General features: G+C 38.2%; 7 protein-coding genes across 8 annotated transcripts in view; 3 read left to right on the top strand and 4 right to left on the bottom strand.

The window, feature by feature from the left end:
- The first annotated feature begins 19802 nt into the window (after positions 1–19802).
- LOC122052635 (indole-3-acetic acid-amido synthetase GH3.10-like) lies at positions 19803–22416 on the top strand. Its single transcript, XM_042614253.1, has 3 exons — positions 19803–20498; positions 20760–20861; positions 20951–22416. Exons 1-3 carry the CDS (start codon positions 20158–20160, stop codon positions 22314–22316), a joined length of 1809 nt encoding a protein of 602 aa, XP_042470187.1. The 5' UTR covers positions 19803–20157; the 3' UTR covers positions 22317–22416.
- A 2171-nt stretch (positions 22417–24587) lies between these two features.
- LOC122052636 (calcium-dependent protein kinase 4-like) lies at positions 24588–36141 on the bottom strand. Its single transcript, XM_042614254.1, has 12 exons — positions 35780–36141; positions 33514–33644; positions 31244–31285; positions 30908–31019; positions 30728–30806; positions 30464–30633; positions 29345–29471; positions 28987–29102; positions 28805–28912; positions 26904–26966; positions 25957–26127; positions 24588–25099 (listed from the first exon to the last, which is right to left on the bottom strand). Exons 1-12 carry the CDS (start codon positions 36101–36103, stop codon positions 24938–24940), a joined length of 1605 nt encoding a protein of 534 aa, XP_042470188.1. The 5' UTR covers positions 36104–36141; the 3' UTR covers positions 24588–24937.
- Positions 36142–40862: 4721 nt separating this feature from the next.
- LOC122050745 (putative pentatricopeptide repeat-containing protein At3g15130) lies at positions 40863–42206 on the bottom strand. The gene has a single exon (XM_042611627.1). It carries the CDS (start codon positions 42204–42206, stop codon positions 40863–40865), a length of 1344 nt encoding a protein of 447 aa, XP_042467561.1.
- Positions 42207–42448: 242 nt separating this feature from the next.
- On the top strand, positions 42449–48190 carry LOC122052637 (NAD-dependent protein deacetylase SRT1-like). Its single transcript, XM_042614256.1, has 8 exons — positions 42449–42847; positions 43648–43677; positions 43759–43851; positions 45360–45479; positions 46816–46916; positions 47091–47199; positions 47635–47714; positions 48001–48190. Exons 1-8 carry the CDS (start codon positions 42749–42751, stop codon positions 48149–48151), a joined length of 783 nt encoding a protein of 260 aa, XP_042470190.1. The 5' UTR covers positions 42449–42748; the 3' UTR covers positions 48152–48190.
- A 1000-nt stretch (positions 48191–49190) lies between these two features.
- Positions 49191–51266, bottom strand: LOC122052638 (calcium-dependent protein kinase 28-like). The gene has a single exon (XM_042614257.1). The coding sequence runs from the start codon at positions 50908–50910 to the stop codon at positions 50395–50397; it is 516 nt and encodes a 171-aa protein (XP_042470191.1). The 5' UTR covers positions 50911–51266; the 3' UTR covers positions 49191–50394.
- A 4407-nt stretch (positions 51267–55673) lies between these two features.
- On the bottom strand, positions 55674–57017 carry LOC122050746 (putative pentatricopeptide repeat-containing protein At3g15130). Its single transcript, XM_042611628.1, has one exon. It carries the CDS (start codon positions 57015–57017, stop codon positions 55674–55676), a length of 1344 nt encoding a protein of 447 aa, XP_042467562.1.
- A 242-nt stretch (positions 57018–57259) lies between these two features.
- Positions 57260–71174, top strand: part of LOC122052639 (NAD-dependent protein deacetylase SRT1-like) — a 21057-nt gene continuing 7142 nt past the window's right edge. The window contains exons 1-8 of one of the 2 annotated variants that reach the window (XM_042614258.1): positions 57260–57658; positions 58459–58488; positions 58570–58662; positions 60172–60291; positions 61632–61732; positions 61907–62015; positions 62451–62530; positions 62817–62916. In XM_042614258.1, the coding sequence (XP_042470192.1) occupies positions 57560–57658; positions 58459–58488; positions 58570–58662; positions 60172–60291; positions 61632–61732; positions 61907–62015; positions 62451–62530; positions 62817–62916 (732 nt within the window). In that variant the 5' untranslated portion in view covers positions 57260–57559. The remainder of the gene's footprint in view (positions 57659–58458; positions 58489–58569; positions 58663–60171; positions 60292–61631; positions 61733–61906; positions 62016–62450; positions 62531–62816; positions 62917–71174) is intronic. The other variant, XM_042614259.1, reaches the window with a different exon arrangement.

Consider the following 71174-nt stretch of genomic DNA (forward strand, 5'->3'; position numbering starts at 1 on the left):
ACGTTAAAAACTTTTAAAAAAAAATTCTTGAAAAACTACTTAATTAAGTAAGTGATTTGAAAAATACTTGAGCAAATACTTAGTTTTTGTAGATATATATTTTTTTATTTTAAAAATAAATTGAATTTTTAGAAATATTTAAAAAAATAAAAAAAAACTTAGTTCGACTCCCTTCACTCCCTCTTTATTAACGCCTTAATAAATTCTTAGGATCCTAGATCGAGTCCAAGCATGTAAAAAAAACATAAAGATTACTAATTATTTTCCTGATTTTCAATCTCACCCATTCTAAGTTATCAAGCGAGTTCAGCTTATGAGTGAGTGTGAGACGAAGTTAACTTCATTTAATTTTTATCAATATTTAAAATTGAGATAAGTTTGAAAATTTAGTGAGTTTGAATTTTAAATGAGTAAACATGTAAAATTTTGAAGATTTTGAAAACATAATTAATTCAGTTTTAAATCACAATTTGAAAATATGATTTGAGGGTTAATTAAGATTTTAAGAACTAATTATTATTAAGACCATAGTTTAAAAATTATAAATTTAATTATGATTTGAAAAATTCTAATTTTGTAATAACTAATTTTGAATTTTGAAATTATTATGATTTAAAAATTATAGTTTTGTAGATAATGATTTTGAAAATATGATTTGAATTAAATATGATTTGAAAATAATTATTATTTAAGATTTTGAAAAAAATATCATTTGATATTTTGAACTAAATATAATTTTTAAAGGCTTTTAAAATAATGTTTAAAGGATTTTTAAAATAATTTTTAAATAATTTTTTAAAAGATTTTAAAACAATTTTTAAAAGATTTTTTAAACAATTTTTAAAATGATTTTTAAAAATATTTTTAAATAATTGTAAAGGATTTTTTAAAAGGATTTTTAAATAATTTATAAAGGATTTTTAAAATAATTTTTAAAGGATTTTAAAAAAATTAAAATGATTTTTAAACAATTTTTAAAATTATTTTTTTAAAAGATTTTAAAATGATTTTTAAATAATTTTTAAAATATTTTTAAAATGATTTTTAAAATATTTTTAATAATTTTTAAAATGATTTTTTAAAATATTTTTAAAATGATTTTTAAATAATTTTTAAATCATTTTAAAAATGATTTTAAAATTTTTTTTAAACAATTTTTAAAATGATTTTTAAAATGATCTTTTAAATGATTTTTAAAGTTATTTTTTAAAATATTTTTAAAATATTTTTAAAAATGATTTTTAAAAGATTTTTAAACAATTTTTAAATGATTTTTAAACAATTTTTAAAATGATTTTTAAAAGATTTTTAAAGTAATTTTAAAATGATTTTTTATCACAATTTTTAAAAGATTTTTTTAAAAATAATTATGTATAATTTTGAAATTTAATTATGATTTTAAAAATTAATTAAGATTTTGAAATTAATTATGAAATTAAAATAACTATTTTAATCCTAGGTCCATCTCACCCTTTTCTAAAGTACCAATCAAGGAGTCTTAAGTAGTTTTGTGAGATGATTATGTTTAATTTAGATTATTTCTAAGGATTAATTTACATTTGAGTTAAACTTAGGTTTTCCAATTGGTTAATTAAATATATATTTTGAAGATTGGCTCCCAGGCTGTGGCGAGACACTAGGCCTTCTTGGGTATGCGATCATCCACCACTTCTAAACAGAGCCGCTCAAAGAAAATGTATATTTAATTTTCCTTTTGAAACCCCTAGGTTTAACTAAACAAGTGTAAATTACGCCTAGGTCCTTAATCTATTCTAATCTAAGCATGTATAAAAGAGTAGAAACGGTAAGCATCAAACAGTTCTAAAAATGGTCTTTCTATTGGCTCCCTCTGGATCATAGCCTCGATATGATCTATCAAGGTAATAGACTTGATCCTTGGGGACCCAATATTAACCAAGTTCGACTTGATTGACCAAGTTGGACTTGGGGACCTATGCTTGAACTATGTTTTTATTTGACTTATTTATAATTGACAGATATGATTTGAATTTTTGTTTACATTTAAACCCAAGTTCAGATTTATTGTAAACAGCTCTTTGTTATCCAAGAATTAGATTAAGATTCTTGGAACCCAACGTGAACCGTTCCAATGTATCTTTAAGTTCTTTAACTTGAATTTTCAAATTGGAATTTTCTTCCTCAAGTTGTTGGACTTAAGTTGAACTTCCGATTTGAATCAGCTCAGTCAAAGAACTCGAGTTAGTCGCTTCCTTAAGGGTTGTTACCTCCTTTTGGAATGACTTGACTCGGATGTTGGATTTAGCCAATTTCTTTAACAAATATGGAACTAATTTTTGTAAATCATCTAATTGAGTCTCGGCGAGTAGAGAACTTACAGTGGGGTTTGGCCTTTCGGAAACGGATACGGATCCATGGCTTCGCTCGGTTTGGGATTCACTCTCGATTTCGGACTCGAACTCGGACTCAGTTTCGACGATGTTCGCTTGTACTAGTAGAGCAAGAAGGCTTGTTTGTTCTTCTTCATCGATCTCGGATTCATCTGATGACTCGGACCAAGTTGCCTTTATTGGATCGTGATCGTTTGATAGAGGGGGGGGGGGTGAATATCGAAAAACTTTCGTAAAGAGTTAAGCAGCGGAAAAAGAATAAGCGAAAAGAACAATGCTGACACAGTTCGATTTACTTGGTTCGGTGCCTGTGTCGACTCCTACTCCAAGGCCCGCACACAAGGGTGCTTTCGATGGGCAATCACTAATTAATTTGAAAGATTATTACAGGACTAAATACAAAATTAATTAGGAAAAATAAAAATCGACAATTAGTAAAGAAAGAGCGAACTAGAACTTTATCGGAGAGCTTTCGCAGCGTCGTAGGAGCACCAGAGATCGAATTGAGAGTTGTTGTTGGAGCTTTAGCCTTGACCCTCCTTATATAGGAGGTTCGGGGCACCTGGAACCATCAGGGCACCCTGGTTGCGACGTAGCTGAGCCAACCAGCGAACTCCACGTGGCTCAGTGACGTTGGGGATAAGTTTTCGCCTCCGGGCGCCCGGGTACCTCCCGAGCGCCCGGACCTTGATTTCCAGCAGCTTCCTTCTTGCAAGAAAACGTTAGTCAGAGGTAGTTATATCTTCTACAAAATAGATTGTTAGCACAGTTCATAGTTTAACAGAAAGAGTATTAATTAGATTCCGTCTATCCGAGACCGGAATCTAGTCAAGATCTCGACTTAGAGTTCCGAAATAGTTCTAAGTTGGATCGGCGCCTAAGTTCCCTTCCCGGGAATGCATCCTCTTAGTCACTCAACTCCAGTGACTTACCTTCACCTACCTGCCAGACGTCCGGTCAGTCCTTCGACCTGTCTAGACTTCGCGCCAGCTATTCGGTCAGCCCGTCGACCTAGCTGGACTTCGTGCCAAACATCCGGTCAGCCCGTCGACCCGTTTGGACTTCGTGCCAAATATCCGGTCAGCCTGTCGACCTATCTGGGCTTCTCCTGCACACTCGGTCAGAGTGTTAGATCAATAGCAAAACTAACTTAACTTATTTTGTCATTCATCAAAACCTGGGTTAGACCGTTAGTGCTAACCGCACCAACAATCTCCCCCTTTTTGATGGAATGACAACTTGGTTAAGTTAGTGTAAAGTGCAAGTAAAACAAGAATTAACAGGTTTTTAAGTTAGTTTGTATTTTCAATTTGTTTTAGCTAACTTAACCACCTAACCCTCCCCCTTTGGCATTCATCAAACACAAACATATTATAAATGCAATAAAGAATATAGGCAGTTGCAAGAAACAAGTAAGATTGACTCGGGGGAGTTGAAATAATTAAAGATTTTGCTTTAAAGAGTATCCCTTAACCTTTTTAAAAATGGCTAAGTTATGAAAAATAGCTAATTTTAGAAAAGTAACTTAGTAATAGGTTTGCAGATTTTCAACAGATAACTTTTGCCACCATAAATTTATAAAAGCTAATTTTGAAGTTAAAGCTAATTTAAAAAAAAAAACAATTTTCAAACATAAGTGTATAAATTCCAAATTTTAAAATTAATTTAATTTTCAAAATAAGTTTGACATTTTTCAACCATGAATTTTATAAAAGTAATTTTACAAAAGTAAGATTTTCAAAGAAACCAGGTGAGATTTAATGTTCAAAATCTAATTCTTCAGGGTTAAGTTTGTGAAATTTAATTTGCAAAACTAAGTTTTTATTTTCTTAAATTAATTTTCAATATTTAAGTTTGAACAATCATAGTTTCAAAACTAAGTTTGTAAAATTCGATTTTCAAAACTAGTTTTCAAACCAGGTAAAAAAAAATTAACATAAAACTTAGTTTTACAAAGGTTAGGTTTCATAAACACATTTCTAAAATATTTTAGAAGAATATTTTCCAAAATCCTAATTTCAAAAATATTTTTAATAAAAAATAGATGTGAAAATAATTATTGCTCCCCCTGAACCTGACATTACACCATCTGTCTAATCAGTTAGCTACTCACTGACTATTAAAGGATAACATCTTTCACTTGGTTAGTTAAGTTAAGTCTCAGCATCAGTTAGTGTTTGACTACACTGAATGACTTAATTTGATTAATGTCTATTTGATATTTAACGCCCAGACTTATATCGATGCACTGATATAAGCATCTTAAGTCCAGGCAATCTGCCTATGCATCTCACCCCTTTCTATGTTTGGCAATCACAAACAAGGGAATCCTAGGATGTTGGTGAGATGCTCAAATACTAGCTTTAGGGGTATGACTTCTAGAGAATTTTTCTAGTCTAAGGCTAAAACCTTTTTGAAATTCTAAAAGTAGAAATTTTGAAAATATAAGAGTATTTTACCTTAGAATTTGAAAATAATCATTTTTTAAAGCAATTTAAAAATTCCTAATCTATTAGGCACATCCCTAATTTCCTACGTAGATTGCTAAATTCACTTTTAGGGAGGGGTTTAGTAAATATGTCAGCTAAATTCGACTTTGACTCAATGTATTTGAGTTCAATGTCTCCTTTAGTGACATGAGCCCTGATAAAGTGATGTCTAATTTCAATGTGTTTGGTTCTGGAATGATGCACTGGATTTTTTGTTAAATTAATTGAACTAATATTGTCAATTAACACTTTTACATTTGTAAGGTTTAAGTTAAAATCTTTTAAGGTGTGCATCATCCATAATAATTGTACAACGCATTCTCCTATGGCTATATATTCTGACTCAGTTGTGGATAGCGCAACACAGTGTTGCTTTCTACTGAACTAGCTAACAAGTGATGGACCTAGTAGTTGACAACCATCACTTGTGCTTTTGCGGTCTAATTTGCACCCAGTATAATCTGAGTCAGAGTACCCTATTAATTCAAAGTTATTAGTTCTAGGATACCAAATACCTACATTTGTTGTTCCTTTAAGGTATCTGAAGATTCTTTTAACCTGAGTTAAATGTGATTCCTTAGCGCGGGTTTGGTATCTAGCACACATACTAACTGTAAATAAAATATCAGATCGACTTGTAGTTAAGTATAGTAGGCTACTTATGGCACTTCTATAATATTTTAAGTCAACCGATTTTCCATTTGGGTCATTGTCTAGGATTGTATTTACGGTCATAGGCGTTTTTATTTCTTTAGTATTTTTCATTCCGAATTTTTTAAGTAATTCTTTAGTGTATTTTTATTGATAAATATAGTTTCCTTCATTTGTTTGTTTGATTTGTAATCCTAAGAAATAAGTTAGTTTTCCTACTAAACTCATTTCAAATTCTTATTCTATTAGACTTGTGAATTCATCTAAAAATTCTGAGTTTGTTGACCCAAAGATGATATCATCTACATAGATTTGAGCTATGAAAATGTCCTTTTGTATTAACTTAACGAATAGGATTGGATCAATTTGACCTTGGTTGAACCCTTTAGAGATTAGGTAAGAAGTTAGTCTTTCATTCCATGCCCTAGGGGCTTGCTTAAGTCCATATAAAGCCTTCTTTAATTTAAAGACATAATCAGGGTGTTCTAGATTTTTAAACCCAGGCGGTTGTCCTACATAGACTTCTTCTTTTATCAGTCCATTTAAGAATGCTGACTTAACACCCATTTGGTATAGTCTAAACCCTTTGTGGGCTGCATAACTAAGTAGCATTCTGATGGATTCTAGTCTAGCTACTGGGGCATATGTTTCATCATAGTCAAGTCCTTCTACTTGACTGAATCCTTTAGCAACTAGTCTGGCTTTATTTCTTGTGATTTCCCCAGTTTCACTTAATTTATTTCTAAATACCCATTTTATTTCTATTATCTTTTTATTTTTGGGTGGTGACACTAAGTCCCTGACTTCATTTCTTTCAAATTGAGCTAGTTCTTCTTGCATAGCAATTACCCAGTCTAGGTTAAGTAACGATTCTGCCACTGTTTTAGGTTCAATTTTTGAAATTAATGAAATTTGACTTAGGTTTCTAAAGGATGACCTAGTCTGAACCCTTAGGTCTGGATCAACAATTATTTGGCTAGTTGGATGATTTGGGTTGACTCTAATAGTTCTAGGAGGTTGGCTCTCTTGAGGTTCTTCTTCCTCTTCGTGATTTAGAGATTGATTGGTTCCTTCAGAATTAGTATTTTCTTAACAAATTCAATTGGTTGAAGTTGGGGTTGTTCTTGGTTTTGTTTGATTCTTCAAATTTTACATTAGTAGTTTCTTCAATTCTTAAGGTGACCTTATTATAAACTCTGTAACCTCTACTGTTTAGGGAGTATCCTACAAAGATTCCATTTTCTACTTTAGATGTGAATTTTCCTAAGTGTTCTCTTGTATTTAAAATAAAGGTTGGGCATCCAAATACTTTAAAGTATTTTATATTGGGTTGTTTATTATAATAGATTTCAAAGCAGGTTTTATTATGTGTTTTGTTTAGTGTTGTTCTATTTTGTACATATCAGGTTGTACTAACAGCTTCTGCCCAAAAGTACTTAGGTAGGTTGTATTTGTTCAGCATTGTTCTAGATGCTTCAAGCAAGGTTCTATTTTTTCTTTCTACAATTCCATTTTGTTGGAGAGTTTTGGGACACGAAATTCATGATGGTAGCCATTTTCGAGACAAAATTTATTAAAGTTATGATTTTTAAATTCTCCCCCATTGTCACTTCTAATTCTTTTGATTTTAAGGTCTTTTTCATTTTCAACTTGTTTATAAAAGTTTGTGAATATTTTAAAAGTTTCATCTTTATTTTTTAAGAATTTGACCCAAGTGAATCTAGAATAGTCATCTACTACGACTAGACAATATAAACTTCCATTTATTGATTTGACTCCATGGGAGTCAAATAGATCTAGGTGTAGAAGTTCTAATATTGAGTTGGTTTGTGATTGATTTGTTAGTTTGTGTGTAGATTTTGACTGTTTACCTTGTTGACAAGCATTACATATGGTTGAGTCTAAGTTAGGTAACTTTGGTAAGCCTCTAACTAATCCATTTAATTTGTTTATATTTCTAAAATTTGTGTGTGATATTCTTCTATGTCATAACCAAGTTTCTTTTTTTTTTTTTTTGTGTTAAATAACACTTAACTAAAGAAGTGGTTAGGTTAATTGCATAGATGTTATCTTTTCTAAAGCCTTTTAGACTTATAGTAGGATTATCTAGATGTGTGATTAAGTATTCTATAGATAAGAATTTAACCTTATACCTAGTGTCACACAATTGACTTATACTTAGGAGATTATATTTAAAATTTTCAACAAGTAAAACATTTGTAATAATAAAATTTATTTTTAATTCAATATTACCTATACCGATTACCTTGAGTTTGCCATTGGTTCCAAAGGCAACTGTTCCTAGACTCTTGTAGGTAAGTTGGGTGAACTTGGTGTGATCTCCAGTCATATGTTTGGAGCAACCACTGTCCAAAATCCACCTGGTTTCCTACAATAGGTAGGAATTAAAGTTAGTCTAATTTTATTCTTTTAAGATAATTTTCATGGTTGGTCATTTTATGTAAGAATTTGAGTTGATTTTCAAGCCAACAGAATTTAAGTTTAAGTTAAAATAAATTAAGTTTTAATTTCAAAATAAATTTAAAAAAAAAATAAGTTTTAATTTTAAAGTAAATTTTTAAGTTAAAAAGAATTAAGTTTTAATTTTAAAATAAATTTTTAAGTTTTAATAAATTTTTAAGTTATGAAAAATTTAAGTTTTAAATTAAAATTAATTTTTAAGTTAAAGAAAATTTAAGTTTTAATTTCAAAATAATTTTTTTAAAAAAATTTAAGTTTAATTTTAAAGTTAAAAAAATTTAAGTTTAATTTTAAACTATTTTTAAGTAAAAAAAAATTAAGTTTAATTTTAAAATAAATTTTTAAGTTAAAAAAATTTAAGTTTAATTTTTAAGTTTTAAAAGCTTAAGTTTAATTTAAAAAGATTTTTTTTAAAGTTAAAATGATAGCTTCGGTCAGTTCCATTTAGCCAAATGCACCAGGATGAAGCCATATCTTCCTAGACATGCATAGACTAAGCTTCCCTGACGTACTATCATCCAAAATTTCATAAGTGTCATTTTTCAAGTTAAACTTGAACCCCTTTCTAATTAATCCTAAGTACCCTGCCGGGTAGATTAGTTTGGGTTACCCTTCCAGGTAGGTTAGTTTTAGAGATGTCAGCTATTCTGGAGCCTCTCCCTGAATTATTGGCCTTTAATTTAATTTTTCATTCTAGGTTTATGTCTATTTCTTTTATAGTTATAATTTACTTGATGATAGTTTGAGTTTTGGGAAGTTTTAAAATAGTTAGATTTTGAATTTTTTTTGTCTAGGTTTGTATTCTGGTTTTTGATTTGATTTTACGTAATATATTTTGTCTTTAGGTATGTAATATTGGTTAAGTCCTACTTGTGTGGTTAAGCACACTTTCGGAACCCAAGCTTTACTTGTTGGTTTGTGTTGGGTTATCAATGATTTAAATGTTTTATTTGAACTTAACTTATAGCCAAGTCCGGTTTTATTGTAAATTACTTTTTGGTTATTTAAGATTAGATCTAAGTTCTTAGATCTTTTTGTGAATTTTTCTAACATATCTTTTAATTTGTTAATTTCTAATTTTAGTGTCAAATTTTCCTCCTCAAGTGTTAGATCTTGAGTTGGATTATTATTTGTGATTTGTTCCTTAAGGTTTTGATTTTCCTCAAGGAGCAATTTATTTTCATTTTCTAATTTAACTAATTTATTATTTAAACAAGAAATGATTTTAAAAAAGTTTCTATTTAAATTTAGGTATACCTTTTTGAGACCTTCGGAAACGAGTACGGACTCGTGGCTTGATTCCAGTTCGGACCCGTCTTCCGATTCATCCTCCGACTTTGCTTCGCGGGCCATCAACGCGAGGTAACTCTGGTTCTTCTAATCTTCATCCTCCGATTCTTCCGAAGACGAGTCGTCCCACGTTGCTTTGAGGGCCTTCTTTTTGGTCGGCTTCGTTTTGTCGTTCTTCAATCTCAGACACTCGTTTTTGTAGTGCCCTTTTTGTTGCATCCAAAGCACGCCACATTCCTCAGTTCGGTTGGAGTGTTGATCTTCTGTAGGTCCTTCTTGCTGAAGCTCTTCTTCCTCCTGGTGAATATTTTCCTTACCAGGTTCACCAGGTACTCTTCGTCTTCAGAATCTTCTTCAGGTTCAGGCTTGTTCTTCTTTTCTTTGGAGGAGCCTGCAAGCAAAGCAATACCTTTCTCAGCCCCGGTGTTAGTTTGCTCATGCAGTTCTAATTAACAGAAAAGTTCATCTAATTTTAGTTTAGATAAGTTTTTAGAAATTTTGTAGGCATCCACGATGGATGCCCACAAACTATTGCGTGGAAATGCATTTAACGTGTACCTTATCAGGTCTCTGTTTTCCATCTGGTGGCCTATCGTGTAAAGCCCATTGAAGATATCTTTGATCCTCGCGTGAAGCTGACTTGCCGATTCTCCTCCCTGCATTTTTATGTTAAATATTTTATTTAATAGCAAATCATGTTTTGTTACCTTAGCGTCGCTGGTTCCTTCGTGCAACTCGATCAACTTGTCCCAGAGTTCTTTCGCGTTCTGGTGCGGTCCTACCCGGTTCAGCTCTTCCCTTGTCAGTTCGCATTGTAGCGTGTTGATTGCCTTGTTCTCCATCGATGCTTTCTTCTTTATGTCTGAAGTCCATTGTTCCGGATCAAGTAGATTTCCAGAGTTGTCAACTGGTGGTCTGTAGGCTTTTGTGACGCTGAGCCATTGGTCGAAGTCCGTCTTCAGGTAGACCTCCATCCTTTTCTTCCAGTACAGAAAATCGTCCCTGTTGAATAGGGGAGGATGCACCGTACTGAAGCCTTCGATCTGAGACATCCTGCACATAAGAGAGTAGCTAGACAAGCAAAGTCCCAAGACTTGGTCTTGGATTAGTAGTGCGGGAAGAAATAGAAATAATAAAGAAAACTAAATTGGTGTTGCGCCAATTTAGATTAACTGCAACGAGAAAATATTTCCAAAAAGGTAATTGTACCAGTTTGGAATTATGCGAAAAGCTGAAAAATAAAAAAAAATAAAAAAAATGTCACCCCCTTGTCTGACTGGTGGTTGCACCAAATTAAAGCGGTACCAGCTCTGATACCACTTGTTGGATCGTGATCGTTCGATAGAGGGGGGGATGAATATCGAAAAACTTTCGTAAAGAGTTAAGCAGCGGAAAAAGAATAAGCGAAAAGAACAATGCTGACACAGTTCAATTTACTTGGTTCGGAGCTTGTGTCGACTCCTACTCCAAGGCCCGCACACAAGGGTACTTTCAATGGGCAATCACTAATTAATTCAAAAAATTATTACAGGACTAAGTACAGAATTAATTAGAAAAAATAAAAACCGACAATTAGTAAAGAAAGAGCGAACTAGAACTTTGTCGGAGAGCTTTCGCAGCGTCGCAGGAGCACCAGAGATCGAATTGAGAGTTGTTGTTGGAGCTTCAGCCTTGACCCTCCTTATATAGGAGGTCCGGGCGCCTGGAACCATCAAGGCACCCTGGTTGTGATGTAGCCGAGCCAACCAGTGAACTACACATGGCTCAGTGACGTTGGGGATAAGTTTTCACCTCCGGACGCCCGAGTACCTCCCAGGCGCCTGGACCTTGATTTCCGCAGCTTCTTTCCTGTAAGAAAACGTTAGTCCGAGGCACTTATATCTCCTACAAAACATATTATTAGCATAGTTTATAGTTTAACCGAAAGAGTATTAATTAGATTCCGTCTCTCTAAGACCAGAATCTAGTCAAGATCTCGACTTAGAGTTCCGAAATGGTTCTAAGTCGGATCGGCGCCTAAATTCCCTTTCCGGGAACGCGTCCTCTCAGTCACTCAACTCCAATGATTTACCTTCACCTACCTGCCAGACGTCCGGTCAGCCCTTCGACCCATCTAGACTTCACGCCAGCTATCCGGTTAGCCCGTCGACCTAGCTGGACTTCGTGTCAAACGTCCGGTCAGCCCGTCGACCCATTTGGACTTCGTGTCATACATCTGATTAGCCCGTCGACCTGTCTAGGCTTCTCCTGCACACTCGGTCAGAGTGTTAGATCAACAGCAAAACTAACTTAACCTATTTTGTCATTCATCAAAACCTGGGTTAGACCGTTAGTGCTAACCGCACCAACAGCCTTTAACGTCTTCTTCTTTCTTGTACCCGCAACCAACGCAACACCTTCCTCGGCCGGAATAGTATCAGTCTGCTCAAATAATTCGTATATTAAATCATTTTTACTTACTTTCGTATTAGAAGTACCTTCGTGTAACTCAATTAGCTTCTCCCATAATTCCTTTGCACTTGAGAAGGGGCCGACGCGGTTCAGCTCCTCCTTGGTTAGGCCACATTGAAGAGTGTATGTCGCCTTGGCGTTCGCTTCTACCTTTTTGATAAGAGTCACGTCTCAGTTCACGTATGGTAGTGGCTTGCCGGCGCCGTCAATTGTTATCTCCAACCCGATTTTGACGATTGATACGGTTGGCAATGGAGGGGCCCAAGAGGAAAGGGTTAGAAAGGTCAAGGCCATATAGTGGTCAAAAGTCAAGAGGACGTGGCGGTCAATAGTCAGGGTGATTCAGCAGTCAATGGTCAGGCTAACTAGGCAGTCAAAGGCAAGCATGTGGGGGAGTCAAAGGCCGGGCGGACTTGTTGATCAAGGAGGCAAAGTAGTCGAAAGACAAGGGGAGACGACAGGCGGAACACCGGGCATAGGTCGGGAGCGGCAGAGCTGGGTAGAGACAGCCCGATCTACGGGCTTACGGTCGAGGGCCAGCAAGTACTCATGGGTCAGGAGCGGCAGAGCTGGGTAGAGGCAGCCCGATTTACAGGCCTGTAATTTGAAGGCCCGGAAGCGCAAGAAACAATCATAGATCGGAAGCGATAGGGCTGTGTACAGACGGCTCGGTCTGCAAGTCTGCGACTCGAAGGCCCGGAAGCGCAAGCCACAAATCAAAGGTTGGAAGCAGCAGGGCTGTGCAGAGACGGCTCTGTCTACGGGTCTTCTACTCGAAGATCCGGAAGGGCAAGCCACAAGTCACAGGTCAGAAGCGACAGGGCTGTGTAAAGATAACCCGATCTACGGGCTTACAGTCGAGGGCCAGCAAATACAGGGTACAGAATACAGACCATGATCGACAGGGCTGTGCAGGGTCAGCCCGACTAACAAGTAACGCTTAGAGGCAAGATTTGGTCGAGGGGTGCGAGGTAGATGCCGACTGCGATAAATAGGATGAGCCAAGCTATGCAGGAGTGGAAGGATCACAATTGTCCGTCAAGGTTAATCGTCACATACCAGTGAGATGTGCGAAGGCGGAGGTTTCTAAAGGAGAAGATGCTCTCATGACCAATAGCGGCCTGACAGGTGTCCCTCACTACAAGACAAAACCCATGTGTAAAGGCGGAGGTTCCTAAACAAGAAGATGTTTTCACAACCAATAGCAACACGACAGGTGTCCAGGATTACACGACAAAGCCCAGCGTCTAACGTTTTCTGACAAGGTTACAGGTTCTAGAAGCGAGGAGGATGCATAAAAAGGGGAGGATTCCTCGTACGCGGGTACGCGCTCTCTCGTCATTTTTTCCTTCCACAACTTTTCATTTTCCGGTCTCTCTGCTTTTTCTGGGGAAAAAGGACCTGACTTGAGCATCGGAGGGCCTGATCCGGGGACTTTTTCCTTGGGTTTCGGTCTCTAACGTGGGAGGAGGATTGTCTGAGTGTGCGCAGGGTCCTGCAGCAGCGTCAGCCACCCGTGGGAGCCGGATCACCTACGACTTCCCGTCAACAACCAGGCCACCACGACCAGCCTCCGTCCGACTCATCCTTCGGACGGGATCAAATTTGGCGCCGTCTGTGGGAACACAACAACCTGTTCCGGAACGTGAAGATGGACGACGTCGTGAGGTTCTCTACCATTATCACAATCCCGGAGGATCTCGACGCATATATTATATTCTATCCTCACTCCACCGGTATTCGGGAGTCGAGGGATCGAGTAGAACTTCAGCTGGCTGACAAGTTAGTTTTTCCGTTATGTTTTTTCCCTGACTCCACGGGTATTTGGGAATTAAGGGACCAAGACAGACCCTTAGCTGGTTGGCACGACTTCCCGATCAGGTACGCTACGAGCTCTGCTCTCTTTTTACGATTATAGGAACTGTTATATTTCCCTGATAAAAGAGTAAGAGCCTAGTTCCTTGATCAAAGACTAGAGCCTTCAATATCTGATCGGACACTAGGGGCCCAGCTCCCCGCTCATACACTTGGGACACAGCTCCCCGCTCATACTCTAGGGGCACAGCTCTCCACTCATACACTTGCGACACAACTCCTCGATTATAGACTTGCAGTACCACTTCCCGATCAGGATCTACGGGCCTCGCTCTTTGATTACAGGCTAGGAACCTTACTCTCCGATCAGGGACCAGGGGCCCAGTTCCTCCATCATGTGTGCTACAGGCTCTGCACCCTTCACCATGAGGCTATGCATCCTCTTATTGCTACAAGCTCTGCATCTTTCACCATGGGCTCAGCATTCTCTTACTGCTATATGCACTTCACTCTACTATTATTATATGCTCTGCATCCTTCACTTGTTGTGCAGCCTCTTACATCTACAGGTGTTGCTCTCTTCACCTACGGTGCTCTGCTTCCTTCCACGGTTATGGGCTTTGCTCTTTTATATCGGCTTCACGCTCTTTATCTTCTCCCCTCGCTCCACGGGTATTCGGGAGTTGAGGGATCGAGACAGATCCGCAGTCGGTTGGCACCACACCGCTGTCAGGTATGACATAAGCTTTATTTCCTCATGCTGCTACATGCTTCGCTTTTACTAGCTTCAAAGCTTATCCTTCCCCGTTCGGGGTTGAGTGGTTTTCACTGGTCTCAGACCAGCTTATTGGATTTCATATTTCCCCCGTTCGGGGTTGAGCGATTGTCACTGGTCTCAGACTAGCTTATTGGATTTCATATCTCCCCCGTTCGGGGTCGAGTTATCACCACCGGTCTCGGACCGGAATATCATTACTGGTCTCGGACCAAAGCCATCGCCACCGGTCTCGGACCGGAGTATCATTACTGGTCTCGGACCAGCGCCATCGCCACCGGTCTCGGACCGGAGTATCATTACTGGTCTCGGACCATCGCCATTGCCACCGGTCTCGGACCGGAGTATCATTACTAGTCTCGGACCAGCGCCATCGCCACCGGTATCATTACTGGTCTCGGACCAGTGCCATCGCCACCGGTCTCGGACCGGAGTATCATTACTGGTCTCAGACCATCGCCATCGCCACCGGTCTCGGACCGGAGTATCATTACTGGTCTCGGACCATCGCCATCGCCACCGGTCTCGGACCGGAGTATCATTACTGGTCTCGGACCATCGCCATCGCCACCAGTCTCGGACCGGAGTATCATTACTGGTCTCGGACCAGCGCCATCGCCACCGGTCTCGGACCGGAGTATCATTACTGGTCTCGGACCAGCGCCATCGCCACCGGTCTTGGACCGGAGTATCATTACTGGTCTCGGACCAGCGCCATCTCCACTGGTCTCGGACCGGAGTGTCCCAGACTCTCGCCTCAGTGCGAGTTATAAGTGAGCTCTGCTCTCACGCCCAACAACCTTTCAGGTCGGCTCCCATGTGAGAATTAAAAGTGAGCTCTGTTCTCACGCCCAACGACCTTTCAGGTCGGTAGCCCCAGACTCTCGCCTCAGTGCGAGTTATAAGTGAGCTCTGTTCTCACGCCCAACGACCTTTCAGGTCGGTAGCCCCAAACTCTCGCCTCAGTGCGAGTTATAAGTGAGCTCTGTTCTCACGCCCAACGACCTTTTAGGTCGGCTCCTATGCGAGAATTAAAAGTGAGCTCTGTTCTCACGCCCAACGACCTTTCAGGTCGGTAGCCCCAGACTCTCGCCTCAGTGCGAGTTATAAGTGAGCTCTGCCTCTTACGCCCAACGACCTTTCAGGTCGGCTCCCATGCGAGTTATAAGTGAGCTCTGTTCTCACGCCCAACGACCTTTCAGGTCGGCTCCCATGCGAGAATTATAAGTGAGCCCTGTGCTCACGCCCAACGACCTTTTAGGTCGGTAGTCCCAGACTCTCGCCCCAGTGCGAGTTATAAGTGAGCTCTGTTCTCACGCCCAACGACCTTTCAGGTCGGCTCCCATGCGAGAATTATAAGTGAGCCCTGTGCTCACGTCCAACGACCTTTTAGGTCGGTAGTCCCAAACTCTTGCCCCAGTGCGAGTTATAAGTGAGCTCTGTTCTCACGCCCAACGACCTTTCAGGTCGGCTCCCATGCGAGAATCGAAAGTGAGCCCTGTCCTCACGCCCAACGACCTTTCAGGTCGGCCCCCACGCGGGAATCAAAAATCAACTCCCCTGCGAAAATCATGAGTGAGCTCGGCGCCCCCACCTGACTACCTTTCAGAGGGATATGCCTCACATTGAGCGGAGCATTTTCAAATAATCAGGTCAGCTACATCTGGCTTCATTTTAGCTCCTTTATGCAAATTGCAAATATACAGCAAATATGCAAGGCACGGAATGCGGGAGGCCATCTACCCTACCTCTAAAGCATCAATGTTAAACTGCAAAATCAGGTTTTGCACGTTCATTGCGGTTTTAATTCTCAAGCAATATGTTGGTTTTATTATTCAAAATTCATACATGAAAAGGAATCATGATGCGACTCTTGGCTCTTACATACGGGCCAGTTTCTAAAAATGCTTGCTAGATGAAATTTGAGCTGGAATGACTATGTCGGAAAAGGACAGATATACAAGTACAGCAGCACAGTTCAATATGCAGGCGATACAGCTAAGGCTACAAGAGGGAACGTTTTGCGGCGAAGGAGCCACTGAGACAACTATGGCCCGAGCTAGTTTTAACTCGGGGAAAGGATTGGTCATGGAGAATGAGCACTGCCGTGTGAAGAAATGTCTAGGGACTCAGGAGCCTCCGGGGCGTTCAAGGCTCGAGCCAGCTGCGCGTGGAGGGAGTCGATGACTGTTTGTTGCCGGGCGATCGTGTCTTGCTTATCGTCAAGATACGCACGGAGGAGAGATAGCTCCGTTGCATGCTCTTGTTTCAAGCGTTCCTGAAGGCTGAGTTGGCGCTGCAGGTTAGCCTGGCATTCCTCTTTCCTCGCCTTCTCAGCATGCACGCAAGACTTCGCGACACGATACTGGGCTTCCATGGAGCGCAGGGCAGCTAGCTGACGAGCTTGATCCTTGGATACGCGCTCCAGTTCACGTTCTTTCTCGGCAAGTTGTAAGGTGAGCTGATCTATCCGCGTTTGGGAAGGTGGTTGATCAACCTCCTCAGAAAAAGGAGAATGCATCGAGTGGGGAAGAGGCTGGTGTAACGCGGGTTAGCAAAAGAAAGCGGGAAGGCGTGGCAGGAGAAGATAGAATAAAGAAACGACCGTAAGGCTCTTTATAAAGAGGAGGGGTGGCCAAGTCAAAGCAACTACGTGGGCACGGTACCCCAAGCGACTGGCAAAGTAATTAAGGAGGCATGGTATCCCAGGCGACGCGACACAAAGGTTGATGCGTGAGGCAGGAAGCAAAACGCGCAGAGATATGCTGAGGCAGAGACACAGAGATAGGCTGAGGTCACAAAGATATGCTGAGATCTTAAAGATGTGCTGAGGTCTAGTCAGTCAGACTTTCGTCCTCCTTCGACTAGACTTGTGAGGGAGGCTTATGATACGGTTGGCAATGGAGGGGCCCAAGAGAAAAGGGTTAGAAAGGTCAAGGCCATATAGCGGTCAAAAGTCAAGAGGACGTGGCGGTCAATAGTCAGGGTGATTCAGCAGTCAATGGTCAGGCTGACTAGGCAGTCAAAGGCAAGCATGTGGGAGAGTCAGAGGCCAGGCGGACTTGTTGATCAAGGAGGCAAAGTAGTCGAAAGACAAGGGGAGACGATAGGCGGAACACCGGGCATAGGTCGGGAGCGGCAGAGCTGGGTAGAGACAGCCCGATCTACGGGCTTACGGTCGAGGGCCAGCAAGTACTCATGGGTCAGGAGCGGCAGAGCTGGGTAGAGGCAGCTCGATTTACAGGCCTGCAATTTGAAGGCCCGGAAGCGCAAGAAACAATCATAGATCGGAAGCGATAGGGCTGTGTACAGACGGCTCGGTCTGCAAGTCTGCGACTCGAAGGCCCGGAAGCGCAAGCCACAAATCAAAGGTTGGAAGCAGCAGGGATGTGCAGAGACGGCTCTGTCTGCTGGTCTGCTACTCGAAGATCCGGAAGGGCAAGCCACAAGTCACAGGTCAGAAGCGACAGGGCTGTGTAAAGACAGCCCGATCTACAGGCTTACAGTCGAGGGTCAGCAAATACAGGGTACAGAATACAGACCATGATCGACAGGGCTGTGCAGGGTCAGCCCGACTAACAAGTAACGCTTAGAGGCGAGATCTGGTCGAGGGGTGCGAGGTAGATGCCGACCGCGATAAATAGGATGAGCCAAGCTGTGCAGGAGTGGAAGGATCACAATTGTCCGTCAAGGTTAATCGTCACATACCAGTGAGATGTGCGAAGGCGGAGGTTTCTAAAGGAGAAGATGCTCTCATGACCAATAGCGGCCTGACAGGTGTCCCTCACTACAAGACAAAACCCATGTGTAAAGGCGGAGGTTCCTAAACAAGAAGATGTTTTCACAACTAATAGCAGCACGACAGGTGTCCAGGATTACACGACAAAGCCCAGCGTCTAACGTTTTCTGACAAGATTGCAGGTTCTAGAAGCGAGGCGGATGCATAAAAAGGGGAGGATTCCTCGTACGCGGGTACGCGCTCTCTCGTCATTTTTTCCTTCCACAACTTTTCATTTTCCGGTCTCTCTGTTTTTTCTGGGGAAAAAGGACCTGATTTGAGCGTCGGAGGACCTGATCCGGGGACTTTTTCCCTGGTTTCGGTCTCTAACGTGGGAGGAGGATTGTCTGAGTGTGCGCAGGGTCCTGCAGCAGCGTCAGCCACCCGTGGGAGCCGGATCACCTACGACTTCCCGTCAACAACCAGGCCACCACGACCAGCCTCCGTCCGACTCAGCCTTCGGACGGGATCAACGATCATCCAGACTTCAAAGTGAGTCTGGAGATACGCCTCCATTCGACCCTTCCAGTAATCGAAATCATCTCCGGTGAAAAGCGGTGGGCGAGCATTGCTATATCCTTCTTGAAGAGCCATTGAAACGAATCTTGCACACAAAAAGGAAAAAGAGACAAATATTTCAAGACTTGGTCTTGGACTAGTAATGCGGGAGAAAGATAAAAATAACAATTCAATAATTTCAAGAAAAATAATAGAATATTAATAAAATATTAATAAAAATTTAATAAAAATATTAAAAAAAAATATTATTTCAAATTTTTTAAAATACGATATTTCGCTTATGCCGACCAATGGTGAAAAGATGAAAATGAATTTTTTAAAAATGATTTTGGAGGGAAAAAAACAAAATGCGTAAAGTTTTATTTTTAACACAAATAATATCTAATTTTCTTTGAAAATAGGAACCCCTTGCTTGATTGGTGGTTTCACCAAATCAGAGCGACCTAGCTCTGATACCAATTATTGGATCGAGAAACACTAGAGGGAGGTGAATAGCGCTCATGACTTTCACGCATTTCATATTCAAAAAACTCAACGAGTAAAGTAACAGAATAAGAAATAAAGACAAGACACAAAGACATCAAAATTTACTTGATTCAGAACCTTGGACGACTCATACTCCAAAATCCGTGATCAAACAAATAAATATACAGATAACAACCGCGTGCCAATCTAGAAAGCAAATAAGAAATCTCGAAAGTTATGTGCGTGGTTCTCCAATAAAATGCTATCTTACTCTTCAGTCTTACATGGCGGATCAGGAATAAGCTAAATAAGACAAACAAAATCTAGTTTTCTAAATACCAAAAATGGACGAAACAGAAGTGGCAACACTGGAAAATGCTGAAAATACTCGCTAATTCTGCACAGTTTCCCCATTTTAAGTGTTCGTTCATCATTGCGTAAAGTGATTCGATACTCCCAAGATCACTTTTCGTTTTATTCTTATTAAGTTTTAAATATGATTCGCTTGTCCAGGCTTTTGTTAATCTGTCTTAGATGAAAAAATAAATCGATTACTAATTATTAGTATAGATGATCAAGATATAAAAGAAAATATATATAAATGCGCAGAATTTCTATCCATAATCTCATTTAACAACATCTATATCTTAACCACTATATCATCCCACCACGAAAATATCTTGAGTTTTAAATGGCAACCCTCATCCGAGATCGCGTTCAATCAGACTTCGTTTTCAATAATAGAAAATTATCCCGTGACAGCAGCTGCTCGCCTAAATCGCCCTGTCTTTCCTTCTTTCCGTCGCCGGAGCTCCGGTGGAAACAATAAAGATCGCAGTTCGGCGCCACTCTCGTGATCGTCGATCAGATCGAGGCACCGCGATCTGCCTCTTCCCTCAGCGACGGTTCAGATCGAGGATGAGTCTTGTGGCCAGCCATCCGTCGTACAATCAATAATTACGTTGTCTTCTTCCCTCTGTTCCACTATAAATACGCATTGATTTCGTCGGCTTCCATTGATTCGAACCCTGTCGCTTGCTCCTTCCTTCCTCCCTTCCTTCCCCTGTTTCATTCATGGCCGGCGGCGACGCGTGGCGGGATTTCCCGGCGGAGGACGCCGACGGCGCGGCCGTGCTGGGCTGGTTCGAGGAGGTGGCGGAGAACGCCGGTGAAGTGCAGGCGGAGACGCTGCGCCGCATCCTGGAGGCCAACCTCGGGACGGAGTACCTGCGGCGGTGGCTCGGCGGCGCGGCGGACGGCGTCGGCGGGATGGGCGCCGCCGAGCTCGAGGCGCTTTTCGCCTCCGCTGTTCCGCTGGCTTCGCACGCGGACTTCGAGCCGTACATCCGACGAATCGCAGGCGGCGACGCCTCCCCGGTGCTCACGGCCGATCCCATCACCATGCTCTCGCTCAGGTAATTCGTTTAGTTGTTTAATGACAAAATTATCCCTTATAATAAGCCCTAAATCTCGAACCTAAACCCTAAAAGATCGTCTCTGATAGATTTGGCATCGATCCACTGCTCCCCTCCAAAAAAAAAAAAAACCATCTTTCTCTCTTTCTCGTCTCAAACTATTTGCGTTCTTTAATTGTTGTAAGTAGATGTAAAATTATTCTTCATTAGTTCAAATTTTCAATTGTATATATTTAACTAACCAATTTTGATCATTTGCAGCTCAGGAACTACCGATGGCCGGCCAAAGTACGTGCCCTTCACACGCTTCAACTGTCAATCTACTCTCCAGATCTCAAGATTGGCAGCTGCTCACATATCAAGGTGTTCTTGATCTTAACTCGCAGATCGAATTTTGAAGTAATTAATTGTTGAACGTTTATTTTTTAAAAAAAAATAAATTATTCTTGTAGGATTTTCCCGACCAAGGCCGGCGGTAGAATCTTGGAGTTCATCTACAGCAGCAAGCAATTTCGTACTCCGGGCGGCGGCATCCTGGCTGGAACGGCGACGAGCCACTACTTCGCCAGCGAGGAGTTCAGGACAAAGCAGAGAACCATCAAATGCTTCACCTGCAGCCCCTACGAAGTGATCGCCGGCGGCGACTACCAGCAGTCCCTCTACTGTCACCTCCTCCTGGGCCTTCTCCTCCTCCACGACGTCGAGTGCGTCTCCTCCACCTTCGCCTACTGCATCGTGCAGGCCTTTGCCGCCTTTGAAGCCAAGTGGGAGGACCTCTGCTCCGACATTGAACAGGGGAAGCTAAGCGCCAATATCACCTCGCCGGAGATGAGGAAGGCTGTCGCGGAGCATCTCCGGCGGCCGGAGCCGGTTCTCGCGTCGGAAATTAAGAAGAAATGTGAGAAGTTGAAGGAATTGGGGTGGTTCGGATTGATCCCGGAGCTGTGGCCCAGCGCCAAGTACGTGTCCGCCATCATGACCGGCTCGATGATTCCGTACACGAAGAAGCTGAGGCACTACGCCGGCGGCGAGGCGGTGCCGCTGGTCTCCGCCGGCTACGGCTCCACTGAGAGCTGGATCGGAGCGAACTTGGAGCCGAAGAACCCGCCGGAAAAAGTGACCTTTACGGTGATGCCCACCTTCGCATACTTCGAGTTCATTCCCCTGCTCGACGAACGGGATAAAAAAGGAATTTTGGAGGCAGAGGAACCGGTGCCGCTCGCCGGCGTGGTGGTCGGGCGGAAGTACGAAATTGTCCTCACCACCTTCAACGGACTGTACCGTTACCGACTGGGGGATGTGGTGGAGGTCACCGGATTCTACAAGCGTGCGCCGCGGCTGGCGTTCGTCTACCGTAAAAATCTCATCTTGACGGTTAACATCGACAAGAACACGGAGCGGGACCTGCAGCAGGCAGTGGAGACGGCGGCGGGGTTGCTGTCGGAATCGGGGGCGGAGCTGGTGGACTTCACGAGCTACGCCGACGTCGTCGCCGCGGGGGAGTGCTCCGGGCACTACGTGGTCTACTGGGAGCTGAAGGGGGAGGCGGCGGATGGGGTGTTGAAGGAGTGCTGCGCCGCCATGGACGCGGCCTTCGCGGACCAGGGGTACGTGGTATCGAGGCGGACGAGGTCGATCGGCCCGCTGGAGCTCAGGGTAGTCGCCGCCGGGGCGTTCCGGGAGATAATGGAGCACTACATCGGTAACGGCGCGGCGGTTAGCCAGTTCAAGACGCCGAGGTGCACCACCAACGAGGCGGTGCTTCGAATCCTCGATCGAGGCACCGTTAAGCGATTCTGGAGCACTGCCTACGGCTGAATCAATTTGCAAGAATGACCAGACCTTTAATTCTTGCTAATAATGGAATATTAATATGGAAAGTTTCTATGGGATAAATCTAAAATATAATTTATAAACACTTAAAAATCAAATTTTAAAATATTTATTCTAATTAAAATTTAAATTCTGACTATTTTATTACTTTGTTGTTTCCTAAAGCACTTCTGACTATTTTATTTCTGTGTTCATAATATATTTCCTTTAGTGATGCCAAATAATTACATCTAAATATCTTTAAAATAAAATAAAATAAAATAATGACATTAAAATACGATAACAGAGTCAAACCCTAAAAATTTATTTTCCAGGGAGAGTTCAAATTCAAATTAGGACGGTAAACAATGCAAGTAGCTAAATTTTATGGTATTTGATAAAGTAGCTAAGTTAAGGGGCCGTTTGGTTTAGGGTAATAGGAGTAGGGAATGGGAATGGGAATGAGAATCATTGATTACCATTATTAATGTTTGGATTATAGGAATATGAATACAAATAAGGGAATGAATCCTTGAAATTGGGTAATAACTCATTCCCATGTACCTCCCCTTCAATGAGTCATTATCTTATTTTCATCAATCAAAATATTCCCTTATTCCAAAAATACCCTTGACTTAAAACTAAAATTTTCTCCATTAATATCAAATATCAAAATATATTTATTTATTTTTTCTTTCATATCACTTCTCTCTCTTTGTTCTCTCTCATCATATTTTCTCTCTCATCATTTTATCACACACTTTTTCTCTCATCACACTTTCTCTCTCCTCAATCTCTTCCATCGCACTCTCTTCTTTCTTTTTTTTCTCATTACACTTTCTCTCTCATCACACTTTCTCTCTCCTCAATATCTCCCATCACACTCTCTTTTCTCTTTTTTCTCATCACACTTTCTCTCTCCTCAATATCTCTTGTCACACTCCCTCCTTTTTTCTCAACACACTTTCTCTCTCCTCAATCTCTTCCATCATACTCACTGTTCTCTTTTTTTCTTATCATACTTTCTCTCTCACCATACTTCTCTCTCACCATATTTTCTCTCTCCTCAATCTCTCTCATCACACACTCTCTCCTCATTTTTTCTCATTATATTTTCTCTCTCTTCATCCTCTCCCATCATACTTTCTCTCACATCATATTTTCTCTCTCATCTTCTCTCATCATGCTCTCTCCAATCACACTCTCTTTTCTCATTTTCTCTCATTACACTTTCTCTCTCTTCATTTTTTCTCATCACACTTTCTCTCTCATCATACTTTCTCTCTCATCATTCTCTTTCATCATATTTTTCTCTCACATTCATCTTTCTCTCACATCTATTTTTTTCTCTTATTTTTTTTTAGGGTAAAAAAGAAAATTTTGATTTATTCCGATAGAAGATATGCAACTAACCAAACATTGCTTTTAAAAGTGATATCTATGCTCATACCCATTCCCATTCCACAATACAATGATTCTCATTCCGATTCCTATTCCTATTTCTAGGAAAGAACCAAACGCCCCCTAAGTCTAAAATAATCAATATGTAAAAATGAATAAGTTTGACTTGAGTTTGATTTGTTTAAATTTAATCAAGTTCTCAATTCAAATTTATTTGATTGTTTGAAACTTTTATATTTTAAACTTGTTTGATCTGTTATTGAGTTTGATAAAATAAATTTATTTATTTATTTTGAAAATTTGCTTGTTTATTTATTTAGTATATTGATAAGAGTTTTATTAATGAATATAATTCATAAATATATTCACGAACATTAACGAGTTGAACACATGTGTTCAAACTTATTTATTTAAGTTTGTTTATTAATTGATCTTATGTATATCAAACTGAATGCCAAACTTGTTCATCAAATTTATTCACAAACGCCTGATTAATTTACCATCCTAATTCAAATTTCTCTAGTTTCAACTTCCATAGTTGGGTCCCTAAAGTTTTTGATTTCATCATTTGAATGTTCCTCCATTGTTAATAGTAGTCATATCGAGATCCCAAGCGAGAAGGCATCATTTGCTCTGGCGCGGAGGAGGCTCTCTCCTGTTAGGTGGAAATTGAGCTTGCAGTGTCGACAATATATGGAGTTAGCTGTGAAATAATGGGGGATAAAACTATGCTAAATCAGAATTTTCCCCACTGGATATTTATGAGAAAATGAAACATGATCCAAATAGAAACTACAATCAAACAAAAAAAAAAGGAAAGGAAAAGAAAAGGGACAACTATAAAGAAAAAGAAAAAGTAGAAGAAAAACTAGAAGAGGCGTGAATATGTTCTATTCATACTGAACAATTTGAACTAGATATACACAATAACACATCACATTTTTTGGGCGAAAGCAAACCCTTGAGCGACCTAATGTACAAACTGTGCATGAAAGTTTTGTTATTTTACATCCAACCCTAGTCCTTCTTCACATAGTTCTTACCAAAGTTTTCGCTATCTCTAGCTCTAACTGATCGCAATGCTGCTGCAGTCAAAGCCAAGAAGAAAACAACGATGCCCACAGTGGCTCTTGATAAAGCCTGAGATATGTCGGGGAGAGGAATATAGGCGACAATAAATCTGCCAACCTTCGACGGTGTTCCTTTCCCTCGATCGACAAAGCAAGTTAGAAAAACTGAGGATTTTTTACACCAGATGGACTAGGAACATTCGAACTCATGCTTGCGGTTCTCAAGAGCTTACGGAATTCCAACAAGCTGATCCTGCCATCTTTGTCGATATCAGCTTCTTCTAGTAACGGTTCGATCGAACCCTTCAAGCCAGTGTGCTGCAATTAGGAATCAATCTCCAGTTAGAAATTTTAAGCAAATCAGAAAATTGAATTCTATCAATATATGGCGACATAGACTAGAAGATAAGAATCATGATAACTTCTGATAAATAATGGAAGATATGATCCTCTAATCGAGAGTAAGGTAAAACACTTGAAAATCACCGAGACTCGAACATGTAACCTGTTGAAAATCAAAAGATGAAACCACATCACATGATGCATGCTCTTACCTACAAATTCTATACTTAACAGGAGGAATGCTCAAGTGCTATTCCCATAGGTGCAGTTCTTGGAGTGTAATAACTCCTCGCTCGACAACCTACCCTAAAATGCCGAATCTAGACCCAGTCTCATCAATTGTAGCAAAATACATTTCTTTTTGACCATGATCATCAAGTTGTCGACTTGTTTCACCAAAAGAAACTTGCTAATGGTCTAATTTTAATACAAACTATTTATTTGGCGAAACCATATGACAGGTTTTTCTCCTCATGCTTAAGTGTACTGGTATCATCTAGACCAACTTTGACTTGAAAGTTTAATGATGTTCTTTATCAAGTTGTTTGGCGAAACAGTTTTATGGCCAGAAAATGTTATCTCGGTACAATAGGTAAGAGGTGGTCTGGATTGGTATTTTCAAATAGGGGGGGTTTGTATACAGAATTCATCATTAGCAGGGCCTATTTGGATATCTGCCATAGAAGATTGCTCGAGTAATATTGTAAATTCTATCGTGTGGCAAAAACTGAGTGGTGTGCACTATTTCGGTACCACGATACACTGACTTTTTCACATTTGTTATTGTGACCACCACAAACTAATACAAAAACCATAATGCTAAAGAAGCTCACCATTCTAAGTTCCTCTGGTGTAATGTATCCATCCCCGTCCATGTCGAATTTGTCAAAAGCGGCTTTACATCGGACATGCCACTTGTCAGAGTCTTGCTCCATCTGATGCACATGCAAAGTTGCTGCAACAAATTCTGTGAAATCAACAAGTCCATCGGTGTTGCTATCTATCTGTGGTATAACATAAATCATCAGTCCGTCAGTTTTGACAAATTGGTAAGATCGTGTAAGATCAGTTGAGGTTCGTCTGTTAATTGGTATCGACATTAATTTAAGATGGGCTCATTTGAGTTTAGGTGGTGTACCTCTTTGTTGTTATGGTGCATGTATGATTACTTATTAACAAGACGATTCATTGACTTCAAGAATTGAGGGTCAGGGCAATAGGCCTAACAAGTTCATTTAATTTCATCCTTCTGTGCATAATCATGCGATAGGAATGTGCTGGTGATCCAGTAAACCATTAAAGAATGCAGCAGCTTGCCTTTTTATGCTTTTTGTTTTCTTTTTCATATATATTTTTTAGATAAAGTTGCGTAATTTTCCCCCAAAACAAGGGGGAAAATGTAAGAATGTTGATAAATGAAAATTTTGGAAATAAAATTAAAGAAAAAAACTGTTTCCAGTTTGTTTAAACAAACATTAATCACATATAGTGACAGAGATATACATTTTAGAAGTAATGCTGTAAGAAAAGTAGTCTCAGAGCAAAGCAAGTGATGGAACTATCAAATGTACAAGCATAATTTACGATGAATCAAAGAAGTAAAAATTACTTATCTATAGCATTCCAATTTGCTAAAAGAACTACATGTGTGTTGTACTAGCAATTTGTGAAGTAGTCCAAAGCAGATTGATATCAGTATTAAATGCATAATTCAATAGAAACAGTACAGTAGCTGAATCAGCAGACAACTATAATAATGATATTGAACTGAGAGACTTACAGCCTGAAGAATCTCTGGTACGCGTGGTCCTCTTAATCGCCAAGGCACATCCTTTGCAAGAGCCTGACCATGACCAAAAAATCATTAACAGCAGAGTCAGAGATAGTACATTTTCCAAATTGATTCTAATTTATGTAATGCGAATGGACCACTATATTGTGTAACACTTAATAGACACTGGACAATGGAGAAAAGGTAGTCCGAAATGAAAAAAAGTAAACAATGGAGAGAAGGCAGTACTAAATGAAAAAAGCAAGTACAAGAGTGGCAAATAAAAATCAAGAAATATGTTAGAGACTTAGAGGAACTAAATGCTGCTCGAAGTCATGAGTCTCTCTCTATCTCTATAAGGCAAAACCATGAAATACTTTTAAGTAAAAAATTCTAATTCAAAACAAGAAACTAGTTACAATATCACGTTCCAGTAGAAATTTCAGCTTCTAAATCTTCCTTGCTAAGAATGTAAATTTCTGCATTATATACATCAATGCTACTCACTCATTTTAAAGGAATGACAATTGTTAAAAGTGTAGGGTGAGAAGAGTATCGTTGAGATTCAACTTGTATATGCAACACATGGATTCACATAGGTTTCGACAGAATCATCAGAAATCTTTAGGTATTTATTTCCTAATTAACTCTTTCCTACAACTAAATGGATAACTCTTTCCCTGGCCCCAGGCATTAAAGAAAGTCCAAAATTGTTTACTGAAATGGTCACTATGCCCCACTGTTACAGAATATAGGCATAGAGCACAACCACTTCTTCTCTAACCTTGCAGTGTCAAAATTGCCCACTTTATCTACTGTACTTAAGAAGAGTAACGTGTAACATACAATCCTGCCAATGCAGAACCTAGGAAGGAAGATGCCTTCTATTTCTCAATTCCTTCAACTTATCCGATCTACATAACAATCCATGTTGTCACCCCATTTACCCTAAGCCCTGATCTTGAGTTTCAACATGAAATAAAATGAAATCTATTCATATAGAAGATAAGTAAATGGTTCTACAATTTACATTAATAGACTGTCCTTGATGTAAAGATCTGATGTGCACAATATACTTAAGAATTCAACCCACATAAAAGACGAGAAGGTAGATTGTGGCACCCTAATTTAGTCCGACATAGAGAGCCAACAGCTAATGCAAGCAGCTTACAAGATTATATGAGTCAACTATTATTGTCTTGGTTTAAGCATTCTGAACCAATTGTCGAGTGCAACAAGTAAATGACTCAATCCTTTTACTTCATGTGTTGTCATATAATGGTATGATAGAAAGAAACCAATCCTAGACATGATGAAATGTGCTAGAAGAGCTACATGAATTATAAGGATTCACCATCACCCTCTATACCATCATTAGGAACAATTTTGGGTTTTGGTGTAGCAACATTAAAGCATTCGTTAAATGAGGGGGACTATGATACCATAGTTTAGTTTAACATGAGAAATTGTGAGCTAGGAAAAGAGCTTCGTAGGCTTAAATGAACAGGTTGCTATTTACTTAGTCTTGAGCGTTTTAGACTAGTAGTTGGGCCTAACAAGTTAGTAGATAAATTCTCTTATTTAAGCAGATGGTGGCATAGATCACTATATAATGATTGTCTAAAGTGAACTCCAAAGCAATTACATATGTACATCAATAACTATAGGCAATTTCATTATATATTCAACAAAAGCTAAATGGAGTTTTACATCATTCTGCAACAAACATTGTTAGCATATATTATTTTTTTTGCATACCAGGTTGTAAAAAATATGCATTTTAAAAATATATATATAAGCAAAAAAACCCTCAAATCTTGTAAAATAATACTGATAGAGAATATCAGTGTCATGCTGATGCCTAAACCAAAGTTTCCAAAGCATGCAAGAAAAAATTTATCAAGTCTAACCTGTTTCATTTCTTCAAAGCTTATTAAACCACTTTTATCAACATCAATTACTTGAAACTGGTCCTTGAGATCAGCTAACTCTTCTTCATCCAGAGTACTAGCTATTGCCTGCATAAAATGAATTAGTGTCTCAGATAACTTGTTTATAAAAAATAAATAAACTCCTGAGAACAAATATCTACCCTTAATGCAAACTGCTTTAGACGACTATACTTTACAAATTGGCGCATATTTGATAAAACAGATATATCCAGTGGGATCTCTGATGCGCTACCCCCTTCTCTCACCCATGGATGTGCTGGAAGTAGAAAACTTGATAATCAGGGAATGCCATATATCAATGGAAGCTGATGACAATAGCATCTTGATCGTTCATACAGATAAGAAAACCTTGAATCTTAATTAGTGAAGAGATTTGAACTTAAGAACTTAGAAGAAAGATTAAACATAATGTTAAAATTGAACCCTGTAAATAATCTCAGAAAAGATGGTAAATAGTACAGACGAACTACAACAAAGAAACTCAGGTGGAATACATACACAAAGCTTGGGCAGCAGTAAGTCTCGCACGTGGATCTTTTACTAATAGCTTCTTGATGAAATCTTTTGCACTGTCGCTTACTTGTGGCCATGGCTTCCGACGAAAATCAGGCTTGTTCTTTAACACCTGCGAGCCAGCAACAAGGATACTTATACCTTCTGCAAGAAAGGGAGAAAAAAAGAAGAGAATATTGTTTATGCAGAAGAGAAAAAGGGAAGCATATGGGACAAAATAAAGTAATAACCTTTTAAATTTATTTCTTTACACCTACTACCGCATGAAGAATAAGGCAGTTTCAACTATACTGAGTAAAAGCGAAGGAATCAAGTACATTTTCTATAAACTTATGACTAAATGTATAGATCACAAAAATATATTCCACTGAATCTGACAAATTTTTATTTCCATGTAAAAACTAGATAAGCAGCTGTAAGATTTTTATTTTAAAAAATGAAGCAAAGGAAGAAAGCATCAAGATGACATATGAAACTAAAAAAATACATAACTTTGTTAAGCACTCAAATTCATTATGTTGGCCTTGTGTTCAGACAAATAGTACATGTTGGAGAAATAAGCAAATTCTTTTGTGTTTTCAACTTCTACATCCTCAGATTTCATGATATTGACAAAGTAACTTGTGAAATTTAGTCAGCATTCGTGTCCCTAGATTAAGCATTTGACAGTGGGTGATACAAAAGAAATAGTGCTATGTTTTCATCAGCACTGATAATTAGGATGCTGCAAGACAAGATTGCAAAATACATTGTATGTCAATTCAAAAGATAGCTTTTGAGTTTGAGAGTTTTAACCCAAACAACCAAAATAAAAACACAAACATTAGAGAATTAAATTGTTCGCAAGTAGTAATGAATCCACACTGGATAAAAGAAATAACCATTATGCAGAAAATACATAGTTGGACAAAATCTGTTTATATTAATAGTGGTAAAGGGAAGGAAATTTTTAGCAAAATGCAACAATTCTAACAAACCAATTTGTTTGGAAGTTGAATCATGAAGGATAAAATGTTAAAATTTTCTTTTTTCTATTTATTATTTACTTTCAAGATAAACAAATAATCAGAATTATTGATCTTACAAATGCAAATATAGATTTACCTCTCTAAATATGCCATCCTCAGTTCTGTCCCAAAAGGGGCGTCTACCACAAAGAAGAATATAAGTGATCACCCCTATGCTCCAAACGTCAGATTCAGGTCCAGATTTCCGTTTCAACACCTCCGGAGCAACATAATATGCACTTCCAACAATATCACGGAATTTCTTCCCTGGATAATGTAATTACAAGTTTCTAGGAACTTTTCAAATACAACATATATCATGAAAAGCACTCAAATTTAGAGATGAGTATGATAACAAAACCTGGCTTTATAAAATCAGACAACCCAAAATCTGTTGCTTTCAGAGGCGAGTCATTTTTAGTTGATTTAAAAAGAAAATTCTGCAAAAATGCATGTGATGCTTTCAGAGTCAAAATCAAAGGAACTCCATTAGGTTCTCAAACTATAGTCAAAATGGCTCAATAAGTTAGTCATATTTTACCTCAGGTTTCATGTCTCGATGTACCAAACCATGCAAATGACACTCAGCTGCCACTTTGAGCATCTGTCTCACAACTATTGCAGCATCTTTCTCAGTATAACGGCTATCCTTTCTGGGAAATATTAACAATTTAGAAAACAGATATAGCAATTGTACTTTGTCTTTGTGTAACAGACTAGCAGTAGAAACACAGAACTGATAAATAGAAAGTTAGCTCTGTACATAAGATAGCTAAAATTTAGAAATCACATGAAATTTTTAGCAAAATAGTTTTTTGATCGAGCCAATAAGATAAACAATCAAAGCATCAACTCTCATACTGTCGGAGGAACTTACTTGGACAATATTCGATCCAATAATTCACCTCCTTCACATAACCTGATAAACAAGTGAGAAAAACAAATATGATACCGGCATCAAACAAAGAAATAACAAGAACATTACCGTTTCTATTGTCACATTCAGATTTACAGAAATATATTCTATCATAGATCATAGAACTATCAAATTAAGATAAAGCTATTGATTGAAGATGTTACCAGTAATCTTTGTATTCAATATTGCTATATTGAACTAACATATTAATGAAAAAACATAACATGTAAGTGTTAGTATTAGCCTTAGTACCAATTATGAGATGATTGTAAAGGGCTCATATTGTATCATATATCATTATTAATAACAGGCAAAAGGTGGTTATTATATTTATTTCAGTTTAGTGCCAATTGAATAAATATGATACTGTCCTTGGGTAGTAGGTTCTTATCTATAGTATATCAATTGGTTGAATTGATAGTGAGATATTGTAGAGAACACTACTCTTAACTATTCCTAGTCGAGCATTAATATACAAGGACAATATTAATGCGTTGAGACTAGCATGTAGGTCAACAAATGACTTGATCTCACAAGTCATGGATATGAGATATCAGGTTGACACATTGGTATATATTAGAGAATATATACTGAATAACCCGCCATGAGAATGTTTCATGGATCGTCGTATGAGTGTCGTAAACATTCTCATGTGACTATTGGTATGAATAGTCCTTAGACCTGAAGTCACTACGGTTCCCTACATAAGGAGTTGTATACTTTGGTATCGTCAAACGTCACCCGTAACAAGGTGGACTATAAAGTCGATCACTGGGTATGCAATAAATTATGCGGAGGGATGTGAGTGATGTAGATGAGATCTATCCCTTCCATATGACGGAAGCGATATCTGTGAGCCTCTTGATTAGTTGGACACAAGAAAGCATGACCATGCATAAATGAGTCAATATGAGATATTGAGCTTATTTGATAAGTGTGTCTACTTGGAGATCAAGAAACATAAACATTGATAAGAGGATGACACGGTCTATGCCTCATTGATCAATTTAGATATCAAGGATAGAGGGACCAAGTCACACATGATGATAGCCACGGACAGGTTAGGTCGGATCTCGACTTTCTCGTCACTTGGGTAGCAATGATGCCTTGCTAGATGCCACTCATTGTTTATGTATCGCAAATGTTGATTTGGGTACATTGCCAACGTTACGAGAGCCTATAGGGTCACACACAAAGAACAAGTTGATATGGAGATGGGTGCATGTGATGAATCAATGGATTAAGTGTAATCCGAATTTGACTTTTTGAGTTAGACTCAAAGGGATCCAATTGCTGGATTGAGTCGAGTTGCTTGAGAATCAATGGGTTAGACTCATTGGGTGAACTTGAGTTCACCAAGGAAGTTGAATGGTCAAAATTGAACCATTGGATTGAATGGTTAATTTTGAGCCATTAGATTAGAAGATGAAAGGGTGATTAGAAGATGAAAGGGTGAAGACTCTTGATATACCATGGGATGGTTATAAATATCATTTTGGATGATATTCTTCTATAGTTTTGATGTGTTGAGACCCTTGACATTCTTCTTCTTCTTCCTTCCTCTTCTTGGCCGAAATCACCATTGTGGTTGCTAACACAACCTTGTGATTTCTTCTCCATCTTGCTTTGTTTGTGAGACAATCAAAGACAAGGCTTATTCGTGTGGATACCGTAGAGGCGCGGACGCTTGAACGCGCTGAGATCTGCATCTAAACAAGAAGAGGTTGCTGTCGGGATTGCGAAGGGCACACATCAAAGGTATAATCCTATCATATAGCTTAGTATAGTTTGTTTCAGAAATTGTTTCTTCCTTTCGCATGGATCTGCTGGATAAGAGGATCTAGTAATTTTTCCGCTGCGTTTCCCCGTCTTTGGCACGCTAGATCCCAACAGTAAGGACAATAATCATTACTCAACAAGAATATAAATATGCTTAAATAAAGGGAAGGAAAAAGAACTAATGCCTATGATCTGAATTATCAGCTGGTAATGTATTATCACCCTCTAGACGAAGTACACATGGTGTTTTCTTTCAACTAACGTGCAAAAGATATCATCCATTTTTATTGACTACATAAATTTTTTTCTAATAAAATGAGTTGAGATGGTAGAATTTCCTATCTTTCTTCCACAATTCACAATTGAGGAATTACAAAAACATAGAAAAACATATCTTGCAATCAAAATAGTTTTTTCACATACTAATTAATATATGAAAAGATTCAACTTACTCCATGACTATATACACATAAGAGTCATCTTCAAAAGCATCATGGAAATGGACAACATTCTCATGGTCTTTCAGAGCTGACAGGATCCTTACTTCCCGCTTTACATCCTCAACAGCAATTGGAAGGATCATCTGCCAAGAAAGAAAATAAACTTCCCATAATAATTCATGACAAAGAGGAAGTGGAATTCCAACCGGGTAGATATATGGTTACCAAGTCATATCTAATGTTCACGAATATTTTTCACCTAAATTTATATAGGTTTACATATATAATTACTCACGATGTCATTCCTCAGTCCTGTGTGTGTACTCTTTAATATAAACTGTAAGAATAATCATTCAAATGGGACTGCGCTGTATGGTCTTTCTTCCACTAGAGTTCCAGATATTTTTTTCACAATTACTAGTGGTGTCATTCCTCAGTTCTGTGTGTGTACTCTCTAATGTAAAGTTTTAAAACAATCATTCAAATGGGACTACACTATATGGTCTTTCTTCCACTAAATGTAAAGTAATTTTCTTCTCCACTTACTAATGAACGTTTGCAAAAAGGCTAAAGTTAGTGCTGCTCATTTAGATTCTATTTGTTAGCATTCAAATAATTCTTCAAGTCCACTTTGCATTTGCTATCTTGAAAATCTAAAGATTACTTACCCTTTTGGGAGCACAAAATTTTTTAGCCGCTGTCAACCTTTGATTTAGTTGAAATGAAGAAATCATCCAATAATTCTTTCTTTACTACCTAACCTATAATCTGATAATTCTCCGACCATTTTTTTTTGGATCAATTCAGATGTTAACAAGATGAGGTGATGCTACAATTCTTCCTGTAGATTCACCTTGTCTTCTCACATTCTCATAAACTTAAATGTGCTACCTCTATGTCACTGAACCAGTTTTTCACAGATTCACCTAGTTCTGACAGGAAGATTAATAGTATTCATTTTTGGCAGCAAGCAATATTAGAAATTCTGCACAGACTTTGAACTTTGCTGATCTGTCTCAAGAAATTAAAGTTGGTTGTATGCTAGATAGAGGATAAGAAGTTCAAAGACTTACTCTAATGGATTTGTTCAGCAATAAAAAAGATAGCATTGTAATTAAAACTACTAATCAAGCATATCAATGACAATTATGACTAACTATTACTCACAATACTTATTTTTAAAAAGTATTAGCAATGGCAAGTTTTTGGCTGAAGGAAATTATTTAAGATGATAGTTAAAAATCCATTTCACACATTCAGCTGACCTAACAGAAGAATCATTTATGCTTCCTGTAAAGGAAAATGATCATCCTCCTGGAGGATCTGATTCTTGCGTCGCACAACATGATCTAAGAGACATTCTACTGTCAGTCAAGACACACATGGACTTCAACTATCATATATATGATTTGGTTTTATCAGTTACAGAGACTAACCATTGATAAAATCTTTAATCACATGATTATCATCGGGCAGTGTAATCAAGATTCAAGATCTAAAATCTTAGTAAAAGAATTTATACCAAGGTATTGGACTTCTGAAATTTTTTCAAAGAATGAAGCTTTATTCAATTAAGAATGGGTATTTATTCTCAAGCAAAATACATTCAAATATCAATTGAATAAATCTTATGTGCTATAGGTATCTGTCGTGGTTACGTTTCATCGTGCAATAGCTTCCACATATTCTAGAAAATTAGATGGACAGTAACCATTTATCACTTCATTGCCTTCATTTGGTTTCTCTCTTGGTAACATATCCTCTGAAAACAAAGACAAATATTTGTATACATTTCACTATTGTTCTCTATTGAAGATAAGCTGGACTAACATATATAACAACTTTCCACCTAGTGATAATGGCAATCCTACAATTACGAGAATATAACCCTGCTAGATAATCCAGGACATTCAAAGAAGTTTTCAGAATCTGAAAAAAAAACATTGCTCCGATAAATAGTTCACTTAAGTATGCAAAGACTAAAGAGAGTAGTATTTAGCTCAGAGATGGTAAACAATCTTTCAATTGTATGCTGTTCACCAGGAGCTCAACTAGATGGCTAGATATGAATCCACTTGCGACTCAGTATGAGCCTCAACAGGTAACTGAATTATACTCAAATAGAGATGCAATAACAAATTCAAAATCTATTCTTCCAGTTTTTTCACACACTCTAATTGTATAGCTCGTACATTTCTCATCCGAGATAAAAGAAGAAAAAAAAAAAAAAACAGAAAACCGAAGGAACAAAAGTAAGGACGCACGTTTGCAGATTTACCTTATTCTTGTCTATCCTCTTTACTGCCACCCGCTCTCCGGTAGCCTTCTCAGTGGCGACGAAGGTGTACCCAAACTGGCCATGCCCGAGAAGCTTCCCAATCGAGTACCTGTTCTCGAAATCTTTCGCGTACCCAAAGTCGGTTCTTTTCCCGCAAGGTACCAGCCCAACGGACCGCTTCTTCTCACCTCGCCCCTTCTGCGGCGGCTGCTCCGACGCCGCCTCATTCCGCGGCCCCTCCGCCTGCTTCTCGCTCGCCGTCGCGCCGCCACTTCTTCTGGAGCCACCGGTGACCTTGATGTCCGCGGAGAAGCACACGCCCATTCTGCTCCGATCTGGCGACCTCGCTAACCATCAATGGATAGGGAAGCCGAGGCGTATATAAAAAAGGGGTCCAACGGGGCCACAATTTTGGAGAAGAGGGAAAGGTGTAGGAAGATGGGGGGAAGGAAGGCAGGGGGTGCTGGTGGTCAAAGGAGGAGACCGTCTTGGATTCAAGGCAACCCCTCCATTTCTTTCCCTTTTTCACCCTCTCTTTCTCCCTCGAACATGAACACGTCCAGGATCGGATAGAACACCATCGAGATGGGAAGAACAATTTTTTTACGAGCAAAATCGCCATAAAAATCGCTTCTTTTTTTTTTAATCGAAAGAAGAACTGGATCTTTGATTCTTAGTCCCGTTCTCCCCACAAAATGGTTAACTAAATCAGCTTTACGGCGGCAGTGGGTCCTCCTTCTCCCGCCCTTGTGATTTGCTGGTGTCAATATGGGTATGTTCTATACGCGTAAATTCGTCTCTACCCGCCAAGCTGCAACCTGCCACGCGTATTGGCACAGATCAAAAGGAAATATGTTTCATTTTGCACCCCAAAAATATATTTTAATATATTCCTTGGAACTTTTTAAAACGTACCTGTACAATTTAAAAACTCAGGTCTCTACCTTAACATCATAAATTTAACCTCATTGACTATTTCTATCACGATTGATCTGGTCCAACGGAAATTCTATCGATTATCGGGATAAATCAGGAAATATATATCGCCACCAATCCAGAAGGTCAGCATCTTTTAATTATGCTTTTTATTTGGAGATAAATTCTTAAAAATACGTTAGGTCGATGTCTAAATGATAATTTAAATATTATACCATGATATTATAGCTCCGGCATAAGAAAATACTATTATAGATAATTGAGATGATCAACCTTGTGATCAATTTTGATGATTAAGGTCTTAAAATTATTTATTTGAAAGTCTAATAGTTGGCAAGATCAGATGTTTATTTTTTTTAATAATTTAAGTGTCCGTTCATCTACTTTTCAAGATATTCGTCCAATTTTGATATATTAATAACTTCAATCTTATTATTTTATGAAAAAATCAGGATTTTTTTATAATTTTAATAAAATCTAAAAAATATTAGATTAACAGCCTTTTTCTTCCCCTACTGAAAATAATTTTAATTTTTTCGTAACTTTTATATTAAAAAAATATATAAGATACTCTTTAATTTCATATTTTATGATTAACAATACCACAAGGAAATTTTTTTTATAAATGTTTTAGATGATATATAAAAAATATATATTTTTTGATCTTTTATTAAAATGAAGTTTAATATTTGATATAAAAAAATAATTTTTAATAAAAAATTTATACTACAGCAACTTGATACATTCAAGTATTAATTAAAATTATCCAAATTTAATTAAAATTAATTAAAATACTCTTCGAAACCTGATCAACACTGTGAACATTTAAAATAATTTGGACCAAAATGATTACAACCTCATTAGACAAAAGCATTTTTGAAACATCGACGCTCCTTTTGTCTATTTTGGAAGAAAAAATTAAAATCGTGGGGGATTAAGAAACATGTCGATCAATCAACTGCTTAATGTACCTCAAGAAAGTCATAGCCAAGTTTTTTGGCAACTGGAGACCGAGACAACTCGGACGACAACACACGGTTTGACTCGGTCGGCGGCATCCCCCGACAAGTTAATATACTTCACATCACAAAAATGAATCGGCGTCATGGACAACGAGTTGACTTGACAGTTGGTCCAACGCAGAAAACCCTAAATTTTTTTAAGTCAAGTGAAATTTAATTAATTAGCTAATCAATTATTACGTAGTTTATATGAGAGGACGGAAATATCTCCTATGGCGAAAGATTTTTTTTAATGAATAATGGATTTGAAAATATTAGTGGTCAAAAATGGACCTTTATATTTATTTTTTATTTATCCTGATAATTAATGAATAATTTTCATATAACTAAATAGTAGATGAGATCTTCTGTCTCACTTTTCTTATGTGCACGTGTCTCATTCATGATCAGATGAATCACGTCAGATCATGCATCCTTGAGATTTGACATAATTTGATATGATCCATCTGATTAGTGAATGAGACACGGATATACAAAAAAAAGTGAGACAGAGGATCCCATCTCGCCCGATAGATCATCCCAAAATTAATATACATGAAGATTTAAATACATGATGTCAACTAATAAATAATAGAACGAAATAAAAACTTCACAAAGATGTTTCCAGTGTTTTTTATTTTCACTTTGAATTTTTTTTTTCTTTTGGAATCCGTTTGATGCAACGTTTGATATAAACGATGATTAGGCTTATGGCGCCTCTTCATGTCCGTCCCAAGATAACAAAAGATAAATGACTATACCGCATGATATGTAAGGGAAACTAATTCTCTAAGGAAATGGATCTTAGATTATTCGAATCTTACTCTTTTAATATAATTCTATCATTTGAGTACTAATTCAATTATCTCCATAAAAATTTTTATTCTTGAATCCATTGGATAAAAAGTCTATTATGCTTGTCCCCGTGTCCTTGTCAGTCCGCTCCGTCAATCCGCTCCAAGATCATCATGAGAGAGTAAATCATAGTGAAATAAGATGGATGAATGGATGAGTTGTAGATACCGAAATTTATGCCCTATCAGTCATAGAATTCTGACATTTACTCATGGGATAAATCTACCCTCTACTAAGTATTTCAGCTAAGCCCGGTGGGGTTCCCACCCGGTTGACTGATTAAGTGAAAAAATATAATGTCTCACGAGAGAAGTAAGAAGTTTCAAAGCATCCAATAAATTCAATTTAAAAATAAATTAAAATAAATCTAATTTCATTATTTTAATGACAACATTAACAAAACACAACATGTATTAATAATTCCAATAAGATTTGGTCCCCGTGGTCCTGGTCAAATGGCGGCTGGGATTAATGAATACTAATTGGTACTCTTTTTTCTAATGGCCAATTAATGACTCTCTCCTCTTTCTAATGAACTGTTCTTGACTTTTCCAAGATTTCAAAGTTCAAAGGAATCAAATTGTCTTCTTTTAAGTTTTTTAAAAAGGTAAACAAAACCAAGTTGTCGATGTGAATTATGACGATGTTAATTGGTCGCTAATTAGGGAGAAGAAGATGATGAACCGATGGATTACGATTGTTTAAGTGTGATTGTTGAAGCTGAATGAATCGAGCGAGCTAGGTAAGTTTCGCTGACCCGACCGATTGAGAGTTCGGACGAGTGAACTAAACCGAGCAAATCTAAAGGTCAAACAAATCGAGTAGGGTGAGAAAACTAAGTATGTTGCACTAGTATAATCAAACAAACCGAATCAATTGTTCGGCCAAATATGCAATGTTTCATAGCAAGATCACCAATTGGCTGCACACTAATTCAGGTTCAAATTGAAGTTGTGAATTTTGAACTTTTGAGTCAGAAGAAGTAGAGTTCGGATTAGAGTTAACAATCAAAGACCCCGCGGGCAATTGAACCCAACCACCTCTCAATCTATCTTCCGGATGCGAGGTTGCCCTCTACCATAATAGGGGCTCTTGGCTTGCTCGCAAGGGAGTAGCCGAAGCCGTGGTCTGAAAAAGAAGATACAAGCAACTTGGCCCTTTCTCCTTCCTACCTCTTTCCTTTCTCTCCTCTCTTTTTCTTTCCTTTCCATACTCTTCCTCCCCCTTATCGCGTCCAACATAATCATGGCCTTAGTTATCGATCAATTACGCTAACTCAATCTTCACTCCCTAAATATCAACAACTAGTACTAAGAACACACTGATCACTTTGAACAGCTATAGCATCTATATCAAACGTCTATACTTCACCATCAAACTAGTCTTGTTGATCGGCCTTACCGAAAAAAAGATGCAATATTACAATGGAATTGATATAGAGACGGTTGCTATCACAATTATGAGAATGTTGTAGTGCAAGACAGAACTGTAAACTAGAATGATATAACTTTGTTGTATTTGTCTCATTCATATTTCTCACGTCAACCATGAATTCAACATTTAAAGAATGATTAGATTCACTAACAAAATTTATATATAGGCACAAATTTCATATCAAACTTATTCAATGAAAAAGAAAGAACTTGTATTTGACAATACATATGACTGGGAAAGGCGATTAGAACATACCACTGCAAAACTAAGCTCCAAGGAGTCTCCGTATCTAGTTCGGTGTTGAATTGTAATGTTTAGTACATATTCGAGCTTCCGAATCAAGTTTTCTCCTTGCTGCTATTGTATCTCTCACAAAGTCCGTTGCCGTGTGTGCTAAATTCCAAGTGTAAACAAACATTTCCTCCCTGATGTTACTTCAGTGATGAGCTAAATTCTTGTACTCCGTCCAGCTATTTAGTCTATCAGTTAGGATATCTTTGTCTTTATCAGATTCCTCGTCTCTTGGTTCTTCAATCAAACCACAATTTGGATGATGTAGAAGGGATGACAAGAATATGTGTATCCACAATATCAATATGAGACTGACCTTATGAAGGATATCTAACTTTTAAGAGATACTCAAACTCCAAACACATTCACGACCTTTGCATACATTCGAACCAGAGTCTGATCATGTCGACCAAGGAATTAAGCTGATTGTATCCTCCCACATCTTCTTTCAATCCTTTCACATCCATTAACTTTCTTACTTCAACAACTTCATTCCAAAAGGCAGCATTGTTTCAAGTAAATACTCGAAAACTTTATCTTTTGACCGAACAGGCATCCAAACACATTCAAACTGAATCGTAACCATTTCGTAGGCTGAAGGAATCAACCTGACTGTGCCCCACATCTTTCTTCAATCCCTTCACTTTCATTAATTCTCTTACTTCACCAATCTCATTCCACAAGCCAGCAGAGGCATACAAGTTAGACCACTCCACATGAATCCCTGCATTGTAAGGATCGAATTCCAGAGCCATCTTAGCAGCAATCTTCCCTATCTCGACGTTCCCGGAGTTTCTGCAAGCACTAAGCAAAGCACCCCAAACACTGGCATTCAAATTACCACCACCAGATTTATTTTCCATCATCATCATCTCATTGGCAAACTTCCATGCCATCTCCAAATTCCCTGCTTTGCAAAGCATATCAATCACACATCCATAATGCTCAGCTCCAGGAACCATACCGTGCACCCGCAAGATCGAATTGAAAAAGTTGAGACCCTTGATCACATTACCCGAGTGACTACAAGCTGAAAGAACAGCCAACAAAGCAATCTTATCGGGTTCGATCCCTTCAAGTAGCATTTTCTCGTATGTTTCTACAACCTCAGCAAACTTCCCATTCCGGCCGTAAGCATTGAGCATCGAAGTCCATAGCACGACGTCCTTGCGTGTTACATGTGCAGCCATATCGAACACCGAGTGAGCCTTGGCTACAAGGCCGCACCGTGCATACATTTCCACCAAGGAGCAAATGAGGACAGCGTTCTCGGTGAAGGCACTCCTGCGGAGAAGGTATGCGTGCGTTTGCAAGCCCAATGGGGTGGCCGGCGCCTCGGAGCAAATCTGCAAAACGGCGGACACGGTGAAGCCGTCGGGCTCCAGTGAGAGCTCGCGCATTCTGCGGAAGAGGCGGAAGCCCTCCGTCCAGCGCCGGCTCTCGACGTATCCGCCGAGGAGGGAATTGGCGCAGACCGTGTTTCTGTGAGGCATTTCGTCGAACACCTGGGAGGCATCCTCCACGGCGAGCGATCGGGCGTAGCAATCGATCAGAGCGCCGCAGACGAAGACGCTGGAGAGACAGCCGGAGGTGAGCCCGCGGGCGTGGATCTGACGAGCGAGGTCCGGGGAGGCGACGGTGAGGGCGGAGCAGAGGGAGTAGGAATCGGAGGGAAGGCCCAAGCTGTTGAGGATTGCGAAGGAGAGTAGCGCCGAGGAGCGAAAGCCGTGGCGGGCGAAGGCGGCAAGGAGAGAGTTCCAGCGGGAAGCGTCGGCGGGGTGGCGGAGGAGGAGGAGGAGTTTGGGGTGAACGGCGGCGTGGGGGAGGAGGTGGGTTCGGAGTAGGCGACCGTGGAGGGCCTTAGCGGCGGCGCCGCCGGCGGAGATCCGGGTTGCTGGTTGGATTTGCATCAAAATTACAAAGATGTCTCGAATCGAATCTTTTGATAAATTTGCGAGGGGCTCATAGATATTACACCTTTATAGATTTCACCCCCAAAATTTCTTATTTTCTCATTACCCCTTTTTTGGTTTAATGCGCAACCCAATTTCTTACCAGAATTTCAATTGCCTATCATTCTGGACCCACTTGAGAGCCTGTCTCTGAAGCAGACGTCAAGTATCTACAGTGTAAATTCTCCGTTCTCGCAACTTTTACGGACTTCGATGTTCTGTTTCTTCTTTTGCCAGCTTCGTATTTCTCTTCGGAAAATAGCGAGAGTGTCTTCCTGTTTTTTCGATCATTTATTTTGCTATCTTCTTTTGCCATCTTCGTAGTTCTTAGGGGAGAAGAAGGTAGAGGGGGGCAAAAACGTTTTTTGATCAGTTTTTTTTAAATGTTTATTCAGTTCTTAGGGTAGAAGAAGAGGGAGGGACAAGGGTTCTAGATAGGGTTTTGTACGAGGTGAAGGAAGAAGAAAACAGTAGAAGCAGCGGAGGAGAAGGTTGAAGTCATGTCTTTAGGCTACGCCGAGAAGCTCTCCTACCGGGAGGACATCGGCACTGTGGGCATGTCGGAGATCTTCGACCCTTCCGACATCCTCCATCAAAAGGTATTCTTGCTTTCCCTGTCCTCCTTTTTGTCTCCTAAAATTGCTGCTCGTGTTGATTTATCCATTATTGTAATTTTAGCAATAGGAAAAAGAGAGAGAGAGAAAAATGTGAATGTGCTGTAATGTGCTGCTTTGAGAAGCAAAATAAGACCCATTACGGATGCTTCTTTTGTTTTTTGTTCATTCTCTTGCCATCATCATCAAGCAGTATCTATTCCAATTATTTGACATCAGTTACACAAATTCAGCTTTCTATTGAGCTTTTTGAAAGACTATCACTATTCAAATTGATCATAGTTTTTTTAATTATATTTGCTCTAGATGCAAACAATAGTAGATCAATTTAAAATAAATCAGTCCAATGGTTCCTAGTCCAAACACTACCTATGACAATTAACTCCGCCATGGCTGATCCCAAGCCCGGATAAAGGAGGAGAGTTACGCTAGGTTAGGTTGTCAGCCAATGCCAAAGAAAGACAAATGTTATGTATAGATTCATCAAACTATTGTTATTAATAGTTCAGAGACCGCATATTGTTGGCCATATAAAAGAGATTCCGAGCCACTTGTTTCATTAATTTTATTTAAACTTTTTGATTCCTTTACAATTGCTCCCTCTTTGTAAGTAATCAACTGCATCACTTTATAGCTTTTACACCTATTTTTCACGTTGTCTCTACTTGTTTTTCTTAGCTTATCATCTATTAATGCTACACATTATTGCATTGAGATTATAATTGTTTCTTTTTTACATTTATTTTATGGAAAAATGTTTTTTAAATTATTTTGGTTTCCTGTAGATTGAAGAGCTTGCCTTGATGATAAAAGAGGTAAGAAAATGAGGGTGTAACTCAAATCTTTAAGATTTTTGAGTCTCATCTTTTTCTTAAACAGAACATCTATTATGGCAGAGCAAACATTTAGTGGCATTCACAGGAGCTGGGATTTCTACTTCAAGTGGCATTCCTGATTTTCGAGGACCTAAGGGCGTTTGGACTCTTCAGGTAATGTCATCTCAATTATACCAATGTACACTCGCTGACTAGCACCTTCTCTTTCTCTTTTACGACTTATTTCTGTTATTTGAATAATTCCTAGTGGTTTACTAGAAGTTTTTTTTGTTAATCAATAGAGAATTTTGGCTGCAGATGAGTTTGAGATCAGAACTGAGCTTGTCTCATTCAATTATATCTCTAAAAAGCACTGTTCCTTATTTCTTTTCATTTTGCCCCCATTTTTACATCATGAAGAAGTGAAAGGTCTTACTGTCAATAGAGGAGCCTGTGCATAGACATTGTGCATTTCATTCACTTTCTGATACAAACACATTTGGAATTCGAAAAATTGTTATTGTGTATCAAGGTTTGAAATCTTGTTTCCAACCGGGGTTTCGGTTTCTGGTCAAAAAGAGATGTGTTGGTACCATGCTCACAATGCCAACTCACGGTGCTGAAGACACCTTAAAAGGAATTGGATAAGAGGAGGAAAAAGAAAGCCCTAACCTTATTGTGTAGTTGTCGCAAAGCTCGCGACAATGTCATCAAAGGCCTGTGCATTTGTGGCTGTCGTTATAACAGTGGAAACCTCTTGTCGCATTGCCTCGAATAATGGAAGCCTCAGCTTTCTCTCAAACAATGGAAGTTTTGAACGACTTCATCATCTTGGACCAAAAAAGCCTCAAGCTATTTTGTCATCTCAAATAGCTTGATGAAGCTTAACTGTCACATTCTGAAGGATTCAAGATGCCACTTTGAGAGAAGGGAAACAATGATGAGGGGTTTCTGGTCCAAGCCTTGATCGAGCATGTACCACGTGCCACTCAACGGGTGGAAAGAGATGTTTCACCCATACCGACTAGCATAGAACGGGACTTAAATCCTTATGTGCATTCTTGTTACAATAATTATTTTCATAGTGCATGAATCTAGTTAATTTTACTAGAATGCCATATTTAACCAATTCTGTAAGGGTTATGTTTGTTGGATAATCTATCAATTTCAGTAATGCTAGGAGTATAATGAGTTGCTGGCTAAATAGGCTGTGTATTCAAAACCTCGTGCATCCACATTTGCCTTATTTGTACAATAACTTGTTTTTTCGTCTATAATATAGTGGTTCAAGGTGAAGTATTCCTTTTTCCCTTTTGGTACTTCTTTGTTTTCAACTTAATGGGTCATTCTGTTACCTCTAGTTTATAGTGACATCACATTTTTCACTGTGTTCATGTGACTTTTCCACAGATCCAGAGTCATTTTTCTGATCCAATTACAAAGATTTTCTTATGGATAAAGTAACATAAGAGGTCTGTCTTGTTAGAGCGGTGAATGATGAATTTTCCAGTTATTGTCAGACACTGGAAGCTGATTACACTAGCTAGTACTGAACTTTGTGGACTCATTCTTAGCACGCTTCAATTCTTTTGATCAGTGCAATCTATGCAGATGCATTTGCTACCACAATTCCATTAGCAACTGCTATGTATAATTAACTAATTCTTTCATCTCATGTCCAGCGTGCTGGCAAGGGGTTGCCTGAAGCATCACTTCCTTTTGATCGTGCAATGCCAAGTTTGACTCATATGGCTTTAGTTGAATTGGAGAAGGCTGGTATCCTTAAGTTTGTTATCAGCCAGGTAATTGGAATCTTCTTGTTCATACCTTGATATCTCGAACAAAAATCATTATTGTTTTGTATGCGAGGGAATTGATTTTACATTCTGAAAATCACATGCAACAAAAATAAAAATTGACAATAGGAGAGATTGGAGCTTTCTCATCTGGAACTATGGATGTTCATTTCAAATAAACAAGAGTTATTTAATTGACTAATCGTTTTGTTTTTTTGTGTACTATTGTAGTTGACTGAATAACCACTTGTCCCAAAAGCCTGAATTATTAAACAAGAGGCCAATCTATATATTTATATTCTTAATACTCTCCCTTTATGTGTGGATCAGTATACTAGACTTGATTGGAGATAAATTAATGGGATAATATTACCACTTATTCCAAAAGCGCGAGTTATGAGGAAAGAGATAAATCAATATATTTCTATTCTTCATATGAATTGTACATGTGGTTGTCATTTCTTCCATCATCGTCTGAGCCATTTCCAGCCATTTCCTACTAATGTCATTTGCAATCACTAAGTTCATATAAGACTGACAAGCAAAATGCTAATGCTCACTGACACCAACAACTTAAATATATGATGGCTCCTAAATTTCTAGCATAGGCACACTAAATAGAAAAATAGAAAATCAGAAGATAAAAAATTTCTATGGTTATGCTATTTATGGTGTTAGACTTCTGCAATGCCTTCAGATCCATTACACCAGTTAAATTGGTTAAACTAGCTGATCTGTATGGTTCCAAGACATTGGTAATACCTTGTACAGCCAATAGAGGAGTTACTTTTTATTTGCATTGGCAAGCCCTAAATTCCTCTCAGATAGGATATTTAGTTATAAGATCCTTTAACTATTTACAATTTGCATCTAAGTATTCATTTAGACTTACATATATAATAGCATAAAATAAATACAATTTTGGCCCAAAGTGGCACTCATCAATGTTGAAACTGTTTTAAGTCTATGCCAGGAAGTTCTTTTCTTGTTTTGTTTTTTGAGGTATTATGTTCACATACCATATCCAATGTCACTGAGATTAAGAAGGTCCTCTAGAATGAAACCTACTTGTGCTTAAAGCAGGCTGTTGAAAGGGCTGTTGCAGATTGCAGGGTCTCCATTTTGCCCACCTTACCCATGAATAAGGCAATTAAATGAGTTGGAAATTGATTCTCTGGTTAAGCCTCTCATGCATAACACCATCTTGGCTATTTTCCTAGGTTTCTCTATGCTCATTTATTGTTCTTCAATTCAGGGTATTGCAGTTTTTCCTATGTTTCAAGTGCGTGCTTTTGATTTCGACTTCTAATATTAACACACCATGTTGTAACTTTTTTGCTAGAATGTAGATAGTCTTCATCTGCGATCAGGAATTCCTAGAAAAAAGTTAGCTGAATTGCATGGAAATTCCTTTCGGGAAGTTTGCCCTTCTTGTGAAACTGAGTATGCTTTCACCACCATCCTTATTTCTTTTATAAGCTATTTCTTTGCTCCTGATTTTGTCACTTTTTTAACCAGTACGAACACAGTGTTTTCCACTAAGATTCACAATATCTTGCTCGTCTTATGTAAAAATGTATAATTTTCTCATTCAATATAGATTGTAAACCCTTCTAGGTATGTACGGGATTTTGAAGTTGAAACCATTGGGATGAAAGAGACATCAAGGCGTTGTTCTGATACAAACTGTGGTGCAAAGCTTAGGGATAGTGTTCTTGATTGGGAGGTGATAAGCTGTTACATTGTCTGGTTGTTTGAATATTGCTAAAATTTCTACTTCTTGCAAGTGCATGCTATATTAGAGCTAGTACTTCTTGAATGTGCAATTTCTGTAGTTTATTTCTTCATTGCTCACAAATATACTTTGATATATGTACGGACATCTATCGTATAGCTTTTTTATGCTGCTTCTTAAAAAAAAAGTACGTTATAGCAACCAACATCCTCAAACAATTTGTATAGCCATTCTTTTTAAATAAAAATGACACATAGGCTTGCTCATTTGTTCCAGTCATGTGCTGATGTATCCTCATTTAATATGTAAGAAGAACAATTCATGTATCCCATATGATTGCTTGTCTGTTTCATTATCGTTCAAATGCTAATGTTTCTGGTATCTTTTTCATGAGAAGTTTGTTTTCACGCCTCTCACAACCTGCAGGATGCTTTGCCCCCTAAAGAGGTGAATGCTGCTGAGAATCACTGCAAAACTGCTGACCTTGTATTGTGTTTAGGGACTAGGTAATCTTTTGCTCTGCGAGCATCTGGAAGATCATAAATTATGATAAAAAGTACTTATGCTGCGACACTTGCTAATATCGTGTTTTCCTAACTTCAAAAAATGTTTGTTTGTTTTTTTGCTTATTCTTTACAATGTTAATGAAGAAAGAAAGAATTTCCATACATATAGGGAGAGCTTCAGAGTTTTATGTTTTGAATTACACTACTAATTTCTAAAGATTGTGTACTTTTTTTTTTTCAATAATGTTGTAGTTAAGCTTTCTGATTGCTATGTTGTTCCACGTAGTTTGCAGATAACACCCGCTTGCAACTTACCTTTGAAATGCATTCGAAACAATGGAAAGATTGTGATTGTAAATCTTCAGGTATCAAAGTATCTAGTCATGGTAGGATATATATTCTCATTTTGCTCTATCCACATTGTTGTTAATATTTGAGTGTTATAACATCTAAATGATGTTATAAACTAATGTGGATAAGTGTAATAAAAGCTACACATTAACAATGTTGAATTTTTGATTGTTGTTAATGAGCACATTTTATATAAAAAAAATTCAAAATTAAGAAAATAAATTTTGAATAAAATAATAAAAACAATAAATAGATAGTGGGACACACAAATAATTAATATTAATGTTAAAATGAATGTGAGTGTGTGTTAAGAAAAGAAAGTATTAATATAATAGGTACGTGGTATGCTATTTGAAGAGGTGACGATATTAATGTTCAAACCAATGCGGATGCTTTGCATAAAATGGCATTAATGCAGAATAAGGATGTTTTTCCTGGTCAACTTAATCATATTTCATGCAGAAATGAATGACATACTAATAAGCATATATATAAATCAATTATCAATGAAGATAGAACGGGATATAACTTCATACCACTCTAAGATAATAAATAGAAACTATTTTATTTCTAAGACATAAATGAATTGATTAATTAGCAGAAATGAAAGATGTAATTTTTTCAAGAACATTGTTGAACTGAACCTGCAATACTAGTGGTGTCATTCCTCAGTTCTGTGTGTGTACTCTCTAATGTAAAGTTTTAAAACAATCATTCAAATGGGACTACACTATATGGTCTTTCTTCCACTAAATGTAAAGTAATTTTCTTCTCCACTTACTAATGAACGTTTGCAAAAAGGCTAAAGTTAGTGCTGCTCATTTAGATTCTATTTGTTAGCATTCAAATAATTCTTCAAGTCCACTTTGCATTTGCTATCTTGAAAATCTAAAGATTACTTACCCTTTTGGGAGCACAAAATTTTTTAGCCGCTGTCAACCTTTGATTTAGTTGAAATGAAGAAATCATCCAATAATTCTTTCTTTACTACCTAACCTATAATCTGATAATTCTCCGACCATTTTTTTTTGGATCAATTCAGATGTTAACAAGATGAGGTGATGCTACAATTCTTCCTGTAGATTCACCTTGTCTTCTCACATTCTCATAAACTTAAATGTGCTACCTCTATGTCACTGAACCAGTTTTTCACAGATTCACCTAGTTCTGACAGGAAGATTAATAGTATTCATTTTTGGCAGCAAGCAATATTAGAAATTCTGCACAGACTTTGAACTTTGCTGATCTGTCTCAAGAAATTAAAGTTGGTTGTATGCTAGATAGAGGATAAGAAGTTCAAAGACTTACTCTAATGGATTTGTTCAGCAATAAAAAAGATAGCATTGTAATTAAAACTACTAATCAAGCATATCAATGACAATTATGACTAACTATTACTCACAATACTTATTTTTAAAAAGTATTAGCAATGGCAAGTTTTTGGCTGAAGGAAATTATTTAAGATGATAGTTAAAAATCCATTTCACACATTCAGCTGACCTAACAGAAGAATCATTTATGCTTCCTGTAAAGGAAAATGATCATCCTCCTGGAGGATCTGATTCTTGCGTCGCACAACATGATCTAAGAGACATTCTACTGTCAGTCAAGACACACATGGACTTCAACTATCATATATATGATTTGGTTTTATCAGTTACAGAGACTAACCATTGATAAAATCTTTAATCACATGATTATCATCGGGCAGTGTAATCAAGATTCAAGATCTAAAATCTTAGTAAAAGAATTTATACCAAGGTATTGGACTTCTGAAATTTTTTCAAAGAATGAAGCTTTATTCAATTAAGAATGGGTATTTATTCTCAAGCAAAATACATTCAAATATCAATTGAATAAATCTTATGTGCTATAGGTATCTGTCGTGGTTACGTTTCATCGTGCAATAGCTTCCACATATTCTAGAAAATTAGATGGACAGTAACCATTTATCACTTCATTGCCTTCATTTGGTTTCTCTCTTGGTAACATATCCTCTGAAAACAAAGACAAATATTTGTATACATTTCACTATTGTTCTCTATTGAAGATAAGCTGGACTAACATATATAACAACTTTCCACCTAGTGATAATGGCAATCCTACAATTACGAGAATATAACCCTGCTAGATAATCCAGGACATTCAAAGAAGTTTTCAGAATCTGAAAAAAAAACATTGCTCCGATAAATAGTTCACTTAAGTATGCAAAGACTAAAGAGAGTAGTATTTAGCTCAGAGATGGTAAACAATCTTTCAATTGTATGCTGTTCACCAGGAGCTCAACTAGATGGCTAGATATGAATCCACTTGCGACTCAGTATGAGCCTCAACAGGTAACTGAATTATACTCAAATAGAGATGCAATAACAAATTCAAAATCTATTCTTCCAGTTTTTTCACACACTCTAATTGTATAGCTCGTACATTTCTCATCCGAGAAAAAAGAAGGAAAAAAAAAAAAAAAAAAAAAACAGAAAACCGAAGGAACAAAAGTAAGGACGCACGTTTGCAGATTTACCTTATTCTTGTCTATCCTCTTTACTGCCACCCGCTCTCCGGTAGCCTTCTCAGTGGCGACGAAGGTGTACCCAAACTGGCCATGCCCGAGAAGCTTCCCAATCGAGTACCTGTTCTCGAAATCTTTCGCGTACCCAAAGTCGGTTCTTTTCCCGCAAGGTACCAGCCCAACGGACCGCTTCTTCTCACCTCGCTCCTTCTGCGGCGGCTGCTCCGACGCCGCCTCATTCCGCGGCCCCTCCGCCTGCTTCTCGCTCGCCGTCGCGCCGCCACTTCTTCTGGAGCCACCGGTGACCTTGATGTCCGCGGAGAAGCACACGCCCATTCTGCTCCGATCTGGCGACCTCGCTAACCATCAATGGATAGGGGAAGCCGAGGCGTATATAAAAAAAGGGGATCCAACGGGGCCACAATTTTGGAGAAGGAAGAGGGAAAGGTGTAGGAAGATGGGGGGAAGGAAGGCAGGGGGGTGCTGGTGGTCAAAGGAGGAGACCGTCTTGGATTCAAGGCAACCCCTCCATTTCTTTCCCTTTTTCACCCTCTCTTTCTCCCTCGAACAGGAACAAGTCCAGGATGGGATAGAACACCATCGAGATGGGAAGAACAATTTTGTTACGAGCAAAATCGCCATAAAAATCGCTTCTTTTTTTTTAATCGAAAGAAGAACTGGATCTTTGATTCTTAGTCCGTTCTCCCCACAAAATGGTTAACTAAATCAGCTTTACGGCGGCAGTGGGTCCTCCTTCTCCCGCCCTTGTGATTTGCTGGTGTGAATATGGGTATGTTCTATACGCGTAAATTCGTCTCTACCCGCCAAGCTGCAACCTGCCACGCGTATTGGCACAGATCAAAAGGAAATATGTTTCATTTTGCACCCCAAATATTTTTAATATATTCCTTGGAACTTTTTAAAAACGTACCTGTACAATTTAAAAACTCAGGTCTCTACCTTAACATCATAAATTTAACCTCATTGACTATTTCTATCATGATTGATCTGGTCCAACGGAAATTCTATCGATTATCAGGATAAATCAGGAAATATATATCGCCACCAATCCAGAAGGTCAGCATCTTTTAATTATGCTTTTTATTTGGAGATAAATTCTTAAAAATACGTTAGGTCGATGTCTAAATGATAATTTAAATATTATACCATGATATTATAGCTCCGGCATAAGAAAATACTATTATAGATAATTGAGATGATCAACCTTGTGATCAATTTTGATGATTAAGGTCTTAAAATTATTTATTTGAAAGTCTAATAGTTGGCAAGATCAGATGTTTATTTTTTTTAATAATTTAAGTGTCCGTTCATCTACTTTTCAAGATATTCGTCCAATTTTGATATATTAATAACTTCAATCTTATTATTTTATGAAAAAATCAGGATTTTTTTATAATTTTAATAAAATCTAAAAAATATTAGATTAACAGCCTTTTTCTTCCCCTACTGAAAATAATTTTAATTTTTTCGTAACTTTTATATTAAAAAAATATATAAGATACTCTTTAATTTCATATTTTATGATTAACAATACCACAAGGAAATTTTTTTTATAAATGTTTTAGATGATATATAAAAAATATATATTTTTTGATCTTTTATTAAAATGAAGTTTAATATTTGATATAAAAAAATAATTTTTAATAAAAAATTTATACTACAGCAACTTGATACATTCAAGTATTAATTAAAATTATCCAAATTTAATTAAAATTAATTAAAATACTCTTCGAAACCTGATCAACACTGTGAACATTTAAAATAATTTGGACCAAAATGATTACAACCTCATTAGACAAAAGCATTTTTGAAACATCGACGCTCCTTTTGTCTATTTTGGAAGAAAAAATTAAAATCGTGGGGGATTAAGAAACATGTCGATCAATCAACTGCTTAATGTACCTCAAGAAAGTCATAGCCAAGTTTTTTGGCAACTGGAGACCGAGACAACTCGGACGACAACACACGGTTTGACTCGGTCGGCGGCATCCCCCGACAAGTTAATATACTTCACATCACAAAAATGAATCGGCGTCATGGACAACGAGTTGACTTGACAGTTGGTCCAACGCAGAAAACCCTAAATTTTTTTAAGTCAAGTGAAATTTAATTAATTAGCTAATCAATTATTACGTAGTTTATATGAGAGGACGGAAATATCTCCTATGGCGAAAGATTTTTTTTAATGAATAATGGATTTGAAAATATTAGTGGTCAAAAATGGACCTTTATATTTATTTTTTATTTATCCTGATAATTAATGAATAATTTTCATATAACTAAATAGTAGATGAGATCTTCTGTCTCACTTTTCTTATGTGCACGTGTCTCATTCATGATCAGATGAATCACGTCAGATCATGCATCCTTGAGATTTGACATAATTTGATATGATCCATCTGATTAGTGAATGAGACACGGATATACAAAAAAAAGTGAGACAGAGGATCCCATCTCGCCCGATAGATCATCCCAAAATTAATATACATGAAGATTTAAATACATGATGTCAACTAATAAATAATAGAACGAAATAAAAACTTCACAAAGATGTTTCCAGTGTTTTTTATTTTCACTTTGAATTTTTTTTTTCTTTTGGAATCCGTTTGATGCAACGTTTGATATAAACGATGATTAGGCTTATGGCGCCTCTTCATGTCCGTCCCAAGATAACAAAAGATAAATGACTATACCGCATGATATGTAAGGGAAACTAATTCTCTAAGGAAATGGATCTTAGATTATTCGAATCTTACTCTTTTAATATAATTCTATCATTTGAGTACTAATTCAATTATCTCCATAAAAATTTTTATTCTTGAATCCATTGGATAAAAAGTCTATTATGCTTGTCCCCGTGTCCTTGTCAGTCCGCTCCGTCAATCCGCTCCAAGATCATCATGAGAGAGTAAATCATAGTGAAATAAGATGGATGAATGGATGAGTTGTAGATACCGAAATTTATGCCCTATCAGTCATAGAATTCTGACATTTACTCATGGGATAAATCTACCCTCTACTAAGTATTTCAGCTAAGCCCGGTGGGGTTCCCACCCGGTTGACTGATTAAGTGAAAAAATATAATGTCTCACGAGAGAAGTAAGAAGTTTCAAAGCATCCAATAAATTCAATTTAAAAATAAATTAAAATAAATCTAATTTCATTATTTTAATGACAACATTAACAAAACACAACATGTATTAATAATTCCAATAAGATTTGGTCCCCGTGGTCCTGGTCAAATGGCGGCTGGGATTAATGAATACTAATTGGTACTCTTTTTTCTAATGGCCAATTAATGACTCTCTCCTCTTTCTAATGAACTGTTCTTGACTTTTCCAAGATTTCAAAGTTCAAAGGAATCAAATTGTCTTCTTTTAAGTTTTTTAAAAAGGTAAACAAAACCAAGTTGTCGATGTGAATTATGACGATGTTAATTGGTCGCTAATTAGGGAGAAGAAGATGATGAACCGATGGATTACGATTGTTTAAGTGTGATTGTTGAAGCTGAATGAATCGAGCGAGCTAGGTAAGTTTCGCTGACCCGACCGATTGAGAGTTCGGACGAGTGAACTAAACCGAGCAAATCTAAAGGTCAAACAAATCGAGTAGGGTGAGAAAACTAAGTATGTTGCACTAGTATAATCAAACAAACCGAATCAATTGTTCGGCCAAATATGCAATGTTTCATAGCAAGATCACCAATTGGCTGCACACTAATTCAGGTTCAAATTGAAGTTGTGAATTTTGAACTTTTGAGTCAGAAGAAGTAGAGTTCGGATTAGAGTTAACAATCAAAGACCCCGCGGGCAATTGAACCCAACCACCTCTCAATCTATCTTCCGGATGCGAGGTTGCCCTCTACCATAATAGGGGCTCTTGGCTTGCTCGCAAGGGAGTAGCCGAAGCCGTGGTCTGAAAAAGAAGATACAAGCAACTTGGCCCTTTCTCCTTCCTACCTCTTTCCTTTCTCTCCTCTCTTTTTCTTTCCTTTCCATACTCTTCCTCCCCCTTATCGCGTCCAACATAATCATGGCCTTAGTTATCGATCAATTACGCTAACTCAATCTTCACTCCCTAAATATCAACAACTAGTACTAAGAACACACTGATCACTTTGAACAGCTATAGCATCTATATCAAACGTCTATACTTCACCATCAAACTAGTCTTGTTGATCGGCCTTACCGAAAAAAAGATGCAATATTACAATGGAATTGATATAGAGACGGTTGCTATCACAATTATGAGAATGTTGTAGTGCAAGACAGAACTGTAAACTAGAATGATATAACTTTGTTGTATTTGTCTCATTCATATTTCTCACGTCAACCATGAATTCAACATTTAAAGAATGATTAGATTCACTAACAAAATTTATATATAGGCACAAATTTCATATCAAACTTATTCAATGAAAAAGAAAGAACTTGTATTTGACAATACATATGACTGGGAAAGGCGATTAGAACATACCACTGCAAAACTAAGCTCCAAGGAGTCTCCGTATCTAGTTCGGTGTTGAATTGTAATGTTTAGTACATATTCGAGCTTCCGAATCAAGTTTTCTCCTTGCTGCTATTGTATCTCTCACAAAGTCCGTTGCCGTGTGTGCTAAATTCCAAGTGTAAACAAACATTTCCTCCCTGATGTTACTTCAGTGATGAGCTAAATTCTTGTACTCCGTCCAGCTATTTAGTCTATCAGTTAGGATATCTTTGTCTTTATCAGATTCCTCGTCTCTTGGTTCTTCAATCAAACCACAATTTGGATGATGTAGAAGGGATGACAAGAATATGTGTATCCACAATATCAATATGAGACTGACCTTATGAAGGATATCTAACTTTTAAGAGATACTCAAACTCCAAACACATTCACGACCTTTGCATACATTCGAACCAGAGTCTGATCATGTCGACCAAGGAATTAAGCTGATTGTATCCTCCCACATCTTCTTTCAATCCTTTCACATCCATTAACTTTCTTACTTCAACAACTTCATTCCAAAAGGCAGCATTGTTTCAAGTAAATACTCGAAAACTTTATCTTTTGACCGAACAGGCATCCAAACACATTCAAACTGAATCGTAACCATTTCGTAGGCTGAAGGAATCAACCTGACTGTGCCCCACATCTTTCTTCAATCCCTTCACTTTCATTAATTCTCTTACTTCACCAATCTCATTCCACAAGCCAGCAGAGGCATACAAGTTAGACCACTCCACATGAATCCCTGCATTGTAAGGATCGAATTCCAGAGCCATCTTAGCAGCAATCTTCCCTATCTCGACGTTCCCGGAGTTTCTGCAAGCACTAAGCAAAGCACCCCAAACACTGGCATTCAAATTACCACCACCAGATTTATTTTCCATCATCATCATCTCATTGGCAAACTTCCATGCCATCTCCAAATTCCCTGCTTTGCAAAGCATATCAATCACACATCCATAATGCTCAGCTCCAGGAACCATACCGTGCACCCGCAAGATCGAATTGAAAAAGTTGAGACCCTTGATCACATTACCCGAGTGACTACAAGCTGAAAGAACAGCCAACAAAGCAATCTTATCGGGTTCGATCCCTTCAAGTAGCATTTTCTCGTATGTTTCTACAACCTCAGCAAACTTCCCATTCCGGCCGTAAGCATTGAGCATCGAAGTCCATAGCACGACGTCCTTGCGTGTTACATGTGCAGCCATATCGAACACCGAGTGAGCCTTGGCTACAAGGCCGCACCGTGCATACATTTCCACCAAGGAGCAAATGAGGACAGCGTTCTCGGTGAAGGCACTCCTGCGGAGAAGGTATGCGTGCGTTTGCAAGCCCAATGGGGCGGCCGGCGCCTCGGAGCAAATCTGCAAAACGGCGGACACGGTGAAGCCGTCGGGCTCCAGTGAGAGCTCGCGCATTCTGCGGAAGAGGCGGAAGCCCTCCGTCCAGCGCCGGCTCTCGACGTATCCGCCGAGGAGGGAATTGGCGCAGACCGTGTTTCTGTGAGGCATTTCGTCGAACACCTGGGAGGCATCCTCCACGGCGAGCGATCGGGCGTAGCAATCGATCAGAGCGCCGCAGACGAAGACGCTGGAGAGACAGCCGGAGGTGAGCCCGCGGGCGTGGATCTGACGGGCGAGGTCCGGGGAGGCGACGGTGAGGGCGGAGCAGAGGGAGTAGGAATCGGAGGGAAGGCCCAGGCTGTTGAGGATTGCGAAGGAGAGTAGCGCCGAGGAGCGAAAGCCGTGGCGGGCGAAGGCGGCAAGGAGAGAGTTCCAGCGGGAAGCGTCGGCGGGGTGGCGGAGGAGGAGGAGGAGTTTGGGGTGAACGGCGGCGTGGGGGAGGAGGTGGGTTCGGAGTAGGCGACCGTGGAGGGCCTTAGCGGCGGCGCCGCCGGCGGAGATCCGGGTTGCTGGTTGGATTTGCATCAAAATTACAAAGATGTCTCGAATCGAATCTTTTGATAAATTTGCGAGGGGCTCATAGATATTACACCTTTATAGATTTCACCCCCAAAATTTCTTATTTTCTCATTACCCCTTTTTTGGTTTAATGCGCAACCCAATTTCTTACCAGAATTTCAATTGCCTATCATTCTGGACCCACTTGAGAGCCTGTCTCTGAAGCAGACGTCAAGTATCTACAGTGTAAATTCTCCGTTCTCGCAACTTTTACGGACTTCGATGTTCTGTTTCTTCTTTTGCCAGCTTCGTATTTCTCTTCGGAAAATAGCGAGAGTGTCTTCCTGTTTTTTCGATCATTTATTTTGCTATCTTCTTTTGCCATCTTCGTAGTTCTTAGGGGAGAAGAAGGTAGAGGGGGGCAAAAACGTTTTTTGATCAGTTTTTTTTAAATGTTTATTCAGTTCTTAGGGTAGAAGAAGAGGGAGGGACAAGGGTTCTAGATAGGGTTTTGTACGAGGTGAAGGAAGAAGAAAACAGTAGAAGCAGCGGAGGAGAAGGTTGAAGTCATGTCTTTAGGCTACGCCGAGAAGCTCTCCTACCGGGAGGACATCGGCACTGTGGGCATGTCGGAGATCTTCGACCCTTCCGACATCCTCCATCAAAAGGTATTCTTGCTTTCCCTGTCCTCCTTTTTGTCTCCTAAAATTGCTGCTCGTGTTGATTTATCCATTATTGTAATTTTAGCAATAGGAAAAAGAGAGAGAGAGAAAAATGTGAATGTGCTGTAATGTGCTGCTTTGAGAAGCAAAATAAGACCCATTACGGATGCTTCTTTTGTTTTTTGTTCATTCTCTTGCCATCATCATCAAGCAGTATCTATTCCAATTATTTGACATCAGTTACACAAATTCAGCTTTCTATTGAGCTTTTTGAAAGACTATCACTATTCAAATTGATCATAGTTTTTTTAATTATATTTGCTCTAGATGCAAACAATAGTAGATCAATTTAAAATAAATCAGTCCAATGGTTCCTAGTCCAAACACTGCCTATGACAATTAACTCCGCCATGGCTGATCCCAAGCCCGGATAAAGGAGGAGAGTTACGCTAGGTTAGGTTGTCAGCCAATGCCAAAGAAAGACAAATGTTATGTATAGATTCATCAAACTATTGTTATTAATAGTTCAGAGACCGCGTATTGTTGGCCATATAAAAGAGATTCCGAGCCACTTGTTTCATTAATTTTATTTAAACTTTTTGATTCCTTTACAATTGCTCCCTCTTTGTAAGTAATCAACTGCATCACTTTATAGCTTTTACACCTATTTTTCACGTTGTCTCTACTTGTTTTTCTTAGCTTATCATCTATTAATGCTACACATTATTGCATTGAGATTATAATTGTTTCTTTTTTACATTTATTTTATGGAAAAATGTTTTTTAAATTATTTTGGTTTCCTGTAGATTGAAGAGCTTGCCTTGATGATAAAAGAGGTAAGAAAATGAGGGTGTAACTCAAATCTTTAAGATTTTTGAGTCTCATCTTTTTCTTAAACAGAACATCTATTATGGCAGAGCAAACATTTAGTGGCATTCACAGGAGCTGGGATTTCTACTTCAAGTGGCATTCCTGATTTTCGAGGACCTAAGGGCGTTTGGACTCTTCAGGTAATGTCATCTCAATTATACCAATGTACACTCGCTGACTAGCACCTTCTCTTTCTCTTTTACGACTTATTTCTGTTATTTGAATAATTCCTAGTGGTTTACTAGAAGTTTTTTTTTGTTAATCAATAGAGAATTTTGGCTGCAGATGAGTTTGAGATCAGAACTGAGCTTGTCTCATTCAATTATATCTCTAAAAAGCACTGTTCCTTATTTCTTTTCATTTTGCCCCCATTTTTACATCATGAAGAAGTGAAAGGTCTTACTGTCAATAGAGGAGCCTGTGCATAGACATTGTGCATTTCATTCACTTTCTGATACAAACACATTTGGAATTCGAAAAATTGTTATTGTGTATCAAGGTTTGAAATCTTGTTTCCAACCGGGGTTTCGGTTTCTGGTCAAAAAGAGATGTGTTGGTACCATGCTCACAATGCCAACTCACGGTGCTGAAGACACCTTAAAAGGAATTGGATAAGAGGAGGAAAAAGAAAGCCCTAACCTTATTGTGTAGTTGTCGCAAAGCTCGCGACAATGTCATCAAAGGCCTGTGCATTTGTGGCTGTCGTTATAACAGTGGAAACCTCTTGTCGCATTGCCTCGAATAATGGAAGCCTCAGCTTTCTCTCAAACAATGGAAGTTTTGAACGACTTCATCATCTTGGACCAAAAAAGCCTCAAGCTATTTTGTCATCTCAAATAGCTTGATGAAGCTTAACTGTCACATTCTGAAGGATTCAAGATGCCACTTTGAGAGAAGGGAAACAATGATGAGGGGTTTCTGGTCCAAGCCTTGATCGAGCATGTACCACGTGCCACTCAACGGGTGGAAAGAGATGTTTCACCCATACCGACTAGCATAGAACGGGACTTAAATCCTTGCGTGCATTCTTGTTACAATAATTATTTTCATAGTGCATGAATCTAGTTAATTTTACTAGAATGCCATATTTAACCAATTCTGTAAGGGTTATGTTTGTTGGATAATCTATCAATTTCAGTAATGCTAGGAGTATAATGAGTTGCTGGCTAAATAGGCTGTGTATTCAAAACCTCGTGCATCCACATTTGCCTTATTTGTACAATAACTTGTTTTTTCGTCTATAATATAGTGGTTCAAGGTGAAGTATTCCTTTTTCCCTTTTGGTACTTCTTTGTTTTCAACTTAATGGGTCATTCTGTTACCTCTAGTTTATAGTGACATCACATTTTTCACTGTGTTCATGTGACTTTTCCACAGATCCAGAGTCATTTTTCTGATCCAATTACAAAGATTTTCTTATGGATAAAGTAACATAAGAGGTCTGTCTTGTTAGAGCGGTGAATGATGAATTTTCCAGTTATTGTCAGACACTGGAAGCTGATTACACTAGCTAGTACTGAACTTTGTGGACTCATTCTTAGCACGCTTCAATTCTTTTGATCAGTGCAATCTATGCAGATGCATTTGCTACCACAATTCCATTAGCAACTGCTATGTATAATTAACTAATTCTTTCATCTCATGTCCAGCGTGCTGGCAAGGGGTTGCCTGAAGCATCACTTCCTTTTGATCGTGCAATGCCAAGTTTGACTCATATGGCTTTAGTTGAATTGGAGAAGGCTGGTATCCTTAAGTTTGTTATCAGCCAGGTAATTGGAATCTTCTTGTTCATACCTTGATATCTCGAACAAAAATCATTATTGTTTTGTATGCGAGGGAATTGATTTTACATTCTGAAAATCACATGCAACAAAAATAAAAATTGACAATAGGAGAGATTGGAGCTTTCTCATCTGGAACTATGGATGTTCATTTCAAATAAACAAGAGTTATTTAATTGACTAATCGTTTTGTTTTTTTGTGTACTATTGTAGTTGACTGAATAACCACTTGTCCCAAAAGCCTGAATTATTAAACAAGAGGCCAATCTATATATTTATATTCTTAATACTCTCCCTTTATGTGTGGATCAGTATACTAGACTTGATTGGAGATAAATTAATGGGATAATATTACCACTTATTCCAAAAGCGCGAGTTATGAGGAAAGAGATAAATCAATATATTTCTATTCTTCATATGAATTGTACATGTGGTTGTCATTTCTTCCATCATCGTCTGAGCCATTTCCAGCCATTTCCTACTAATGTCATTTGCAATCACTAAGTTCATATAAGACTGACAAGCAAAATGCTAATGCTCACTGACACCAACAACTTAAATATATGATGGCTCCTAAATTTCTAGCATAGGCACGACTAAATAGAAAAATAGAAAAATCAGAAGATAAAAAATTCTCTATGGTTATGCTATTTATGGTGTTAGACTTCTGCAATGCCTTCAGATCCATTACACCAGTTAAATTGGTTAAACTAGCTGATCTGTATGGTTCCAAGACATTGGTAATACCTTGTACAGCCAATAGAGGAGTTACTTTTTATTTGCATTGGCAAGCCCTAAATTCCTCTCTGTATAGGATATTTAGTTATAAGATCCTTTAACTATTTACAATTTGCATCTAAGTATTCATTTAGACTTACATATATAATAGCATAAAATAAATACAATTTTGGCCCAAAGTGGCACTCATCAATGTTGAAACTGTTTTAAGTCTATGCCAGGAAGTTCTTTTCTTGTTTTGTTTTTTGAGGTATTATGTTCACATACCATATCCAATGTCACTGAGATTAAGAAGGTCCTCTAGAATGAAACCTACTTGTGCTTAAAGCAGGCTGTTGAAAGGGCTGTTGCAGATTGCAGGGTCTCCATTTTGCCCACCTTACCCATGAATAAGGCAATTAAATGAGTTGGAAATTGATTCTCTGGTTAAGCCTCTCATGCATAACACCATCTTGGCTATTTTCCTAGGTTTCTCTATGCTCATTTATTGTTCTTCAATTCAGGGTATTGCAGTTTTTCCTATGTTTCAAGTGCGTGCTTTTGATTTCGACTTCTAATATTAACACACCATGTTGTAACTTTTTTGCTAGAATGTAGATAGTCTTCATCTGCGATCAGGAATTCCTAGAAAAAAGTTAGCTGAATTGCATGGAAATTCCTTTCGGGAAGTTTGCCCTTCTTGTGAAACTGAGTATGCTTTCACCACCATCCTTATTTCTTTTATAAGCTATTTCTTTGCTCCTGATTTTGTCACTTTTTTAACCAGTACGAACACAGTGTTTTCCACTAAGATTCACAATATCTTGCTCGTCTTATGTAAAAATGTATAATTTTCTCATTCAATATAGATTGTAAACCCTTCTAGGTATGTACGGGATTTTGAAGTTGAAACCATTGGGATGAAAGAGACATCAAGGCGTTGTTCTGATACAAACTGTGGTGCAAAGCTTAGGGATAGTGTTCTTGATTGGGAGGTGATAAGCTGTTACATTGTCTGGTTGTTTGAATATTGCTAAAATTTCTACTTCTTGCAAGTGCATGCTATATTAGAGCTAGTACTTCTTGAATGTGCAATTTCTGTAGTTTATTTCTTCATTGCTCACAAATATACTTTGATATATGTACGGACATCTATCGTATAGCTTTTTTATGCTGCTTCTTAAAAAAAAAGTACGTTATAGCAACCAACATCCTCAAACAATTTGTATAGCCATTCTTTTTAAATAAAAATGACACATAGGCTTGCTCATTTGTTCCAGTCATGTGCTGATGTATCCTCATTTAATATGTAAGAAGAACAATTCATGTATCCCATATGATTGCTTGTCTGTTTCATTATCGTTCAAATGCTAATGTTTCTGGTATCTTTTTCATGAGAAGTTTGTTTTCACGCCTCTCACAACCTGCAGGATGCTTTGCCCCCTAAAGAGGTGAATGCTGCTGAGAATCACTGCAAAACTGCTGACCTTGTATTGTGTTTAGGGACTAGGTAATCTTTTGCTCTGCGAGCATCTGGAAGATCATAAATTATGATAAAAAGTACTTATGCTGCGACACTTGCTAATATCGTGTTTTCCTAACTTCAAAAAATGTTTGTTTGTTTTTTTGCTTATTCTTTACAATGTTAATGAAGAAAGAAAGAATTTCCATACATATAGGGAGAGCTTCAGAGTTTTATGTTTTGAATTACACTACTAATTTCTAAAGATTGTGTACTTTTTTTTTTTCAATAATGTTGTAGTTAAGCTTTCTGATTGCTATGTTGTTCCACGTAGTTTGCAGATAACACCCGCTTGCAACTTACCTTTGAAATGCATTCGAAACAATGGAAAGATTGTGATTGTAAATCTTCAGGTATCAAAGTATCTAGTCATGGTAGGATATATATTCTCATTTTGCTCTATCCACATTGTTGTTAATATTTGAGTGTTATAACATCTAAATGATGTTATAAACTAATGTGGATAAGTGTAATAAAAGCTACACATTAACAATGTTGAATTCTTTGATTGTTGTTAATGAGCACATTTTATATAAAAAAAAATTCAAAAATTAAGAAAATAAATTTTGAATAAAATAATAAAAAACAATAAATAGATAGTGGGACACACAAATAATTAATATTAATGTTAAAATGAATGTGAGTGTGTGTTAAGAAAAGAAAGTATTAATATAATAGGTACGTGGTATGCTATTTGAAGAGGTGACGTATATTAATGTTCAAACCAATGCGGATGCTTTGCATAAAAATGGCATTAATGCAGAATAAGGATGTTTTTCCTGGTCAACTTAATCATATTTCATGCAGAAATGAATGACATACTAATAAGCATATATATAAATCAATTATCAATGAAGATAGAACGGGATATGTAACTTCATACCACTCTAAGATAATAAATAGAAACTATTTTATTTCTAAGACATAAATGAATTGATTAATTAGCAGAAAATGAAAGATGTAATTTTTTCAAGAACATTGTTGAACTGAACCTGCAAAATGTTCTTTTGATATGAAGGAAACAATGACAGGCTATCCAGTTCCCTAACCATTATCATCCATTGCATACTTCCTCCAAAGTGTTTTTTCTTTTTTCACCTTTTACTCTTCACAATACATGGATATAAAGGAAAAATTACATAGATTATAGGTCATTTAACAATACATTATTTTGTTAAGTTCTCAATAGACTTAAATAACTTACACTTCTAAGCTATTAGGTTAGCAATTTTTTAATCATTTTATAGACACACACTTGTGATTCTAACACTATAGACAATGCGAAATTGTTGCATATGACATGATTGTATCAAAACATTTTCTTCATCGCAGTGATACCACATGTATCCTACTTCTCAAGTTTTGGCCTGTAGCATTTGAAGGACATTTCTACCATATGATATTAATATCCTATAGCCTTATATTCATGCTCTGTATTAAACAAAGCGCCTCCAAATGATTAGCAAGTGCAGAATTAGTAACCAAATAAGACTTGTTAAAACTTAATTAGACTCTACATGTATGTTATGAAGGTTTAATTATGATTTATTGGGAATAAAGTAGTGTTTATTGCTGAACCAAATAGTTTAAAGGTTTGATTTAGTGATTTCAATTTAATTTCAGTTTGGGCTTGGAACAAACTCAAATCAGATTTAAAATGGACTTATTGGTTTGGACCAAGGTGAACTGAACCGAATGTATCCAGCTGATTGGGTTAGAATAAAGTGTAGGTTGGTTGAATTGTTAAAATCACCTTTCTCCTAATGTTTCCATCGGATCACATGCCCTTCATCTCGCTCTAGGGTCGGCGATGAGGGCCGCTCGGTCTTAGCGAAATCACCTTTGCTTCATTCTATCGGATCACATGAGCACCACCTCTCTCTCCCATTAGGTGTAACATCAGAGCTACCTTCTTCTTCGTCTGCAAGTTACCGTCACCCACTCTGCTCACAATTGCATTGACTTCCTCCCCTGTCCCAGTGCCACTGCCCACCTCAATCTCTCCCTATCCTCTTCCTCACTCTCATGATGTTGCTCAACGGGCAGCTTATTCAACTACGCGTTGCCTGGCTACCACCGCCAGAGGCATCACATAATCATAGTTGTGTCACCAATTGTAGTTGTTTCCTCTTGTATTGATCAAGCTATCTAAGTTAGTTGTTTACCCATTCACATGGCCTTACTGACACAAAATGATTTCATATGTTATAGAACACAAGATTAGTTGATGAACACTCGTCTCGCCTAAGTGTGCTCAGCTTTTTGAACACCAGAAACAAGCTTTTCAAAAAGATGAAAAGCTAGCATTAGAGATGCTCGAAGTGCAAGATTTTTAACACCCTTCTCGCTTTCTAAGTTCTCCCTTAGCATCAACGGTGCTCCAATTCTCGAGCCCCCTGACTTTCATTCTCTCAAGCTTGCATTTATATAAATCGAGTTAATGGGGCGAATTGATCCGATTCACCCATGTCGTTCAAACATTTAAGTAACAAGAGAAAGAAGAGTGACTCACCCAGCGCCCTAACTGAGAAGATGGAAGCAAAAGAAGAGGCAGCAAAGTGGACAACGGTGAGGTTAAAACTCCATCTCCTCCGTTGCATTCTGTGCTATGGCCATCTCACCCCACCTATCTATCAGGTTAAGATCTTCTTCCTGAGTTCAATTGTTATCAATATCTTACCTTATGTAGTTGATCTTTTGTTGTCTCAGTGTCAAAATGGACATTAACTTTTTATTATCTCGGTTTGAAAAAGGATTCGTAATTACATGTTGTAAATGCCAGAAGAGCTCCTCCTCAATGACAGGATTTAACTGAAACCATCCTCTAGAACAGATGATAGAGTCTTTATCCATCTCGTGTTCTCATTCTACCCACGGATGTAACAAATATGTTCCTTACCTCGAGGATTCAATAACAAACCATAAGGAGTAGCTATGCACCTCGCCCTTGCTTTGTCAAGGAATGCATGTTCAAAGCACCATATGGAGCCCTTGTACGACACCTCACAACCGAGCACCACTTCATGATTCACAACTTCAACTATGATGTTCCGCTACGAGTCTCCATGGGCTTAGCTGAGCCATTGCTAGAACTCAAAGAAAGTGACGATGGCGTCAACTTCGTGCTGCTTAGTACTTTCGATAAATGTTCAGACCATAGCAACTTCTTAGTTGTGTTTTGTAGTCAATCTCGTCGTTCCAAGAAGTTGTTTAGCAAGGTAACATTGTTGGACGAGGGAATGGAGCTTCGGCTTAAGGTTCTCGTCAAACAATGGGAAAGATTTTTTTCCAAACAAGTCTTTCTTTTCATTCCGGGTGCCTTCTATGGTCAAGATGGAAAACTCGACTCATATGTATGTCGAGGTATAATCCTTTCTGCATTTTGCTCATTGGAGAAAAAGGTAATTTCGCTCACCCAAGCGAGCAGTATTGTCGGCCCCACAGCAAGATACAGACATGTAAATCATGGGGGTATTTTGTCCTAGCGCAAAGGTCATTTGCATGGGAAAGTCACGCACCCGACGAGATATTTTGCACCCACAGGAAATTGACCCCAAGATCTATTAGAGCAAACATCCATACAGCTTATTCAACTACGCGTTGTCTGACTGCCACTACCAAAGGCATCACACAATCATAGTTGTGTCATCGACTATACTTGCTTCATCTAGTATTGATCAAGTTATGTAAGTTAGTTGTTACCCAGCCAAATGACCTTACTGACACAAAATGATTTCAAAAGTTGTAGGCAACAAGATTAGTTGATGAACACCCTTCTCGTTTAAAAGCGTGCTCAGCTTTTTAAACACCAGAAACGAGGTTTTCAAAAAGCTAACATTAGAGATATAAGTATTCAGCTTATCAACACCCTTCTTGCCTTCTAAGTGCTCCTTTAGCATCTAGGGTGCTCCATCTCTCGAGTCCCTTGATCTTCATTCTCTCTAACTTGCATCTATATAAATCCAGTTAATGGTTTGAATTGATCTGCTCCACTCATGCCAGTTAAATATTTAAGCAACAAGAGAAAGAATAGCGACTCATTCAGTGCCCTAACTGAAAAGATGAAAGGAAAAGAAGCGGCAAGTGGACAACGGTGTGGTTGAAACTCCATATCCTCTATTGAACTCTACGCGACGACCGTCTCACCCCACCTGTCTACTAGGTTCGGCCCCCCTTCCCGAGTTCAATCGTTATCAATAACCCTTACCTTATGTAATTGATCTTTTGTTGTCTTGGTATCAAAATGGATATTAATTTTTTGCGGTCTAAGTTTGAAAAATGATTCGTCAGTACATGCTGTAAATGTTAGAAGATTTCCTCAGGATTGATCTGAAACCATGTTCTAGAACAGGTGATAAAGTCTTTATCCATCTCCTGTTCTCATTCTACCCACGGATGCAATAAATATGTTCCTCACCTCAAGAATTCAATTGCAAACAATGAGGAGGATTGCAGCGATACGCCTCGCCTTTTCTTCGTTAAGGAATGCGCGCTCAAAGCACCAAATGGAGCCCTAGTACTACACCTCACGGCGAATCACCACTTCACGATTCACAACTTTAACTATGAAGTCTCGCTACGAGTCTTCATGGGTCTAACTGGGCCATTGCTATACTTAAAGCAAGTGACGACAACCTCTGCTTCGTGTTGTTTAATACTTTCGATAAATGTTCAGGCCATATTAACTTCTAAGTGGTGTGCTGCAGTCAATCTCGTCCTTCCAATAAGTTGTTTTGAAAGCTTAGCGAGATCGGACGAGGGAATGGAGTTTCGGCTTAAGGCTCCCGTCGAACAATGAAAAGGATTATTTTTCAAACAAGTCTTTCTTGTGGTTCCATGAAATAATCCTTTTCATTGTTGGACAGGAGCCTTAAGCCGAAGCTCCATTCCCTCGTCCGATCTCGCTACTAGCTTTCGAAACAACTTCTTGGAAGGACGAGATTGACTGCAGCACACCACTTAAAAGTTAATATGGCCTGAACATTTATCGAAAGTATTAAACAACACGAAGCAGACGTCGTCACTTGCTTTAAGTATAGCAATGGCCCAGTTAGACCCATGGAGACTCGTAGCGAGACTTCATAGTTAAAGTTGTGAATCGTGAAGTGGTGATTTGCCGTGAGGTGTAGTACTAGGGCTCCATTTGGTGCTTTGAGCGCGCATTCCTTAACGAAGAAAAGGCGAGGCGTATCGTTGCAATCCTCCTCATTGTTTACAATTGAATTCTTGAGGTGAGGAACATATTTATTGCATCCGTGGGTAGAATGAGAACAGGAGATGGATAAAGACTTTATCACCTGTTCTAGAACATGGTTTCAGATCAATCCTAAGGAGATCTTCTAACATTTACAGCATGTAATGACAAATCATTTTTCAAACTTAGACCACAAAATGTTAATATCCATTTTGATACCGAGACAGCAAAAGATCAACTACATAATGTAAGGGGTTGTTGATAATGATTGAAAGGGGGGGCCTAACCTGGTAGATAGGTGAGGTGAGACGGTCGTCGCATAGAGTTCAATAGAGGATATGGAGTTTCAACCACACCGTTGTCCACTCTGCTATCGCTTCTTTTCCTTCCATCTTCTCAGTTAGGGCACTGAATGAGTCGCTATTCTTTCTCTTGTTGCTTAAATGTTTGATTAGCAAGAGTGGCTCAGATCAGTTCACCCCATTAACTGGATTTATATAGATGCAAGTTAGAGAGAATGAAGATTAGGGACTCGAGAGATGGAGCACCCTAGATGCTAAGGGAGCACTTAGAAGGTGAGAAGGGTGTTGATAAGTTGAATGCTTATGTATGTCTAATGTCAGCTTTTTGAAAACCTCGTTTCTGGTGTTTAAAAAGCTGAGCACACTTTTAGACAAGAAGGGTGTTCATCAACTAATCTTGTTACCTACAACTTTTGAAATCATTTTGTGTCAGTAAGACCATTTGACTGGGTAACAACTAACTTACATAACTTGATCAATACTAGATGAAGCAAGTATGGTCTATGACACAACTATGATTGTGTGATGCCTTTGGTAGTGGCAGTTAGACAATGTGTAGTTGAATAAGCTGTATGGATGTTTGCTCAAATAGATCTTAGGGTCAATTTCCAGCGGGTGCAAAATATTTCGTTGGGTGCGTGACTTTCCCATGCAAATGATCGTTGCACTAGGACAAAATACCCTCATGATTTACCTGTCTGTATCTTGCTGTGGGGCCGACAATACTGCTCGCTTGGGTGAGCGAAATTACCTTCTTCTCCAATGAGCAAAATGCAGAAAGTATTATAGCTCGACATACATATGAGTCGAGTTTTCCATCTTGATCGTAGAAGGTACCCGGAATGAAAAGAAAGACTTGTTTGGAAAAAAATCTTTTCCATTGTTTGATGAGAACCTTAAGCTGAAGCTCCATTCCCTCATCCGACATCGTTACCAGCTTGCTAAACAACTTCTTGGAACGATGAGATTGACTACAAAACACAACTAAGAAGTTGTTATGGTCTGAACATTTATCGAAAGTATTAAGCAGCACGAAGTTGACGCCATCGTTACTTTCTTTGAGTTCTAGCAATGGCTCCGCCGGGCCCATGGAAACTCGTAGCGGAACATCATAGTTGAAGTTGTGAATCATAAAGTGGTGCTCGGTTGTGTGGTGTTGTACGAGGGCTCCATTTGGTGCTTTGAACATGCATTCCTTGACAAAGCAAGGGCAAGGTGCATAGCTACAATCCTCCTTGTGGTTTGTTATTGAATCCTCAATGTAAGGAACATATTTGTTTCATCCGTGGTAGAATGAGAACATGAGATGGATAAAGACTCTATCATCTGTTCTAAAGTATGGTTTCGGTTAAATCCTGCCATTGAGGAGGAGCTCTTCTGGCATTTACAACATGTAATTACGAATCCTTTTTCAAACCGAGACAATAAAAAGTTAATGTCCATTTTGACACTGAGACAACAAAAGATCAACTACATAAGGTAAGATGTTATTGATAACGATTGAACTCAGGAAGAAGATCTTAACCTGGTAGATAGGTGGGGTGAGATGGCCATAACACAGAATGCAATGGAGGATCTGGAGTTTTAACCTCACCGTCGTCCACTTTGCTGCCTCTCTTCTTTTGCTTCCATCTTCTCAGTTAGGGCGTTGGGCGAGTCACTCTTCTTTCTCTTGTTACTTAAATGTTTGAACGACATGGGTGAATTGGATCAATTTCTTGATTTATATAAATGCAAGCTTGAGAGAATGAAAGTTAGGGGGCTCGAGAGTTGGAGGACCATTGATGCTAAGGGAGAATTTAGAAAGCGAGAAGGGTGTTAAAAATCTTGCACTTCGGGCATCTCTAATGCTAGTTTTCATCTTTTTTGAAAAGCTTGTTTCTAGTGTTCAAAAAGCTGAGCACACTTAGGCGAGAAGAATGTTCATCAACCAATCTTGTGTTCTATAACATTTGAAATCATTTTGTGTCAATAAGGCTATGTGACTGGATAGATAGCTTGATCAATACAATAGGAAACAACTACAGTTGGTGACACAACTATGATTGTGTGATGCCTCTGGCGGTGGTAGCCAGACAACGCATAGTTGAATAAGCTGCCCGTTGAGCAACATCATGAGAGTGAGGAAGAGGATAGGGAGAGATTGAGGTGGGCAGCGACACTTGGACAGAAGTCAATGCAATTGTGAGCAGAGTGGGTGGCGGTAACTTGCAGACGAGGAAGAAGATAGCTCTGATGTTACACCTAATGGGAGGGAGAGGTGGTGCTCATGTGATCCGATAGAATGAAGCAAAGGTGATTTCGCTAAGACCGAGCGCCCCTCATCGTCTGCCCTAGAGCGAGATGAAGGACATGTGATCCGATGGAAGCATTAGGAGAAAGGTGATTTTAACAATTCAACCAACCTACACTTTATTATAACCCAATCAGCTGGATCCGTTCAGTTCACCTTGGTCCAAACCAATAAGTCCATTTTAAACCTGATTTGAGTTTGTTCTAAGTCCAAACTGAAATTAAATTGAAATAACTAAATCAAACCTTTAAACTATTTGGTTCAGTAATAAACACTACTTTATTTCCAATAAATCATAATTAAACCTTCATAACATATATGTAGAGTCTAATTAAGTTTTAACAAGTCTTATTTGGTTACTAATTCTGCACTTGCTAATCATTTGGAGGTGCTTTGTTTAATACAGAGCATGAATATAAGGCTATAGGATATTATTATCATATGGTAGAAATGTCCTTGAAATGCTACAAGCCAAAATTTGAGAAGTAGGATACATGTGGTATCACTACGATGAAGAAAATGTTCGTGTAATATGCAACAATTTCGCAGTGTCTATAGTGTTAGAATCACAAGTGTGTGTTTATAAAATGATTAAAAAATTGCTAACCTAATAGCTTAGAAGTGTAAGTTATATAAGTGTATTGAGAACTTAATAAAATAATGTATTGTTAAATGACCTATAATCTATGTAATTTTTTCCTTTATATCCGTGTATTGTGAAAAGTAAAAGGTGAAAAAAGAAAAAACACTTAGGAGGAAGTATGCAATGAATGATAATGGTTAGGGAACTGAATAGCATGTCATTGTTTCCTTCATATCAAAAGAACATTTTGCAGGTTCAGT

This window comes from Zingiber officinale, chromosome 3A (assembly GCF_018446385.1).
Source record: "Zingiber officinale cultivar Zhangliang chromosome 3A, Zo_v1.1, whole genome shotgun sequence".
Lineage (NCBI taxonomy): Eukaryota > Viridiplantae > Streptophyta > Magnoliopsida > Zingiberales > Zingiberaceae > Zingiber > Zingiber officinale.

Excerpts from the sequence above, each read along its gene's own strand:
- LOC122052635 (XM_042614253.1), top strand. The coding sequence starts at position 20,158 with ATGGCCGGCGGCGACGCGTGGCGGGATTTCCCGGCGGAGGACGCCGAC. Across the intron at positions 20,499-20,759 it reads ATCACCATGCTCTCGCTCAG|CTCAGGAACTACCGATGGCC; the intron begins GTAATTCGTTTA and ends GATCATTTGCAG. Across the intron at positions 20,862-20,950 it reads GCAGCTGCTCACATATCAAG|GATTTTCCCGACCAAGGCCG; the intron begins GTGTTCTTGATC and ends TTATTCTTGTAG.
- LOC122050746 (XM_042611628.1), bottom strand. The coding sequence starts at position 57,017 with ATGCAAATCCAACCAGCAACCCGGATCTCCGCCGGCGGCGCCGCCGCT.
- LOC122052638 (XM_042614257.1), bottom strand. The coding sequence starts at position 50,910 with ATGGGCGTGTGCTTCTCCGCGGACATCAAGGTCACCGGTGGCTCCAGA.
- LOC122050745 (XM_042611627.1), bottom strand. The coding sequence starts at position 42,206 with ATGCAAATCCAACCAGCAACCCGGATCTCCGCCGGCGGCGCCGCCGCT.
- LOC122052637 (XM_042614256.1), top strand. The coding sequence starts at position 42,749 with ATGTCTTTAGGCTACGCCGAGAAGCTCTCCTACCGGGAGGACATCGGC. Across the intron at positions 42,848-43,647 it reads CCGACATCCTCCATCAAAAG|ATTGAAGAGCTTGCCTTGAT; the intron begins GTATTCTTGCTT and ends GGTTTCCTGTAG. Across the intron at positions 45,480-46,815 it reads TTAAGTTTGTTATCAGCCAG|AATGTAGATAGTCTTCATCT; the intron begins GTAATTGGAATC and ends CTTTTTTGCTAG.
- LOC122052636 (XM_042614254.1), bottom strand. The coding sequence starts at position 36,103 with ATGGGCGTGTGCTTCTCCGCGGACATCAAGGTCACCGGTGGCTCCAGA. Across the intron at positions 28,913-28,986 it reads TAAAGCAGTTTGCATTAAGG|GCAATAGCTAGTACTCTGGA; the intron begins GTAGATATTTGT and ends CATTTTATGCAG. Across the intron at positions 26,967-28,804 it reads GCTTTGAAGAAATGAAACAG|GCTCTTGCAAAGGATGTGCC; the intron begins GTTAGACTTGAT and ends GGTCATGGTCAG.